Source organism: Rhinolophus sinicus, linkage group LG05 (genome assembly GCF_036562045.2).
Source record: "Rhinolophus sinicus isolate RSC01 linkage group LG05, ASM3656204v1, whole genome shotgun sequence".
Classification (NCBI taxonomy): Eukaryota; Metazoa; Chordata; class Mammalia; order Chiroptera; family Rhinolophidae; genus Rhinolophus; species Rhinolophus sinicus.
In genome coordinates this window covers 117,581,370-117,653,458 of record NC_133755.1, presented here as the reverse complement: position 1 = coordinate 117,653,458, position 72,089 = coordinate 117,581,370, and the positions used below count along the sequence as shown (strand labels likewise).

The 72,089-nt window shown below is 37.9% G+C and overlaps 1 protein-coding gene across 3 annotated transcripts; it reads left to right on the top strand.

Annotated features, from left to right (window-relative positions):
• The first annotated feature begins 56,979 nt into the window (after nt 1-56,979).
• On the top strand, nt 56,980-64,545 carry TENT5A (terminal nucleotidyltransferase 5A). Of its 3 annotated transcripts, none has more exons than XM_074333226.1 (3): nt 56,980-57,214; nt 58,155-58,713; nt 59,823-64,545. In XM_074333226.1, the coding sequence occupies exons 2-3, from the start codon at nt 58,192-58,194 to the stop codon at nt 60,597-60,599; spliced, it is 1,299 nt and encodes a 432-aa protein (XP_074189327.1). In that variant the 5' UTR covers nt 56,980-57,214; nt 58,155-58,191; the 3' UTR covers nt 60,600-64,545. The 3 variants fall into 3 exon arrangements, with proteins under 3 accessions (XP_074189327.1, XP_019585122.1, XP_019585123.1); XM_019729563.2 differs by lacking the exon at nt 56,980-57,214 and adding an exon at nt 57,581-57,955; XM_019729564.2 differs by lacking the exon at nt 56,980-57,214 and adding an exon at nt 57,584-57,900.
• Nucleotides 64,546-72,089: the final 7,544 nt, after the last annotated feature.

Here is a 72,089-nt window from a genome sequence, read left to right as displayed (position 1 = left end):
AGAAGTACAGGATTAGAGCACATTTGGCTAGGCAACAGAATAGACCATAAACAAAAGTTAGTTAAATAGAAGAGTTAGTGGAATGAAAATGCTTTGTGTTTGCATCCCAAAGAAATTATATTAATCCTCCGAGGGCTCTTTTCTTATCCCTGTGTGCTCACTGATGTCTGCCTGTCTTCTCTTACTGCTTGCTTAGAGTATCTTTCTCTTTCATATTATGTATGGTGGTTACACGTAATTGTGCTTAAACTTTATAATTGCTATTACTTAGCAAAATTTCAAACTTCCTCTAAAATTACTTCACTCCCAACCTACAATATGCTCTATTTACACAGCCTATATCTGTTTCCTTTTCTCTGAGACTCCCTCCATGAAAGTAGACATAATATGAAATAGAAGAATGGTTTGGCTTGGGAATGTACTGGTCTGGGAGTACAGCCATGGACCAGTGCCAACCAGAATTAGATGAATGATAGCAGGGGTAAAGTGAGCCTTGGGATCACTTTAGCACAGGGAGGGGCATATTTTAGTCATGGGTAACACAGAGTTCTGCTGCAGCGTGAACCCTAGCTGGTAAGAATGCTCATTTTTGAGGGCTGAAATAGCATATTTTGACTGACAGTGCTTTCCAAAAGCACCTTCAATGTAAGGAGATGCTTAGAGATTTTAAAAAATCTTTTCTATTGTATTTCCACTAATAATTATAAAGCTTCTTCCCAATTAAAATTAAAATAAAGAATATAGACCCATCTTGATTGAAAAACACAAAGCACATGAGATAATATAGTGAGACGGTAGAAAAAAGAAAGCTTTAGAGTTAGACAGACATACTGAAGTTCAAATCCCACATCTGTCACTTAAACTGTAACTATAAACTTGACCAAATCACTTGATCTGTCTGAGCCTCAGATTTCTCATCTGTAAAATGGGGATTATAATACTTATCTCGAAGAACTGTTTCAGAGAATCAAATGAGATGATCTATTTATCGTCTCTAGCATAGAATCTGGTACTTAATCACTCAATGAATATGAAATATCTTCCTTTCTCCTTTCTTCCCTAATTCTTTTCTGAATCAGTGGGCAGGGTTATTTTATGTGATTCACTAAAAAACCTGAGAGATAGTCAGTGCTGTGAATGAAATCCAAATGTGTCAATGTGATCTGCACATAGCAGCATTATAAAGAGACACATGAGTATTATGTGTAAAGATTGCACTGCTGTGCTGCAGGAACAGGGCTGATTAGTTTGAATAAGTGCTAATGTTAGTGTAGTTGTGGAATTCTTCTGCTTCCTCTAAAAGGAGAGAACCATGGTCATGTTCAAACATTTAGGAGGGCCATTCTTTCTACTGTCTTACTTTTGAAGACCATGCAGGAAGTGATTCTAAGAAAGGAAATATTACTGAAATACCCATATGATTTTCATGTTTTTAAGAATATCGTTATTATCATCTCATTCATTCAGGCATTGATCAACCTTTAATTATTTATAGTACTAGACAGGATACAGGAATCAACAAAACAGCCAACAAACAAATATATAATCACAAATTTTGGTAAGGGTATTCAATGAAGAGAAAGGGTGTTATCACAATTTGTTCCTTCCTATGTCCTTAGGCTTTCTACTCGAAGTAAGGTAATCCATTTTTTTCCCTTCTTTTTCCTTTTACACATTTATTTTGTGTGTCTGTCTATCTGCACACTTTGCAAACTCACAGCTTTTTAAATGTATTTTTCTTGGTGTTTCTTGAGATGTTCGGTTTTATTCAGCTTCCTTAATTCTACAAAATTGCTTTTTAATTTTTCCTCTATAACTTGATTCTACTTCTTTACTTGCATTAAATGGAATTCTTTTTGTGAGAAAAGAGTAACCATGACTATAATTTTAGCTACTTTATCCTAATCTAGAATAAATCTACTAAATTGTTAATATTCGGAAAATGGGGGAGGAGAACAGGACCATAATCCAAAGACAAAGAGGACTTTTGTTTGTTTGTTTACAGCTGACATGACCCCATTCACAGTTTGTTTAACTCAAGGTACACAAGATTTCAGCGCTCTATGCTGAGATGAATATAGGTGGTTGGCAGAACATATTGCGGTAGATTAATAATCCCACTTGTTTATGCCTCTCTCTCTGTTTTTCTCTTTTTTATCTTTTGATTAGTAAGACAATCTGAAGGTAGTAGTGTTCTGGTAAAGGTTTCACAACAAACTCTGAGGAAAAAAAAGTTGTGTGTGTGTGTGTGTGTGTGTGTGCGTGCACGCACACGCGCGCATATATGTTCATACATACGTAAGATTATTATGCATTTTGCATATATAAAGGATGTGTAGCACACAATTTATAAATAATAATAATAAAATATACAATACCCTTTTGTAAATCTTATATATCCAATTGATTCTCACAGAATGCTTCTGTTAGTTTTGTAGAACTCTTGTATGCAATCGAACAATGATTTGACAAATGAAGCTGCATCCCAACCTGCTACCTCTTTTCCCAATATATTTTTTATCATTAAATCTGATATATGATTTATTGTTGAACTAGTTGTAACACTTGTACAGAAGTTATGTTTATTAAATGGTAACCTTTCATCTTCAGCACCAGATACAATACTTTGTTAAGTGTAATTTGCATAATTAATATTTTCTCCATTACTTTCTTTAGTCCAAACCATGAATAAAACCATAAATCAGGCCCTGATTTGTAATGTCAGCTATTTTCTGTACTTGCCATCATAACCATTTTCAAGCTACCAAAGCAAATCACTAAAATGGAATTGGGAAAAGACACTCAGTAGCACACCATCATATGGTGTTTCCACCATGCTGACACAATAGAGTCAAATAACCTCAAGAGCATAGATAATATTAAAATAGAATAAAATAATTGGGATATGATGCATTTTGAGTATTTTTTACCTTTCTTTTGAATATAATGTATTGAATTGAAATTTATAAAATTTAATTAACAATGGACACATTTAACAATTGGCTCACTAAATTCCTGAACGTATCAGCAATCAAATGAGCTGACCCTAGCACACCCCTGCTGAAGGATGTTGAAAGCACCTGCTGGTTCTAGTGATAATAATAATAATCACTTCCATACATCTGGTGCTCACTGGATCCCAGTTATTATTCTAAGTACTTTAGATTGGCAATCTCATTTCTTCCTCACAATAGCTCTGTAGGGTAAGTATTATTATTTTATTTCTATTTTACATATGAGGAAATGGAAACACATAGTTTATTTAGCTTGTCTAAGTTCATAAAACTGCAACTGCCTTTTCTCAAAGATTTAATCACAAATTTATTGTGCCTATAAAAATGAAATCAATATCCTGATGAGACTCAGAATTTAGAATGAGAACAATAGCTCTGTTGGCAGTTTGAATAAAGATCCAAGGTGGTTTAAGAGAGGGAGGCATAAATGGTGCCTGGGGAGGGAGAATGGGGGTTTGATGTCTCTGCTAAGATATATCAGTTAGTGGAATGAGTGGGTCGTTTAGTCAGAAAGTACTATTGGCAAAGAGTGGTGTGCAGTTCATGGTGCATGCTTGGAAAGGTGAGAGGGTGAGCTGCTTGGTGCAGTTGGAGTAGAGGTGTATAAGCAAGTGATGCCTGTGAAGATGAGAGTTAATGTGGAGCAGATAACCCATGAGGTAAGGGTCATGAGAGTGATCACAAAGTAGATTGTGTGCAGTCTAGAAAGACAAACAAGTAAAGCCAGAATGTAACAGATCTATAAGAGTTCTGGGGCCAGTAGAAGGCTTTGTGAGTTCAAAGAGCAGACTTGGGATGTGTGTGATGTTTACTTTTATGTGTTAACTTGGCTAGGCCATGATACACAAATATTTGGTCAAACACTATTCTAGATGTTTCTGTCAAGGTATTTTTTTGGATGGTGTTAACATTTAAATCAGTAAACTTTGAGTAAGGCAGATTGCTCTCCTTAATGTGAGTGGGTTTCATCCAGTCATTTGAATGCCTTAGTAAAAAGACTAATATCCCCCAAGGGAGAGGAAATTCTGCCAGCAAACTGCCTTTGGACTTGAGCTGTGACTCTTTCTGAGTTTCCAGCCTGCTGGCCTACTATGGTGGTCTGAATGTTTGTGTCATCCCCAAAATTCATACGCTGAAATCCTAATCCCTAAAGATGATGGTATTAGGAGATGGGGCCTTTGGAAGGTGCTTAAATCATGACGATAGAATCCTCACGATGGGATTATTGCTTTATAAAAGAGCCCCCCACCCCCTGAGATTCCTAGCCCCTTCTACCATGTGAGAATAGAGAGAAGACATCAGCTATAAACCAGGGAGAGGGCCTTCACAAGAACACGACCATGCTGGTTCCTTGATCTTGGACTTCCCAGACTCTAGAAGTGTTTTCAAAAATGTCAACAAAGTTTTTCTTTTCAAAAAGATTTATTTTCAAAATTTTAACTTTTCAAAATGTTTCAACAAAATCTGTTGTTTTTAAGATGCCCAGTCTGTGGTAGCTTATTTTGTCATAACAGTTTGAAAAAATAAGACATCTATTCTGAATATTTTGGACTTGCCATATTCCATAATTGCATGAACCAATTCCTAAAATCAGACCATTTGTCCATCCATCCATCCATCCATCCATCCATCCATCCATCCATCCATCCATCCATCTATCCACTTATGCTACTGGTTTTGTTTCTCTGGAGAGCCCTAGACAAAATAGAGGAGAGGGATGGGAGCCAGTATAGAACTTTATGGGTAGAGAAGGGAACTTCTGAGGTGAGAACTAAAAGCAAAGAAGCTCCAGTTAGCTACAATATTTTTAACAAAAGTAGACATAAAAGTCACTGATATTAAGGCAATTGAAGAGATTAGGTTGTTGGCTGGGGTATTGTTTAGATTAGACAGTATAAAACACAGAGTAGAAGAAAAAGTGATGAGTCAGGTGTCCTGGGACTGTGGTGAGCTGACCTGTAGGAGCTGACAGAAAACAGAGAAAAGATGGAAATCTAGATGATGTGAGCTTACATATAAAAGGGATTTTCAATAATGATAGAGGGACAATGGTCTGGAAGGAGTTTGGTGATTCCAAGAAGATGCACTTTTTAGAAACTGAATGTGGAACAGAATATATAACCTCCTCAAGAGAGATTGCAAAGGAAATGATATCAATGACAACAAATTTGCCCATTCATTAGAGGCAGCTCCAGAATTCCACATTGAATGGGTTCAATGGCAACCATATGGCTGGAAGGTAAATTGTGGACCCATCTGAAAGCTGAATTTACATAGCAAGCCATGGTTTTCGTTCATATACCAGGGGTGCCAAAACAATGCACACATTTTAAGAGATGTTATCTATGTGTTACTTTTCAAAATTGAATTGAATCATGGTAGCAACGCGTAGTATGATGTTTGCTCAAAAGATGGCGTTAATCAAATGAATGCTAGTGTCATTCACTATATTACAATTTTAGTATAGTTTTTCCTTTCTTAAAATGTGTATACATTTTTTTTGGCACCCTCTGTATATGTTTCAGGTCAATAAAAATAGTAAAGTTTTCCAAAGATGCTTGTATTCACACTGCTTCAGATGGAGAAAGCATCCATTCCCTAGAGATTATGATATTGGTGTAGCTATAGGATCACAGATGGAAATTCCTGGGGCCGACTACCCATCTCCATCAACCTATACTGGTATCGCTGGAACAAGGGTACGGCTGCCTTCATATGATGGGTGTTAGGAAACAGTGTTGATGACACAACCTCACTTCCCTTTGCACAGTCTTTCTTGTTTTCCAGTGACTAAGTTCTTCTTATAGTCTTTTGTGAGGATGAAATCTACCCTAGGCAAAGTAATGAATTTTCTTTAGCATCCTTAAAATTGGTCATTTGGGTTGTTTTCAGGTTCATTGCACTTCTCTTCTTTTAGTTTTATGCTTCTTCTCAGTAATAGTTTCAATTTGCTTTGAAAGAAATGGTAACAAAGATTCTGGGAACTCCAGAATGCGTTATGCTATGACTCAGTCTCTAGTGGTAAACTGTCTTTTTGTGTGGCCTCAGGGGACGTGATTAACCACGAATGAGAGAGACCACTCGGGGTTGTTTGATGTGAGAAAATGTGCTGGAACATCACATTTAAAAAGTCTTCAAATTAATTTATATATCACTATTGGGAATGACTAAAATAAGACAACAGTCAGCTGTAGGAAATTCAGGAAATCAATCAACATATAATTGTTGAGCTCCTACTATATGAAATGTTTTGGTAAGTGCTTTAAAGAATAAAAACATATGCAAGAATTTTCTAACTGCTTTTAGAGATGTTACAGACTAATTGAGGAGGAAAAAATGATCATATGAGGAAGCAATAAATAAACAAAGAAACAAAGTTCCATTGACAATTAGAGGCAGCTCCAGAATTCCACATAGAATGGGTTCAGTGGCAACCATATGGTTGGAAGGTAAATAGTGGACCCATCCGAAAGCTGAATCTACATAGCAAGCCATGGTTTTCGTTCATATATCAGGGGTGCCTAAACAATGCACACATTCTTAGAGATGTTATCTATGCAAGAGTTTTGTTAAGGAGTTAAAGAGGGGGCTATGAATGGGGGACTTGGAATGTCCTCATAGAGTAGGTGTAAACTAAGAAATGCTTTGAAGGATGGATGAGAATTTAAGATTAGATAAAGGAGGAAGGCATGGGAACACAAAATACACAAAGAGAGTTTAGCTGTAGGGTTAATGTAATGAAGTTTGGGTGTTACCCTGTAGGTACTGGAAAGCCTTTATTGAGTTAATATGTAGAAATATGAATGTGATAATTTAGGCAGATGCGATGAGTAGTAGAGTGATTGACAAAGTTGCAGTTAGGATACTCTTGTGAAATATCCTGAATTTGATGTTTGGCTCTGCCATTTATAAACTGAATGATCTTTGGCAAGTTACATCTCTAAACATTAATTTCTCAATCCAAAAAGGAGATAATAATAGCATCTTTCTCATTATGGTTTTGTGACGATAGTGATATATAAAGGTAAAAACACTTAGTGCCTGGACCAGAGAAAGTTATAATACAAATAATGATCTTCATTATATTATTGATAATACAGCTTTGAAACCAAGCGATGGAAGTAGAAAGGAAATTGGATGAGAGGAAAACAAAGAATTGGCAAGACTAGTCTGGGTGCAGGAAGCAAAAGAAAAGACAACATCAGAGTGGACTCTGGGTTTAGTGCCTGAGAAAGCAGATGATACCACTAGTATTCATGGAAATAAGGCAGGTAGGAGAAAGACAAGGTATCTCTCCGTTATGCTTACTGTTTCTGAGAAGGGCCTGGTATTCTCCCCAAGACCAGATTAGAAACAAACAAGGTCACATAAAAGTCTGGAGATGGGCCTTGGGTGAGACCAGTGGGAAGGTGAGTGCTCAGCAGTGGCAACATGGCGGAGAGCTAGAATCAGGGAGATCCCGTCCTAGGCATCCGGGTCAGCCCTGGAGGGCGAGGGGTGTGGTGTCTGCATGAAGTCAACAGAAGGATCCAGGTCCCAAAGTGAAAGTCAAGCAGCACTCAAGTTTTCAGGAATAGACAGAAGTAAAATTTTAGCAAAAGATGCCTTCTCAGAGGAATAGAAAATTGGGACTTAAGGTAATAAGATGAAGGAAGACATTGTGTTGGAAGGTGTGGAGTAATGATAGGTGAGGAGTGAGGAGAAATAAGATAGAAACACAGATACTGGAGTTAAGTATTAAAATAGGAACTGAGACACAAGAAGGAAAAGAAGGCAACATCAGAGTGTGTGGAAGAACCTAGAACTAGAACCAGACTAGAACAGCAGAGCAGGATCAGCAGTTCTAAGGAAAAAATCTTCACTTTCTTTTTCTTTTTCTAAAATTTTATTAAGTATTCAATAAGTCAGAAAATACTTTAAAATTATATGTATATAGGTATAAGAAAAATAATATTCAGAGACATCCAGGTTTTATGGCGTTTAAAGCTTATGCAATTTGTGAGATCTTCTTTAAAGAAAAGACAAAATCATGAATACAAATTAGATATAAAAGTGGACATTTCTTTAGAATTAAAAAAAGAAATCACAATAAATTACAAACTTTAAAAAGGCAGAAAAGTACTACAAACTTTACAAAATACAGAAAAAAATATATAGCATTTATTTAGTAGTTTATTTTTAGTTGCATAATGGAGAAGTGCAGAGTCCCATAACTTTTTCCATGATTAGACACGCTAACTGAAGAGATTGCTCTAGCTCTGGAAGTGATTTTAAGAAGGGATAGTTGTGAGGAGAAAAATGAATAAGGAGAAAATGGGAGGAAGAGGGGCATCCCCCAGAATGCTTCATGTCTGTGGTTGAGGTTTAGTCTGGACAGTGCATTGTTTATTCCTAGAAATCCACCCTGCACAGGGTTACTCAAGACATGCATTTGTACTTACTGATTGTGCTGGGGCTGGTATTCAAGGAAAGAAGAAAATACTGGAGGGGAAGTAGAAGAAGGAGGAAAAAATTGGGTCGTACGGTGGAGTGTTTGATAATATGATCTTCCCTCATGTATATCCTGGATAGATGACAATGAAAACTAAAACAGGTTTTTTTTCTTTTTCTTTTTTATAACAAGAATGATTTAGGTATGTTTATATAAATTTTAAATGATAGATAAATTTGGTTGGGAAGGGAAAATGAAGTAGATTCATAAATTTAGATAAGCAAAAATATCTATTTTTTTTAAAATCTGAATTATGGAACAGTATGAATAGTATGATCATTTTGTGTGAAAAGGAACAAAGGAACACACACATACACAAACACATACAAACACACACACACCAAGTTTTTTTTTTTTTTTTAATTTATTTTGGTGACAATTGTTAGTAAAATTACATAGATTTCAGGTGTACAATTCTGTATTACATCATCTATAAATCCTATTGTGTGTTCATCACCAAGAGTCAGTTCTCCTTCCATCACCATATATTTGATCCCCCTTACCTTCATCTCCCACCCCCCACCCCCCTTACCCTCCGATAACCACTAAACTATTGTCTGTGTTTATGAGTTTTTGTTTCTCGTTTGTCTTGTTCTTTTGTTGTTTTTGGTTTATATACCACATATCAGTGAAATCATATGGTTCTCTGCTTTTTCTGTCTGACTTATTTCGCTTAGCATCATACTCTCAAGATCCATCCATGTTGTCACAAATGTTCCTATATCATCTTTTCTTACTGCCGAATAGTATTCCATTGTGTATATATACCACAACTTCTTTATCCATTCATCTATCGAAGGACATTTTGGTTGTTTCCATGTCTTGGCCACCGTAAACAAAGCTGCAATGAACATTGGAGCACACGTGTCTTTATCTCTAAATGTTTTCAGATTTTTTGGGTAGATACCCAGGAGAGGGATAGCTGGGTCATATGGTATTTCTATTCGTAATTTTTTGAGGAACCTCCACACTGCCTTCCATAACGGCTGCACCAGTCTGCATTCCCACCAACAGTGTATGAGGGTTCCTTTTTCTCCACAGCCTCTCCAACACTTGTTACTATTTGTCTTGCTGATGATAGCCATTCTGACTGGGGTGACGTGATATCATTTTGTGGTTTTTATTTGCATTTCTCTGATGATTAGTGATGTTGAGCATTTTTTTATATGTCTATTTGCCATTTGTATGTCCTCTTTAGAGAAATGTCTCTCCAGGTCCTCTGCCCATTTTTTAATTGGGTTGTTTGTTTTTTTGTCGTTGAGTTGCATGAGTTCCTTGTATATTTTGGATATTACCCCCTTATCGGAGGCACTGTTTGCAAAAATATTCTCCCATTCAGTTGGTTGCCTCTGTATTTTGTCGATGGTTTCTTTTGCTGTGCAGAAGCTTTTAAGTTTTACATAGTACCATTCATTTATTTTAGCTTTTACTTCCATTGTAGAGTTCTTTCATTTCTTTTAAGTCTCAAGTCTCTTTCTTCTTCCATCTGTGTAATTTCCAGGTTTCTATCTTCGATGTCACTGATTCTTTCCTCCATCTGGTCAACTCTACTACCTAAGCTGGTTATTTCATTCTTAATTTCTTCTATTGAGTTCTTAATCTCCAGAAATTATATTTGGTTCTTTTGTAAAATTTCAATCTCTTTCGTAAAATGCTCATGCTGTTCTTTGATTGTGTTTCTGAGTTCATTTAATGGCCTTTCTGTGTTTTCTCGCATCTCGTTGAGTTTCTTCAGAACAGCAATCTTGAATTCTCAGTCATTTGAGTCACATATTTCCCTATCTTTAAGTTCCTTTTCTGGAGACTTTTCACTTTCTTTCTGAGCTGTCTTGTTGCCTTGGTTATTCATGGCAATTATTGATTTACTATTTATCTTCCTAGACATCTATAGGAGCGGCTTCTGCAACAGGTTGATAGGAAGAGGTCTTTTTTTTGTTTTCCAGTACTTGTTGGTGGAATGTTTCATTTTTTTCCCCGACCACAGCTTTTTTTTTCCTCTCTCACATGGTAGTGCTATGTTTTCTCTGCACTATTCCAGCTTCTCACACAATGGGGGGATTCCCTGGGAGACGGGCTTCTCCTCTGTTAATAGTTTGCCTAGGTCACAGGGCGCAGTGTCCTGGTGGGTATGCAGAAAGCTTTTGAAGTTGCCAAGCTCTTCCTGCACCAGATTCAGAGCCTGTATGTTTCAGCAGTTCTGTTTACTCCTGCAGGGATCCACCCAGATAGATGGGGCCAGGGGCAGGGTGAGTTGTGAGAGGTGGCCCAGAGCAATGGTGGTGACCACCACCACAGCCGGTCCTGCTTCCACAGTTCCCTCCCCTTTGCCAGAACTAGTTGGGCTGTGAATCTGTGTCTCTGGTCCACAGTTCTCAGAACAGCCAATATTCTATTCTGTTGATCTGACACTGCTACTGTTCCGCTTCTAGCACCGGGCAGGTGGGGGCGGGGCGAGCTCTGGGAGGGGAGGGAAGGGGCGGCTAGTCTCAGTGCCTAAGGCTTCCGTTCTCTGCTCGGCAGTGGGGGCTTAAACCACCGTTTTCAGCCTTCTTTCCTCAGTCTTTTCTCCGAGGTCTCTGCTGTGAGCATTGGGTTCAGCCGTGTTATATGCTGTCCCCTCAGCCCTGTGGGCCATAAGCGGAGCCCTAGCAGTCCGAGTTCTTCCCTCTCCAGCAGCTGCGGTAGTTTCAGGATGCAGTGAGCTCGGAGCACTGAGCTATGTCTGCGTCCTGCGCCCACGCGGCTCTGGCTCCGCACTTCTCCCTTCTCTCCTCCCCCACTAGAGGGATTCACCCACCTGTAGGTGAATTCAGTAGTGGACCTCTTCTTCTTGCCTATCTGCTGTGCAGGGAGTCCTTTGTGGAGTTATTATTTGATTAGTTGTAAATTCCAGGGGAGCTTTACAGTGGCTCACCTCACGCCGCCATTTTGATCACGTCTCTCTCAAACTATTTTTTAATTGTGGTTACACCAGAGGTGTAGGTTTGGTGTGTGGGAATGGGAAAGTTTTTACTTAATATGTTTTATTTTTTACTCTTTATAATAAATACCTGTTTGTTTGTTTTTTTTAAACAAAATTTAAAGATTTGAAGCAGATATAGAACAGTGCGTGAGACTGACTGATCTGGAGAAACTTTCAGGCATTCTGTTCCTAAATTCCTCTTATTAGCTGCCCAGGGCAGAGTATTCTCTCTTTTATCATACCTTACAATAAACTTAGCTTGAAATAAAATTTGAGATTAAAAACCATCGATTATACAATAGTTAAATTCCAGGAATTGGCATCATATTAATTAAATCATATCATCATGACCAGCTCTTGCTTTATCTTTTAAGCTCTCATTTTCTGATCTATTTTCCAAGCTCTATTTATTCCTAATTATTTGATAACTCTTTTAATGTGTAACAATTAATGAAATTTTCTTTCTTATCGAAAATGGATTAGACTGTGAACAATTGGAACATTTCTATCACAATGTTCCTCTTTATATATTCAAAGTTTTTCTGAATAATAATCAGTTAACCATAGCCTGTTAAGTTTAATCATCACATTTAGGTAGTCCTGAAAACTGATATGTGCAAGTGGATTCTAGAGTTTTAAATGAGAATAATTCTGTGTTGCATGGTGCTGAAATTGCAAGGGGACACAAAGCACTCCTTGGGTTACTAGGAAAAGAAAATAGACTATTGTATGTATAAGGGATTTAAAAATAAAGAGAAATATAGAAATAGTAGTTATTACTTTCATAATTATTCTATTTTGATAAGAGTTGCCTTCCATTTAAAGTGTAGAAAGATTCCAGTTTTATAGAATGGTATATATTCTCTTTCTTCTGTAAAATTTTCATTTAATATACATGATCTTTTCCATCCAGCTTCCTATGGTAGGTTTATGCCTAGAAATCATATGGCATTATAAGACAATGAAAATCATTTTCTTAGATAAAGTTTACTTTAAAGAACATGGTTGGACAATCCTTTAATTACAATTTCAATGCTAGATGAATAAAGCATATATGCATATATAGAGAGACATATGTATTTGTGTAAATAAGAGCTTGTTTTTAAATTTGACTAAAAATAAACTCATAATAGGTAATTTGGAAAACAAAGAAAAGTAGAAATAAGAAAACATTCAAAACATGTCTAAAATCCATCACACAAGTCCTTAATTAATAAATACTTCAGTATATTGCCTTCCAATCTTTTGAAAAATTTTTGCTTATACACATGAACAACCCCACATTTTCTTTTCAAAATTAAGGTCATACTCTTGCTATCATTTTATACCTTTTTCCCCCAATTCTGAGGATTTTCTCATGACATTAAGCATTATTTGTAAGAATGTTTAACACTTACATAATATCCATCATATGGCTGTATTAAAATACTTATAATTGTTCCCATATGTATTAGTTAGGGTCTTGATAGGAAACAGGCAATTTACCCAACAGACTAACTGACAGGAATTAATAAATGGATGATTTACAAGTGTGCCAGCAAGGCCAGGAACACCAATAAGGATGGTAAAGTACCTAGGAGCCATTATCACCCCAGCCTGAAGAGGGAAGGGGAAAAAGGGTTACCAGAATGTGGAGAGAGCCACAGTTATCAGAGAGGATCTCTAGGTAGGTGCTTTGGTAGGGAGTACAGCCACTGCCAACCCAAGCCTGGTGGAGAGGGAGCTGAGAAAATAAATGCTCCACATTCTCTCTGCTCCTGCCTTCCAGCCTCCTGATGCTGCTTACCCAGTCAGAAATCAGAGGGCCTGGGAATCTGTTGATTTAGAGTACGTAAAGCTCAGCTGCTGCCATGGGAACAGGCTTGGGTAGAGAATATATAGCTAGACTGGAAATAGGCAGCACACCTATTGTTTTTGGTGGGGTTTTTTTCCCCCTAGCTTTTCTACTGTTACATCAATAAAGTTAATGAGAAATGCTGTTGCATACACAACTTGATATCTAATCCTTCAGTGATATTAGGTATCTTGAATGAATGATCAGCCTGACCTCTCAGTGATAGGATAACAGACAAGAAAACTTGCACTGAGCATTCCACACATGGCTAAAATTATGTCATCCGATCAATAATCAATTGTCCTCATTTTGCTCCATAGCTGATATTAGCAAGACAGTGTAGAATTTTGGTTTCCTTTCTAGGCACACATTCCATACTCTCACACCCAAGTGGTATTTTATAACAATTAACAAAATGAGGTAATGTCACAGACCACTGACCTCATGCTGTCGTTTCTCCAACTGTTTCTGCTGTCTAAGGGAAAGCAGTCAAAAAGCAAGTCAAGAACTCCAAGATAACACATGGAAGAACCCAGATGTTTACGTCTGTCCCTCATTGTTATTTTTCCTAAGAGGAACTCAAGCATGTAGCATGAAAGGAAATCTTCTAGATTGTAGGAGAATCTTTTAATATTTATAACATGGGCCTTTAAAGCATGGTTGAATTTGACCCTGCCAATAACTTACAAACAGTAAGTCAGTTTTATCCACACACACTCTAAGAAAGGGCCACAATAAAACTATGACTTTATGCCATTCACTTGTCATAGCATTTTTAATATACTTGGGATGAAATGCTGTGCAGCTGTATAAAATGCTACTAATATGAATTTGTATGATCCCTGCTGAAAAGCCTTCTGACAGAAAAATACTATGGAAAGTTGCTTTCTCCTTTTGAAAAAAAAAAAAATTCTTTTTTAACTGTAAATAGGAGAATGTTCTTGTCTCTATTTCTAATCCATCAAAATAGCCAAGTATGAGGGGTAATTTTTTTAACCAAGCATATGAGAAGATGGTCGAATGAAACTTTTATATCCATTCTAATAAATTACCAGGTTTGGGAAGCACTGGGAAACTTGTACTTCCTTGATTTCTTCCACAGAGACTCTTAAATGGCTGCATGCAATTGAAAGTTTCAAACAGGATCATTTTGTTCCTTATACAAAAAACAATCAATACAATTACAGTGCTGCCTTTAGAAAGTTGGTAATCTGATTCTCTTCTTTGATTTTTGGAGCTGCTACAGCAAAAACACACCAATATTCATCACCAAAATTCAATTTACATAATAAACCTCTTTATAATATCAACAGTTCAAGAATCCAGAGAGATTTTACACGGACTTCACATGGAAAATCTTACTTCTTTTCTTCTATTCAAAAAGTGAATCTTAGTTTTAGTTTATTACAGTAAATATTGAAAACTTTACAATGTGCTAATTGCTTTCTGTATGTTTCAATACTTTTATCTTTATTTTATATGCTCAGGATAGTTAAGGACATTCACCAAGTGGGAGTAGTGGAGCAAGTATCTTAACCACTTTTACTCTTCTACAATGAGGAGAAAGTTTAAGAATTTTAATTAGGTGAAATCAATTAAATAAACATTATTAAATATAAACTGCTGGAGATAGTGTATTTCACATTCAATGTAAGTGGCAAGCAAACATGCAGAGATACTAAGATGCAAACGGTATAGTTTGTTTTCAAAAACTTTAAAATCTAGTAGGGTAATAAGACAAAAATATACTAACTAGAAAGTTAAATATTTTAAGTGTCTTGCAAGAGGAATGAAGTACTTCAAAGGAGAGAGATATCAAATCAGAATCAGAATGGGAAAATGGGCCAAATTGCAGGAAAACTTTCAAGTAAGTTAGACCATTTGATGAGGGTCTAAAAGGTTTGTTTTTTGTTTGTTTGTTTGTTTGTTTTTACTTTTAATTTCACAGTAGTTTTAAACTGACAAGAAGTGCAGAAAGAATACACAGTTCTCATACATTTCATGCAGCTTCCCCCAGTGACAACACCTTACATAATCATGGTACATTATCATGAAAACAAGGGAATTGACATTCCTACAATACTGTTAACTACAGACCTTAGGATTTCACCAGTTTTTATATGCACTCATTGTGTGTGTGTGTGTATGTTTGCACATAGTTCTATGAAATTTTATTACACATGTAGATTCGTGCAGCCATTACCATAGTCAGGACATAGACCTGTCCTACCACCACAAAGAAAATACCTCGTGTTACCTTTTAACAGTCGCATCTCTCCAATTCCAACCCCTGGAAATCACTCATTTGTTCTCTGTCTCTCCATTTTTGCAATTTCAAGAAATAAGTCAGACAGGAAAAGTCAAGTACCACATGATTACACTCATATGTGGGGTATAAAATTGAAAGTAACAAATGAATAAGACAAACAAACGTGCAAAAACTCATAGACACAGACAACAGTTCAGTTGTTACCAAAGAGTAAGGGGGAGGCAGGAAGGTAGGAGAGTGTAAAGGGGGTCAAATATATGGTGATGGAAAGAGAATTGACTTTAGGTGGTGAATACAATGTGATATACAGATGACGTATTATAGATATGTACACTTAACCCCTATATAATTTTACTAATCAATGTCACCTGAATACATAAAATATTTAAAAATTTAAAAAAATTATATAAATGGAATCAAACAATATACAACACATTATTATGTATTTTGGAATTTATTTCAAAATAAGAAAATAAGTGAAGTAAAGAAGTAACCTTATTCTTCTCTAAGATTAGCCAGTGGTCCTAGCACCATTAATAGAATATGTTGTCTTTCTGCATTGAGTTAAAGTGCTACCTTTATATATACCAAATTCTTATGTTTATTTGAGTATGTTTTAAATTTCTTTTTTTCATTGGTCTCTTTTTTCTACTCCTGCACCAATATCATTATATTTTATTAAATATTGGCTTTGAAATAGGTTTTTGTAATCTATAAATTAAGTCCGTCATCGCTATTTGATCAAATATCAAAAAGTCACATTGGATGTGGGGACTTTTATTACAGTTAAAAAAAATGTTTATATTTATTTGGAAATGATTAGTCTGTTTTCAATATGAAAAATTTCCTTTCAGTCTCTAATTAAAGAAGTATTACATATTACTTGCTAAATTCAAACCTAGAGTATTTTATTTTGGGGTGTTATGATCATTTTTCACATTATGCTTTCAGTCTGATTATCATTAGAATATGAGAAAATGAACTAAATTTGTAACAAGTCACTTTACTGAATTTTCTTATTCGTTCTAATCTTTTAAAAACCACTTCATTTGGGTTTTCCAGGAAAGTAAAATAATCATCCCCTATGCGAATACTGATAATTTCATTCTCACTTTTCCAATTTTATACCTCCCAATATCATGTTCTCATTTGAATCCATTGGCAATCACCTCTAGAATAACTTTAGGCTAAGAGAAGTAATATAATTATATATTTATTATTTTTATATTAACAAATGTCCTAATATAAACCATACTTGTATTTAGAGAATAAATACATAGTGGGATATTATTGTTTTATTTTGCCATGCCATGCTAATATTTTTATTATTTTTGCATTAATTAATATGTGAGACTGTGAACTATAGTAGACTTTTGCTAATTATACATAAACACACTATAAAGCTTTCCTTCATTCTCTATCATCTTAAAGCAGTTAAGTAGTATGAGAATTAGTTGTTCAGGAAATATTTGGTGACAAAAAAACTACTCACATATCCAACTGGGTCAGGTAACTAGGGCAAGGGGAGAGTACGTCTTTGATTACCTCTCTTCATTTCCTATATAATTATTTGTTTCTTAGAACGTCCAATCTCTTCTTTAGTACACTTTGCTCTTTTTTTATACATATTTTCTTAGAAAATAATCAATTTTCCTTGAGATTGGCAATTTTATTGCTATAGAACACTCGACAAAGCGATCTAATTATGATTTAGTAATTTACATTTTAATGAAAAAATTACAGCCACTAAGTAAATTCTTTCTGACTACAGTATTATGCAAATAGAAATAAAAATTAAAATACATTTTCCTTAAACTTAGTGAAAATTTTCTTCTTTCTTTTCACCATTTTCTCATTCTCACCCAGAGAGGAAACATTTAACTCATGTGTTTTCACACTTTTTCTCTCTCTTGATTTTGATTTTTCATATCCTCTCTTCTCTAATCCCCTTTAACCTGAATTATGCTGAGTCTTTTCTCCCTCCTCTCCTTCAAAACACAATTATAAGTTAGAAAGAATTCTGAATAACATATTCCCAAAATGCTTCAGTTAACCTATTCCTCACTACCTAGGCAAAATCATAATTCCCTATGAAAAAATAGAATATGTGATTTCTGAATACTCTATAGTTTGGCTCAATAGCAACTTTCAGACAGTCACATATTTCAGGAGTAGCCTTGGTTGTAGACAGAGGCTGAATGGAATAAGATTACTTATGAGAAGTTATCTTTCTGTGGAGGCTCTTCTGTCTTCTAGCCTCAATTACATTTAGCTTAAGAAATATGGACACAATAAGTAACTTAGAATGAAAGATGATAGGCTAATACTATACAGAAGCTGTATTCATGAAAAAGACCTCTCAGTCCAAGCAGTGTACTTGCTTATTCTTTATCATAGGTTATAATAAATCTTGACACTTTACTACTACTCTTCAAGGTGGGGATTTTGGGATACGAGGAAAACTGACTCGAGTCACTTCAAGAAAGGATGTTTAATGAAAGGACGTACATAGTAGCAGAAGTAGAAAACTACCAGAGCCTGGAGCAGTAGAACTTTTTGCATACACTGTTCTCATACGCTCTCAGAAATGGCACACCTTGAGTAAGGGACCCAGTTAGTTTCCATCAACACTTCCCCTGCTGCCCCTTCCAAGAAATGCATGATATGATCCTTACCCTCAAGGAGCTCGCAGTCAAAATATACAACTTCTGAAACCAGGAATGGTCTCATGACTGCTAACTGTATGAAACCTCACAGAAAGCAGCTTATTAACACCAACGTTATTTAAAGAAAGGATGCCTTGTATCTGGTGACTAGCAGAGGTAGGGACAAGCAAAGTAAAAGCAGAAATTGGAATGGAAAAACAAAATAGATTTTTCATCAATGTTACATTTTAATATATATACACACACACACAAATTTTACTCTTAGTACTTAACTTGACAAATAGCCACTTTTTATCCCTCCCCCAGCTTTCAGTGCCATTTAGGGAAAACATCCTAGGATGTGTATTATTGTGCGCTAATTACAGTCGAGGGCACAGTGGCATGTGATTGTGGTATAATAGCTAAAGCCCTGGAGTGCCTTTTTATTCCATTAAAAATGACCTTAGCTTTGGATCACAGAGCTTTGCATTGATTTGTCTTTTTTGTGGTTTCCTCTCCACAGGTCTGCTTCCTCATACAGGGTGATGCATTGAATCATGACACACAGGGGTCAGTGAAATTAACTATCTTCCCCATGAGAAATAATTCATCATTCAGCATTTGCCTCTGCTCTGAGTGAATAAAGCCCTATGAAGTATATGGAAATTGTGGAGCAGATGGGCATTGCATAAATATCATTTGGTGTTCATGATGGAGACAACAATAATTTTCTTATCTGCAAATAGGAGGCATTTGGGTTGCAGAAAAGGCGATGTTGATGTTTGGTTGCTGTAAAAGAAATGGCTCTAATTGCTTCTGTGAAAATCATACCTCTTTGAGGTTAATTTAAATTTTGTTTTCTGCCTGTTTCAAGAGGGTCTTTAATAAAGGATGATTAATATTCGACCTGAGCATGTCCTCTAGTGGGAAGACTTCTCAGACTTTTCTAGAATTGAGGAGGTGCCTCTGTTCTCATATGCAGTTGTGTCTCAGCTCACTTTGTCTCTGCACTGTATTCCCATTTGGGGAACAGGAACTAGAAGAAGTGTTGTGAGCTGGGATCATTCAGATCAGTCTAAAAAAAACATCTACTAAGGTCTTTCTGCAAGCCAGATTTTGTGCTAGACACTGTGTGAGGGGGCACATAATATGAATGAGAAAGCCAGTGATTCTTATCCAGCTTGAAAAGTATACTTGAATCCAGTGGGGAATATACTGAAATGTTCACTGAAGTACTATTCATAATAGTAAAAATTCAGAAATGACCCAAATGCCTATTAATAAGAGGCTGGCAAAATAAACTATGAGATATCCGTACAGTGGAAAAATCATCCATCATTTGTAAAGAGTGGGGTAGATTTGTATGTGGAAAGATCTCTAAGACATGATGTTAGAGAAAAGTTATACAAAGTGATACATCCAGTATGGTACTTCTATGTAAAGACACACAGTATATTTTCTCCATAATCATCAGATGCATAGTAAGTAAATCACCTTGAAAGTACCCTCCAAGGTAGTTCTTCCTAATACACCGTGGCAGAAGTGCTAGGCACTTTGGAGACAGGTGATTTGATGATAGTCAGGCAGCCATCCTTGAATGAAAGGTGAGGTACAGAAGCTGTATTCACGAAGAAGGGCTCACAGTCTGTGATGCTGCTTGTTAACTTCAAGGAGTGAAGGGGACCAGGATTAAAGATAGTTGTCAAAGGTAGCTTCAGCTATTATCCACAATGTTTTAATTCCTAAAGGAGATTACGTAAATGAATTAAATGTATACCAAATATTAATTTAAAAGTAACATGGTATTCCTGCTTTCTAAGTGCTATCAATCCATAGGAGAAATAGGCATATACTCAAATAATTCTGATGCAAAAAAAAAAAGTGTGGCCAGGACTATCCTTGATGTCCTAACCATGTGTGGTGGGGATATGAAGGTGGGAGGGATCTGTCTTTCTACCTCTTGGAGGATGAGGGATTTTGTGAAAGTGTCCTTAGTAAATGGAAACTTCCTATTGTACGGCATTCTGGGCAGCTCTGGTAGGATCATTAGCTGTCATCCAACAACTCGCCCATGTTAGAAGATGTAATCTAGGAGAAACAATGAGGACACTGGAGGGATAGCCAAAGGGAAGGCTCTAGCCTGTATTCATTAGGAGTGCCTTGTTTGCAATAAATACAACTGACTCTGGCTATTTAAAGTTAAAGAGAATGCGTTGGTGGGATATTAGGGGCTCACAGTCTGAATGGGAGGCTGGAGAACTGAACTTGGAATATACAGGTAGATACCAAGCACCTCGAGGCAGTAGGCGTTGTGGTGGTGATAGAGAAGAGCACAGAATCTCTCATTTACTAACAACAGCCTGAACATGAAAAAACCTAGTGACACCACCATCTTTGTGCCACAGTAACTGACTGGCCTAGCTGAGGTCACATGCACTTGGTTGTCAGAGGAGGGAGAGAGAGAGAAAAAACAAGTGTGCTGAGGTTCCACAGTGAATGGCAGGGCATTCGTAAACAGTACTATGGAAGTCCTCCAAAATGGAAATGCAGTGGGCAGGTTAGATGCGGGAGAGCTCAAAGCGACACGTCATTATTAACTGGGTACTTATTAAGGACAAGGTACTGTTCTAAGCACATCTATGGGCATTATTTCATTCAATAGTCACAAATACTCTATGCTTTAGGTATAATTATCACTATTCCCATTTTACAGATAGGGTTAAATAACTTTGTCAGGATTGTAGAAATACCAACTTGGTAGTTTGGCTCCTGAGTCTATATTTTTAATGAACTGCTACTGCAGATGTCCACTGTATGCCTTGTATGTCCCCTCCTTGCTTTGTTTTTCCCCCTCCTCATTTCTCATAGGAATATAGAGCGCTTTAAAACATTAAATAGGAAATACATAAGACATATTATCCTTAAAGTAGTGCAAAGTGTTTTCAAAGCTGTAGTCTTAGTTCTTCTTGTCATACCTTCAAATTCAGGGTGAGAAAATATTTCAATTCTTATTTTTCCTGTACTAAAGGAGGCAATTCTGAATTACATGACTTGCCAGCATGCTCTCCTAATTAAAAGCTAAATTGAGACAAGGACTCAGAACCATTGAATTAATAAACTGACCAATTCAACCCTCTGGTCAGGAAATTAGGACTGTACCCTTCAGTGAAGTTTCTGGAACCAGTCCTCATTTAAAAATCTACATTATAAACCACAAATCAGAGTAAGTCACCAAGTCCTTCTGTTTAAAATTGCTCATTGGCTCCCATCACATTTCGAATAAAACCTTAACTCCTTATTATGGCTATGAAGATTATAGGAGTACACTTCACCGCTAAGTCTCATCTCTTTCCCCTCTCTCCTATGTGCATTCCTCTTGTTGCCAAATATTTCAAACCTGGTTCTGCCCTGGGCCTTGAACCATTGTTCCCTCTGCTTGGGATGGCACTTCCCCTTGTCTTCTCAGGGCTGACTTCTTGCCCTTCAGCTCTCAACTGACATCTTGAAGACAAACTTCCAGACCACCCAAACTAAAGTAACCCTCCCTCCGTATCCCTTTTCCCTGTGTTAATTTCCTCATAGCATTTAATGACCTGGAATTTTCTTGTTTATCTGTTTGTCTGTTATTGATTGATGGATTCTCTTCTCTAGAATGTACACTCTAGGGCAGGGGTGTCCAAACTGCGGCCCGCAATCCATTTTTAATTGGCCCGCAGCAAATTCCAAAAATATGTTTAGTTTACTTAAATAAACCAGGTGAGGCAATATGTACTTCACATCAAGTGAGTGGCCCGGCTATTTGTGTATTTTACCGCATATGGCCCTTGGTGAAAAACGTTGAAAAAAGTTTGGACAACCCTGCTCTAGGGAGATGGTATTCTTGTCTGTCTCGTTCAAGTCCATATCCCCAGCCAGGACCGGCAATTGTATATAGCACACAAATATTCTCTTAATAAATTGTTTCCAGTTTATCTAACCATTCAGGTTTTCCCTTTACTCTCTTCAAAGGCCAAGTAATTGTAGCATAGTCAGCATGTGTAGGCCTTGGGAAAATTCTCTTGCTTTTATAGCTCAAAAAACTGGGACAGAAAGGTAAAGTAACCTGCCCAGGGTCATAGCCAAGTTAAAGCAAACATGGATTGAAATATGCGTCCTTTCACTTGCAGAATAGAGCTCTTTCAGTACACTCTAAATGAGGAGCTGAGGTGACCGTTGATTTATAACCTCTGGCTCTCATCCATGAGAGGCAGTATGGTTACATAGAGGTTTTGCCTTTCTGAAGGTAAATATATTATCGCTGGGATGGTTGGGCACCTGAACTGATGATAGTGACAGGTCCACGTTGGGCGCTTTCCATGTACTGTGCACTATTTTAAGAGCTTAACATGTATTAATCCATATTATTCTCAAATAATACCTATTAAGTAGATATTATTATAATCTCCATTTACAGATGGGGGATTTGCCCAGGGTCACAGAGCAAGTAATTTGTAGAGTTAGGACCCAAACCCAGGTGGCCAGTCTAAAGACCTCACTTTGAATCATAAATGCTGTTTTGCCTGCTCTGGCCACGAGGCACACAATTTGTCCCTCAACACACCAAATCATGTATTTCCATTGAGATGAAATAGGTATGACTCCTGAGTGAATTGTGAGGCAAATGGGAATCAGTAGTGAGTGCTCTTTTCATCAATGCAGTACTGTCAGAACTGACTGTCTTGCTTTTTTTAGGGTTTAATTTTCTTTGTACAATGGTCTTTCATCAATGGCAATGAAAGAAATAGAACACACACCATTGAGTCACCAGCTTCTTCCAAAGTCCTGAGCTGTGTTTTATTGATGACAGGTGTATGGAGCTTTCTGGAACATGTTGTTTACAAATAAAGACATTTTTTGGCATTAAGAGAGTGGAGAGTATGTGGATCCTGCTGGTCTGGGAGCATGACACACTAAATAATTGAATAAAGAGGAATGGCTTCTCTGCGCCTCCATGCTGGCCAGGGTATTTTATTAAAGCTGCTCTCTGAAGTCAGAAATGGCAGTTGGGTTAGAACGAAGGCACTGCACTGGCAGCAGAACAACAAAATCTCTTACTTGATTGAGAGCTAGCATCCCTCTTTAGGTCAAGAGCTCTCTATTTCCTGACTGAATAGGGACAATTTCCTAGGCTAGAACTCTCCCGCATTCTCCTTCGCAAGTCCACTAAGTTTGAGTTCTTGACTTTCCATTCTGATTGCCACTGAAATTTCTTTTAAAATCAATCAGAGATAGAGTCCAGAAGATTACAGAATCTTGGATATAACAGAAATAAAATACCTTCAGGAAGAGGGGAGTGCAAATTGGTTATTTGGATAAATATTTCCTTAGGTTGATGACATATCTTCCTTCTCCCCATTTTTAAACCCCATAGGTTTATAAGTTTTAACATTTTTTAGCATAGCACAAACTGCTTTATGATAATGAAGTCTGACCACAAAATAGATGCTTTTACTTCCTCATAATCACTTTTCAGGTTGAGTGTATCTAGAAGTGATGACTGAATTGATTTTCTAATATTTTCTGGAGTGGTGCAGACCTATTAATACACCAAAAGATGGATAGCTGAGCAAGGTCAGGAATATCTGGGTCAGAAACATTTTGTCAAATATGCTTGATGTTGAACTTTTATTAAAACACTATTACTATGTAGCTAAAAACCTGCACATATATTATAAACATCCAGAGCTTGCTTATGGAAATAGTTACTTCTCAGTTTTAATAATTATCACAAATAAATAATTGAACTCCTGCTTTGTAGGAGGAAAAAACACATTAAGTTACATGATTGCCCAACATTTTCAAAATAATTAGCAACTATACAAAATTCAAACCTATTTCCTTCTACTCCATCCCACCAATAAAAAAAAACACCAACAACTAATACTCATTGTAAGAAGTGCATTTGAGAGACCATGTGAATTTGCCCTTTTGGTTGAAAAATGTTCTAGCATTGGCAATTTAAAAATGGTTCAAACTCAATAGTAGAAATAACTAGCAATTCAGAGACCTGGATCTTCCTCTAATTAGCAGTCTGTACTTTAAGAAGTTGTTCAGACACTCTGACCTCCACTTTTCTCAGCTCTAAACTGGGATTAATAGTGTGTTTTCTCTGCAAACCTCTTAAAGTTGCTGCTAGTATCAAAGCAATATTTGCAAACCAAAATATGCTCAACAATGCAGGATGTTACAGATCTTAAAAGCTAAGCTGCTTGTCAAAGTTTTGTCCTCATAGCATCATATTTCTCAAATAGAACTATATAATTTAGAACTATAGTGCTACTACTGTGTTTCCCCAAAAATAAGACCAAGCCGGACCATCAGCTCTAATGCGTCCTTTGGAGCAAAAATCAATATAAGACCCGGTCTTACATAAGACCGGGTCTTATAATAAAATAAGACCGGATCTTATATTAATTTTTGCTCCAAAAGATGCATTAGAGCTGATGGTCCAGCTAGGTCTTATTTTGGGGGAAACACAGCAGCAAACAACCAATAAAGTTTTTTAAGTATTAGCCAGAGAATTAAGAAAATAAAAATCTGGATTTTTATTTTCAGATTTACCCTGAGAATCATAGTTTCTGGGACTGAGCAAATACTTCTTGTGCCTGTCTAATAGTAGTGTCGATGAAAATGGCAATATTCCAAGTTTGTTAATGTCATCAACAGACTTTTTCTTAAACTGCCCTTAATGCAATTTACTGGTGCCTTAAAAGGAGTATATAATTACCATTTTCTTTCACTGCTAAGGTTTCTGTCTAGTTGCTTCTGATTCTTTGAGGCAAAATGAAGTCCTGAGGAAAAGCTACTTTGGGGAGATTATGAGAGAGCAACCTTGGTGACTGAGCAGATTAGATAAGTGATAGGACACCGCTCATTTAGTAAGGGGAGTTTAAATAAATGTGTGAATTTCTCTTTAAAAATCTATTTAAAACTGACAGTGAATTTTGAAAGAGGCGAATAATAATAGTCTGGCCAAGAAAAAAAAAAAATCAGCGAACTATAAAATAAACAAGGATGTGTGTGAGTAAACAAACAAAAATCATCTCTCAAAGTAAATGAAGTTAAAACAAGAAGGAAATTGCATTGACACAGCAGTGGACAAAATGGCTCCAATATATACTTAAAAATATCAATTTATTGATAGTGAAACTGAAACTAAAGCACTAAAATATAAAACAGCAGTGGATATTTTAATAATGCCTCTGTTTTAGAAAATACATAACTATAAAACTATAGGCAACAAAGTAATTTCTGAAGATTAAATGCAAAGGTGGGATAAATCATTCTAGAAAAGACAATAAAAAAGTATATACAAGCATTTTGTTGCCTACTTAGCTCATCTTCCCCAGAAGATGTAAAAGTCAAAATCTTTGTATGTCATATTAAACCAATGCTTCAAGTTTTCATTTTCAATACACTTAGAGAATCATAAAAATTCCAAATTACTACATACAGAAACTCTGCAATCACACAATCCATTGCCCTGATGTTTATGGCAGGCTTTCCCTTTTGAATGATCAGACCAGTTAAAAAGTGTCCTTCAGAGAAGGCTCAGGTCTAGCCTTTAACTATTTAGAATGGCTAAGCAATGTCTCTATCACCTACAGAAATCTCTTCTACTAGGAAGACTGTTCCACGAAGGTGATTGACCCAAGGAAGTGGCCATTATTATTCCTATACAGGTTTAGTCGAAAGAGACTCTGACTTGGATTTAGAACCTGTGTCTGTACTCCAGCACTGACCTACATGCTGAGCAACCTTAAGCAATTCACTGACTCAAAACTCAGCTTTATCTACCTGTGAGATCTGAGGAATAATAGCTTAACTCACAGGGTTGATGAGAGAGTCAAAAAAAACACAATATCTGTACGTGCACTTGGTAAACCGTGAAATGCTAATAAATGCACAGCAGATACAGTTTCTGACAAGGTAATTAAAATTAAATACTTGCTGTGATTTTACAGAGTGATTTAGATGAAAAACAGTGAAATGTGAGCACTTCTGCTTTCTCATTTTGTACAACAGAGCTGGTATTAATTACCCCTAATTAACTTCAAGTTTGAGAGGTGCGCATTTAACTTTGAAACCTGCCCCATAAGACACTACAAATATAAAGTATGCCCAAATTATTTTAACCCTGGAATTATTGCTCTTTGCAAGATGGAGGAGAGGTGGCTTGTTCCCCTTTGCATAGCCAGATAGTGTCAAGACATTCTACCAAAAACCACCTTTTCAAAGCCCATTCCACCACTGCTCCATATATCTGCGCCTACCCCAGGCAGGACCATCTGCTTGTCATCTCCCTCCCACCGCGTGAATTTTCACTCCTATATTTTTAGATGCTGTTTATTTCACATGTTATCCTGCTTTCTCTACAGCAAGTCATGACTCTTAACCCTGCGAAGATCTGCATCTTCTGGAAAACCTTCCATGACTGACTCCCTGTTAATCCTGTTTTCAACCTCAAATTTAAGAGAGTCACACAAGATCCCGTATTTCTGTAGATGTGGATGGAGTTTTAGGGCACTACATGAAACTAAGACTGGGTCTGCATAATGACTGACAGTGGATCCTTTACATAATTTCAGTCAGTTCACTGCAGCTTCTAAAAAAAATAAATAAAACTAGTCCATTCAGTTCCCATTTAAGAAGAGAAACTTCCGTGAATCAGATTAGAAGTGATGTTGGTCCCAGTTCCTCTCACATTCCAACTTAATGTGTGTGCATGAGTGTGTGTGTGTGTGTGTGTGTGTGTGTGTGTGTGTGTGAACTTTTCAAGATGCTTACGTCCTTAACAGCTTAACAGTAGGGCATAGAGGCAATTCATTAGATAGGAAATTGTAGTCTGTGCTGTGGCCAATTTTCTGTGAGTGTTTAAGCAATCCACTGCAGTGCAATTCTTTCCTTTAAAGTGAACGTGTAATACCAGCTAATCTGTAAGATCCCTCCAAGAATATATGACCTATAGGAAAGGAAAAAATCAGTAATATAGCTATGCCATACAATATCTGAAAAATACGTCACCATTCTTTGCCACACCATTTACAGAAAATTTAGTTGCTATACTTTATATAGATGTTATTGTAAGAGAAAAAAATGAAAATAGAAGAGAATGAAAAATGTGCTTCTCTCTTGGCTTTATTACTCTGGGGGTATATTGTGGACTGGCATGATGAGTCCAAATGTTGCATCTCCCACGTGAGGCCTTGCAAGGAGTGGAGCCCCCTCCATGAATAAGTTCCTGACCCGTAACTGCGTACTTCTCTACACCAGTCTGACTCGAGAGTCTCTTGGTCCACTAATTAAAAACGTTCTTCTATTCTGCCAGGTGTTTTATTGGCTCACTCTGACTCCTGGAGCTTTGCAATGGAGCAGGAAACTGTACAGGTGGCCTCCTTGTACCAGCCCCTAAAGTGAAGTTGGTTTACCTGGTGCTACTACTGCTACCGCCACTCCTCTGGGCAGCCTGACCCAAGGTTCTAGATCAGCTGGTACAAAGCACAGCATTTTAAGTCTTGAATCAAATCACTCCTTTTGATTAATACTCTGACTTATATGTGGCAGTTGATGGATGACCTAGGAACTTTTAAAATTTGATAGACTTTCTAAGGCATTGAGGAGAACTGATAATGCTATGTCGTCCACAGAATAAATGCTTTGTAAATGCTTATTGAATTACTAAAGTAGACTTAGTAACATTTTACAGAAAGTTCTCCATGCTGAGCCAAAACCATAAAGTTTAATGGATACAAGCATCAAGTCCTGTTCTTAGGTTGATGTTAATAATAAAAGGGCCTTATGTTTGTATAGCTTTCCCCAGATTACAAATCATTTACACATACTTATTACATTCAGTACCCACCCAAAATGCCACAGTCCTATATTATCACTTTTAAATAAATAAATAAACTTCTAAGGTCTTCTAAGTCCTGTACTTCTCCTAAAATACGTATATCAAGGTGCTGCATGCAGCTAAGGGACTGTGTGTAGTCAGATGGCAGAAGCCTTGTCTTCATTAAAATACCTTTGGAGAGCAGCAATCTTAACTTCATGAAAATACATCACAGAGTAACACTAACAGTCTTATTGAACGGTGTACTGGTCAGGACATATCTAGAGCATATATTCTATTCTCAGTACTATATTTTAAGGTTTCAGATTTATGAAGAGTCATAAAGTGGAGAGTTGCCAGGAATTTGTTCTAGCGGTTAAAGTTCTGAAAACCATGCCTTACAAGGAGCAACTGAAGGAATTTGGGATGGTCAGCATGGAAAAAGGGATATTGGTAGTGGTGGTAGAGGGTGGGGTGATACGGGCATGGAAAGTGTATTCATTGTCTCCGAAGTTGTGAGTGGCTGTTATATAAGAGGTATTAGACATGCAGCTCCAGAGGCCAGGAGAAAACTGCTGCAGAGAAATCATCAAAGTCATTTTTTAGTCAATGTAAAGAAAATTTTCAAAAAATTAAAGTTGCTCAGAAACTCAGTTCATTTTCTTGTGAGGTGTAACTTGTAAATAATCAAGCAAAGATGGGTAAACCATTGGGTGTGGATGATGCAATTATGGTTTTGGCAGTGGATAGGAGGTTAGAATACACTTTGAGGGCTTTTTATGGGGCTCTAAGAGTCTATGATTTCACCTTTCTCAAAAATAATTAAGCTTGAACAGAGGGCATAACCTACATATCTAGTGGTACCTATGTTCCACTATCAGTGCTTACCATGTTACCCCAAAACTTAGGAATTTAAAATATGTATCTTGTGAGTCAGGGCTATAGCCAGGCCTCCACATTCTCTAGCATTCAGCTTGGGGGAGAAAGTGGAGGGACTCTGATGACTGGAAGCTAGAATCATCTAGAGCTGTGTGGTCCAATTCAGTAGACACCCACATGTGGCTATTGAATACTGGAAATACATCTAGTCTGAATAGAGTTATGCTCTAAGTGAAACACACACACACACACACACACACATATACACACAAACACAATTTCAAAGACAGTACAAAAAATAATTTAAACTATATTGATTTGCACATTGATTACAAATTGAAATAATATTTGGATATATTGAGTAAAATGCATATGTTCATAACATTAATTTCATTTGTTTCTAATTTTAAATGTGGCTAATAGAAAATTTTAAATTACATATGAAATTCATATTATACTCTCATTGGACATCATTGATCTGAAGGTGTTCTTCACTAATGTAAATGGTGGTTGATGCTGGCCATGCACTGGTATTGCAGCTGGGAAACTGACTGGAGCACCTACATGGCGTCTCTTCAGGTCACTAGGGCTTTCTGCCAGTTTGGAGGTCTCAGGATAGCTGAAATTTTTGTATGACAACTGAAGCTCCAGAAGCAAGCTTTCCAGTTTGTAAGGTGAAATCTGCGTTGGCATTTCCGACTTCGCCTTGGAAGTCATGTGATCACTTTGCTGCATTCTATTAGTTACCAGCAAATCATAAACCAGCACAGATTCCAGAGGAGGGGATGTAGTGGAGCATGTGGGATGGGGCCTACTGCTGCAGCCTTTTTGGGAAATACAATCTTCCACAATTTGTTACCAGCATAGACCAACAGAGTTAATGCAATTTCCATCTTCAGATTTAAAGAGCCATTCCTAAAGATTAAGTAAAGTCCTGGATATGAGATAGAGTTCTTCTAAAAAGAACCTCAAATCTTGAAATCAAGCAAATATGTTATGCTTAGACATTGTATTAATAACCATTATTAAGGGGGAATGTAATTTAAAATGCACACTGATTTAAGTGTTTAAAATGCTGTCCACATGCAAGGAAACAATCATAAATCCAGTTTGATTGTCACAGAGTTGAATCACAACTCAGAATACTTCCAGCATTTGGGGGTTTTTGTTTGTTTATTTATAGTTAACCAATAGAAGTACGTTCCTAATTTCTAAGAGGTACATATTCAAAACTTGCAAGAATCTTTCTTTTTTCCAAATGTAGTTAAATTTTTCCTCATTTAAATTAAGCCATTTGAACATCAATTAATTTATACAATGTGAATGTGAAGATATAATGTGCTGTCTTGAGGTTAATGGATGCTTTGTAAAAAGCATAAAGTTATGTTATAAATATAATTTATTTAATAGATTACCCTACATTGCTTTTTAGAGGAGATGTGGGGTAATGAAGTTGCACCCAGAGCAGATACTTCATGAAGATTAAATCAACATTTGGCTTTTAGTCAAACGTAATTGGCCCAGAGGGCTTCTAGTAAATATGGAATTCTGGAAATGAATGATTGCTGATTTTTGTGTATGTGTTTTTGCCTTAATTATTAATAGGGAATCGCTAATGTAAAGTTAGTTTAAATGTTCAGTTAGCATTGTTTCTTCTACACCTCCTCTTTAGACTTTCAATTGCTCAGATGACTTTCACTTTCACATTAATTTATTAATAGAAATTATTATTTTCATTTACAGTGGACTTAATCTTTAATCATTGAAAAATTAACAACGATTTTATTTTAATTTGCATTTATATTAAATAATAGTCAAAATATCAGTATATGAGTCAATTACATCCCCTGGGTTTAAGTGAAAACCACCTTTTGATATGCCTCATCAATAAATGATTTGATTTGATGAGCAGTTAATTGAACTGCGCAGTGGCAGTGGAGAGAATATAAAACAACAAGAACATATAAAACAAAAAATAGAAACAAATAAGTCTGTGTTATTTTAAAAAGTTATCAGAATTCTGCACTGCTTCTTAATTTCGGCTGGCATTTTATTTCTCTTCATCCAACAACCAGAACACATTGAAAAATTTCCCTCTTCTTCCCGAATGGTGGCCAGATTCACATGTTGGAAAAGCAACCAATATGGGCTGGATTTTATTGCACGTATAAAAAATGGTCAGTCTGCTCCTAACATTTACTTTCTAAATAACAAAGGCTCTTGAAATGAATCATGAAACTAAAAATAGGTTCTAGTACCTTTCAAAATAATTTTCACTTTGAAGAGAAGCTTTTTTAGCCTGTGTAACCTTTTGCTTCATTCCTTTTTCTTATGTAAACAAGATAGATCAACAGGTAGCATGGAATGCTCTCAATTTAGTCTAATAGAGAGACAGGTTACTCTCCCAGTGAATTGAAGAGAGAGCTACATTAAATGACCTGAAACACAACTAAACAAAAGTCTTTCTGGTCTCAATTTAAATTAATTAATAAATCTGGAACATGTGATGTTATTAAAGTAAAGGTTAATAGAATGGGATTTGATCATACACACATACTCATAGGCCCTATAAGTTTCCTCATGTATAAAATGAATGTGAAAATACCTAGTAGAATTTTAGGAAAGATTAGATAGGAAAACATAAATAAGTGGCTTAACACAACACATAGACCTCACTATTGTTAGTATTAGAATACAGTAGGATATCAACTGAGTAGAGAGAGAAAATGTACCTCAACATAATAAAGGCCATATATGACAAGCTCACAGCTAACATCATACTCAGTGGTGAAAAGCTAAAAGCTTTTCCTCTAATCTCAGGAATAATACAAGAACGCTCACCCTCACCACTTTTATTCAACATAATACTTAAAATCCTAGCCAGAGCAAATTGGTAAGAAAAATATATAAATGTCATCTAAATTGAAAAAGAAGTAAAACTATCTCTATTTGCAGATGACATATTAGATATAGAAAACCCTAAAGACTCCACAAAAAAACTGTTAGAACTAATAAACAAATGTAGTAAAGTTTCAGGATATAAAATCAATATACAAAAATCTGTTGCATTTCTATATAATTATTGAGCTAATCATCAGGGAATGCACATCAATACCACAGTGATATATCACTTAACACCTATTTGAATGGCTATCAGCAAAAAGACAAGATAACAAGCATTGGCGAGGATATGAAGCAAAGGGAACCCTTGGATACTCGTGGAGGGAATATAAGTTTGTGCAGTCACCATGGAAAACATATAGAGGTTCCTCAAAAAATCAAAAATAAAATTGCCATATGGTCCAGCAATCCCACTTCTGGGTATATGTCCAAATGAAATGAAAACAAGATATTGACGAGATATCTGCACTCTAATATTCATCGCAGCATTATTCATAATAGCCAAGATATGGTAACAACCTAAGTGTCCCTCAATGGATGAACAAAGAATATGTGAGACACACACACACATGAATATTATTCAGCAATGAGAAAGAAGGAAGAAGGAAATCCTGTGACACAATGGATGAAATTTGAGGTCATGATACTAAGTAAAATAAGTGAAGTAAAGTTAAGTCAGATAGAGAGAGAGAATACAAATCCTTGCATCATATCACTTATATATGGAACCTAAAAAAAAAAAAAAAGTAAAAATCATATTAACAGAGAGTAGAAAAGTAATTTCTAGGGGTTGAGGGTCAGAGAAATAGAAAAAGATTGGTGAAATGGTACAGAAATAATATAATATAATATAAATAATATATAATATATAATAATATAATACGTAATTATATAATATAATATAAGTAATGTAATGTATCTTAATATATTATAATACTATAAATTGGAAAATAGAAAGTTAGGAAGCCCAAATTTTATTACTAGATCTACTACTAATTAAATGTATGACAAAATCCAGTCTCTTAATTTCTCTATCAGTAAAATTAGGGAGTTGGCTAGATGGTCCCTATCTTTTTGAGCTCTAGAAGTATATGATTCCAAAAAACAAAACAATTCCCCTTTTCATGCTATGCAGTATAGCCCTAAATCTAAGGCCTGTTGGTTTTCAAAGTACGACTTTTAAGTTTAATAAAATATTCCTAGAATAACTATTCCATCTGTTTGATTAGTCAATATCTTGGAAGTAAAGACTAAGCAGGCAGTGTCCGGCTGAGAGTGTGTGCTCTACAGCCAGATTGCCTGGACTTGAATCCAGACCTATTATTTCTTAGTTTTGTGACCTTGGGCAAGTCAGCTTCCTTGCCTGTATAACTGAAACAATATGAGTATCTAACATCATAATGTAAAATGAAATGGATTCACAAATGAAAAACACTTAGAACAGTGTTTGGGAAGGATAAGAGCTCAATTAATATTGGCAATTTATTCTTCTACTTTTTATGGTAATTGACTATTTAATAATCAGATAAGATATCTTTAAAAATAATAATACACTTTAAAATACTACATTAATGTGTTAACCTTACAATCTCTTAAAAATGCAGAAAGCAAAACAAAGAAGAAAATCCTGGATTGATTGATCATTTCTTTAGATAGAACTAACCCAACTGACTGAATTCTCTTCTCATTACCTCAACTGAGTTACCTGAGGAACTCGGATAAAATTTAAAGAATGAAGTGTGACATCTAGATTCATCACCTTAAGCCTTTCCTGTTAGAAATCTCTAAGACCAGATGGACCATTGCTCTACTGTCATCAAAATCTGGTATAGATTGTATTAATATATTGACTTGAATTTTTATTAATTTTTATCTCTATAATAAAAAGGCTTTTTCTTAAAAAAATTAAAGGGGTTTCTAGCATCATCTGAATAGGTGAGAAACAAGTGGCCCTAGTGTTTAATGTTTAATATGCATCAGGCCATTATTCTCAACTTTCCAAATGATTCCTCGTGTAATACTCATAATTGACCTGTGAGGTATTATTCCCATCTTACAGATGAGAAAGATCCTAGCAAATAGGAAATGGTAAAGCCAGGACTTTTAACCCAAGTTTAAAATCCTGTATTCTTTCTACAACAAAGACTAAGAGTGAAGTGCTTCAACTTGATAGCTCTTCATCCTGCCCACAACCTGACTTTGGAGTCATCCTCTTACTGCTGTGAACAAGACCCCCAGGTGGGCCCCAGTAACAGGATCATCTACAGGAACAAGGTGAGGCAGGTCAGGATACTGAAACTTAAAAGGTTGCTCACTTCTTCCATATCAAGAAACAGGTTCTATTTTGAATGGAAGCTTTTCCTTCAAGGCCTCCAGTTTCCACACTGACCAATGCAGGATGGTTCTTTTACTAAAAGTGCTTTTCACCTGGAAGCACTGCCTGTCCTCTCATGTTCAGTTCAAAATTCCCCTCAGACTAGTCTCCGTTTGTAGTCATGCTGAATTTAGAAGACTGCCTCTGGCTGGTCACCCTTATACTCTATGTATGATCTATTTATTAGAGGTTATGGAGAGAGAGTAGAGGGTACCGCCCAGACCAGCTTGTTTGTATCTTGGCCCTTCAATGTCTCAGCAGAGCAGCAGTGGGCAAGTTATTGAAATTTTTGTGCCTATTTCCTCATCTTCAAAATGTGTAATGATAGAAGTGCTTACTCCATAGATTAATGTGAGAGGAAAATGAGTTAAATTGGGTAGAGTGTATAGAATAGAACAAGTATGCATCAGAACTGATCCATGATAGCTATTCTCATCTAGAAGTCTGAGATGTTAGTCCACTTTCTAAGTGGCAGTTAACTTTTTTAGAATAAATATGATCCTTGAAGGACTGAGAAGGGAAAGAGGTAACATAGGGCAGTAAAAGGGGAATCTTTGCTTTGGGTGCTGTGGGGATGGTCTGGAGATCTGAACCATAAAGAAGGCTGTGATGGTGGGCCCAGGAAGTAGGTTCTGGAATGGTAGGGCTGTGCTACAAATCTTTGGTATCTCAGGGGCTACAACATTAGTAACTTTAAAAGGGGAAGGAAATGTACGAGGTAAACAAAGAGACAGATAGCTATATTTACCTAAACTGTAGTTTCTCCTAGGGTTAACCTTGGCGGAACAGGATTAAATTAACAAACTCCTTTGAAGCAGAAACCGTTGTCGTAGTGCTCAGAGTGAGCTCTCAGTCAAGGTGTGGTGAGTGGATTAGTAAATGATGAATAAATAGCCCAAAGTCCAGGCTTTATTTCCTCCATAAACTTGGTTTAACTAAATCCAATGATGGTCTTTAGAGAGAGCTTCAGGGATGCAGCCACTCCTATGTGTTTTTCTCCCCTTGCCAATTCAAGGTCTACGAAGAAAAGAAAAAAAAAAGTGTAGCTTAAAAAACATTTAATATGCAGCAAATCACAACTGTGTCTTTATAGTTCCATTAAGGATGCTCTATACTTTTCTTAGGAACAACTAAAGGGATTCCTTTGATGTATGAGTGGATGCCATACCAGTTTTCTTTAGCAGCTTCTCTTTGTTTCCCTTTTTTTCTGAAATGAGATGATAGTCAATTGGAAAAAAAAAAAATCATTAACGTCTTTGTTGATGTGGATAGCAAGAGATCCTAAAGGAAAAGCCTTTCTAGCTTCTATGTTTATCAAGGCATATGCTTAGATGATCTGAATTATCTTTTAACACTGAGTTGCACATTACTTAGCACCCACCAAAATCAACCTGCCAAAATGGAATGTTTTAGTAACAATTAGTCAATTATTACAAATGAAACTTAGGCTAAAAATGTGAGCTTCCTTTGAAAAAGAAAAACAATAACAACAACTCCTACCCCTAACCTCCCACAAAGAAAACCTGTGTGTGGCAAATAAATATGAATTTCAAAAATGATACCATAAAATAGCATACTTAAATTACATGTAAATAAAGTTAGAATAGGTGAAAGAGTAATTGTTCCCTTTTGAACAGTAATACCAATTGACCTTTGTAGGCCAAGAGGCCAAATTGAGTATAATAAGTAGGTACTTATATATTGTGTTTTCTTGAAAATAAGACCCAGTCAGATCACAGCTCTAATGCATCTTTTGGAGCAAAAATTAATATAAGACCTAGTCGTATATTAAAATATATTATATAAGACCCAGTCTTATTATAATATAATATAATATAATATAATATAATATAATATAATATAATATAATAAATATAATATAATATAGGTCTTATATAATATAATGTAATATAAGACTGGGTCTTATGTAATGTAATATAAAACTGGGTCTTATATAATTAATATACTATACTATAATATAATGTAATATAAGACTGGGTCTTATATTAATTTTTGCTCCAAAAGATGCATTAAAGCTGATGGTTGGGTAGGTCTTATTTTCAGGGAAACATGGTAGCAAATAAAAAATAAATCTACACAGTTTTTATTGATGAAATAAAATATAATAATAATAATTGGGGACTATTTTTTGTAATACAAGTCTACTGGTGAAAAGAATGATTTTTGTTGTTGTTATAACATGTACTTAATTGCGGTTCAACGTTCCCTCTCATCCAACTGATTGCAAATGTTTTTCTGTAAAAATCATTCCTAGCTGCTGGGGCCATACAAAAAGCTGTTGGCTGGATTTTGCACACTGGTTATAGATTGCTGGTCACTGGGTTAGCTGCTGGGAGAAGACCAGCAAAGCACAGTCCATAAAAGAGTAAGTGATATAGTTAACCAGTAACATCCCTGGCTTACTGCTTTCCTTGTGTTGTTAATGGGTCCTGGTACTGGAATAGTGCACTGGTCTGCAAACCAAGTGATAGGGAGTCCTGAATATAAACTTGGAATCTTTGAGCAGAGATTGAGAGTAATGTGAAAATGATAGTAAGTACCGTGACACAAAAAAGGAACCCAGCACAGAGCAGTGCGAGCAGCCAACACAGAAGGGGGAAGAAAAAGGCTTTCTGAATGGGTAAGAGTGGAGGGGATTCCCTTTTTGGTAGTGGTAAAGAGTATAGTCTGTTCTTTGGTGAGGAAGAACTAGAAATTTAAATAAGATCCTACCCAGAATGGTATATACTTGTAGTCAAATGAATTGTTAGTTAAATGGGTATTGTTTTCATCCTAGAATCTGTGGTGGCTTCAGTTCTTACCTGCAAATCCCGTCTTTACAAAGTCTTAAGAACCATCCTAAGTGTATACATGGTGTCTTGGCCAGTTATATGTTGGTGCCTACAGGAATCAGGAAACTGAGCTTCAAAGTGAGGAAAATAAAGATGAGCAGCCATGACCTCACTCCCTTATCTTTCGCTCTAACCAAAAGCGCTATTAACATGACTTAAGTATGCCTAGCACGCACGTAAGACTGTCTTTGTCCATGTCCAGGTTCTATTTCACATACAGGCATCCATTAAACAAAATTTTTTTTGGCCTGGGCAATAATTTATCATTCAAAAGCCTTTAATAGTTTGCATAAGTATTTAGTCCCTTTTTCATATTTTTAGTGCCCCTAGGTAAAAGCAGTCTTTTCAAGGAAAGGACTCGGGTGAAGAACTCAGACTCTAGAGTCAGGCTGCTGGGTTTAAATGTCAATGGTACCCTGTGTGACCTTGGGCAAGTTACTTTTTTTTTCTCAGTACCAGTTAGCTTAGCTGTAAAATGGCGGTAACAGGTCCCATACCTGACTGGATTTTGTGAGCATTAAGTGAGTTAACCCATATAAGCTATTTAGTATTCTGCCTGGTACATATTATATGCTCAATAAATATCAGCTATTTGCATAGTCATTATTCAAGTTACCTATGATATTTATCATATAGCACTATCACTTTCAACATCAAATGAATAGACACTTAATTTACAAATTCGTTCACAAATCTTTTCTGTGCCAAGCATTACTATAGCCATTGGCTAGCACAAACAAAGTAGATACGTTATCTTGGAAATTTCATCCCAGTGGAGGAGGGGAGAACAGAGAATAAAGAAACAAACAAAACACAATCAACTAAATTGTATCAGTTGTCAAATGATGATAAATACTACAGGGAAAATTAACACTGGAGTAAAATAGGGAGTGTTGAAGGAGGAGAGATTGCAATTCAACAGAGGCTGGGTGATCAAGGAAGTCTTCCTGAATATGGCAGTCTTTTCTCCTAAGGGGTTGAGAGACCTGGGCTAGGTTACCAGATTTAGCAAATAATACAGGACATACAGTTAAATTCCACTGAGCATCCTGTATTTTCTTTGGCAACCATGCCTGGGGATAAGGGATGAGATTCCTTTTGGAATAAAAGGTACATAAGTTTCAACAATAAATCCTGATGGGAAGGAGATATTACAAGGTATGAAAGGGACTAGGTCGCAGAGCTCTGGGGCTCCATTTGCACAGCTATAAAGGCCTGGGCCAGACTATCTTATTCTGAGTAGTAGTTGAGGTTTTGAGTTTTCTAGGTTCCTGTCTGTGAGTAGGTAGGAGGTGGAACATGGCTTCCTCTTAACTTCTGATATTTGTTATGTAGAGTCACAAAGTCAGACTGAAAATGATCTAAGATGTCAGGTAACATGATCCTTTAGAAAACTGAGAAACGTTAAATGAGTTGCTGAATATGAAGATACTGTCTCTCTGAACCTGGATTATTGATTTAGATGTTTGAAAGATTTGCGAGCTGCAAGAAAAAATTCCCCATATATAATTTTTCATTTATTCCTCTGTAATTTTTCACCCAGGTTCAGTATAGCACAGTTTTCCTCACAAGGTTGATTTCAATGGTGGGAAGTGGTATTATAGTTTCTACCATACAGTGTAATTCTCTGTCCAATGACTCAGTGCTGTTCTTTTATACACAGTTAAGGGATAGTTCATGTCAGCTCTTGGACTGTGGCATAAGTTTTGATCATTGCATGAAATTCAAAGATGGAACCAGCTTATTTGAACAAGAGGGCAGGGGGTTTTGTCCATTTTATTCATTTTTGAAAGTTCAGTTTCTATAATAGTGCCTCATATAGAGTAGGTACTCGGTAAATATGAATATGAATAATGGATAAGGATTTGCAGTATTGTAAGGTGTTCTTAAAGTCAAAAATTGATTTTTGCTATATCATAATGAGACAATGCTTATTTGTATGTTTCTGCCCCAAATAAATGTATTAGAGATGTTTTCTTACAGATGCTGAAAGAAACGTATATCCTAGTGGCTCAGAGAGTAGGCCTCACTTCTTAGCTATGTGACTTTTCCTTATCTTTGAACCTCAGTTCCCTCTTCTATAAAACAGGGGCAATAATAGTATCATACTAGTGCCTCCTTTCTCATCAAATTTTAAAATAAGTTGATATATAAAGCATTTAATGCCTGTAACATACAAGGAACTGGAATGTTAGTTCTTATGTAATATTATAAGCAACCTTATACTATCCCTAATATGTCTTAGATTATCTCCAATATAATACTTAGCACATTGCATGTAATCTATAATGATTGTTAGGTCACTAAATAATGTTTATATATTAGAGAAATATTTTAAACAATTTAATATTTAGAATCCTTTTGAAGATATTGCAAAAGAGCATAATGATAAAAAATATCACCACTTAATTAGTCTAGTCAGTAACACTGTAGAGGTAGGCTGAGCAATTATAAGGATGAATAAGCCTTTGTCATCGACCTTTCTTGATCTCGAGAGCAAACATATTTATATGGCAAGGAGGCAGTGACTTTCCCTTTTAGTTATGGGTCATGTCCACTTGAGCAACTTCAGGGCCCTTGATAAGCTTTTGTTGTTGGGAATCCAAAGAAAAAACAAGTGGAGGAGTGGCTTGTCAAGATGTGTGTTTGTACTATTATTTTCCCTTCCACCTATGTCTACATACAAAGTATATCACAGAGATGACTCCATCTTTAATCCACCATAATTTGGTTTTCTCTCCCCCATGCCAATAAATCCACTTTGGTTAAATTTGTGGATATATTTCGTAATAGTCAAACACAATGATGACTGCTCAGCTGTTCTCTTGATTCTTTGAAGTATTTAGGGCAGGCTGTCCTTTGTGAAACTAACTCTATCTTTGGAATCTGAAACACTGCACACTCCTTACCCCAATTATCTCCTTCTCTGGCTGTTCCTCTTTCCTTCTCACTTGCCTGTAGTAGCTCCTTTTTTTTTTCGCTTCACTGTGATATGTTTATAGTTCCTGGGGTTCTATATTTATACCTCTTTTCTTCTAATAATTTCGTCTTCATCCATGTCTTACAGTATCATATATTAACTAGCGTAGTAAGCTAAATAATGGCCTGCGAAGATGTCAGTCCTAATCCTTGGAACCTATAGATGTTACCTTATTTGGAAAAAGAATTTTTGTGTATCTGATTAAGATGATGGTCTCGATATGGGGAGATTATGCTACATTATTCTGGATTACCCAGGTGAGCTTTAAATGCCATCGCTAGTGTCTTCATAAGAGGAAGAGAGAGGGGGATTTGATACAGATAGCAAAAGAGAAGATAATGTGAGGGAGAGATTGGAATGATGTGGTCACAATACAAGAAATGCTGCAGCCCTCAGGAGCTGGAAGCAGGAAAGAAGATTCTCCCCAAGAATCTGGAGGGAACATGGCCTGCTGACATCATGACTTTCACCCACTGGTACTGATTTTGAATTTCTGACCTCAACAACAGTGGGAGAATACCATTTCTGTTGTTTTAAAAACCAAGTTAGACAGCAGTCACAAGAAACTAATACAACTAGAAAATCTAAAATCTATCTTGCAATGAATACTTGCTAGAAGCTGTTCTAAAGCCCATTAGAAACATTGTCTCATTTAATCCTTATTTTACTATCACTATAACCCTATGGGTACTTTATTATTCTCACCTTAGAATGAGGAAATTGAGGCACAGAGAATTTAAGTAGCTTGCCCAAGCTTGTAAATCTTTACAAGTGCTAGAGCTGGAATTGGGACCCAGGGTAGTTTGACTTCAGGGCCAATCATGAATGGCAGTGCTCTGCTGCCTCAATTGCCTGGTGTCTCAGGTTGCTCAGAGCTTGTGCCACACCTGAGCAGCCATGTCCAGGACCTCTGAGGACAGATCACTTTAGTTGAATACAAAAAACCTTTACACAGACCCTGCTACCTGCTAGGTGCCCAGTATCCTTTCTTTGCAGCCATTAACAGGGGCAATTTGCTATTCTCATTCAAATATCAGACTGAGGCTAGAACACTTCACAAATCTCATGCAATTTCAGAGTTAGAACCTACATCAGGAGGAAGATCTGGGCCAGATATGAATTAGGTTGCCTCCTAAAGGCCTCATGTTTATTGACAATTCTGTTCACAGAGTGCTGTGGCTGCATTGTTGCCATGGTCACTTTCACTGGGTTGCTATTGGGTCCGAGGGCAAAGTGGGAAAGCTGGAAATGATAGCATCACTTTTAGCATTTATAGAGTTACAGCTTCTCTGTTGTGTTGGGTACATCGGGAGCCCCTGGGCCCCTGGCTGTTCAACATTTCTCTCCTGGTTCTTCCCTTATAATTATCACTCAAAATGTGAACAATAGGAATAAAGCTACAATGTCTTAGTCACCTACTAGGAGCCAAGTAGTATACCTATGCTGTCCATTTAATCCTTTCTACAATTCTGTAAGGAAAGTATTATATTTGCCATTATTTAGATGAGAAAACTGAGGCTGAGAGGTAAACTAATTTGTCCAAGCCCACACAACTTGTTAGTGGCAAAGTAGAATTATGATTAAAGAATCAGATAATTAAAATTATTGAACTAGATAAAAATGTATTAATACAAACTAAATTGCTTCTTCAGGTCACCTTGGGCAGGGATGAAGGAAAGGGACAGGAGAGAACCAGGTTCTTCATAGTTCAGAAAAAGGCCAACTCAATTCCTTCTCCATTCTCCATGCAGCCAGATGTCACGATTTCTACTTTGGAGATTGCTTCATGCTTGGGTACAGTGGACTTTAGTTATAATACTGATATTATTTTTATTACATATGTATAAATCTTTATACGTTACCAAGTATTTCTGCATAAAAGAGCTCTCTCCCTAAGTGTGGAAGGGCAGCACCTCTTCTTCATCCTCAGATTTCTGAGCTGGGCTAACCCCTCTGTGAAGAGGCAGATTTTCTGTGAAGCTGAAGAAGTTTAAACCTTCAGGCACTCGCGTTTGCTCAGACACACACAGGCTTTTGTAAGATTTGAAAAAGTAAAACATTTTAACCACAATCAGTTAAGACTGCTATATCTTCCCATATCAAATTTCTCTCCCTGTCTCTTTATGTTAGGTGGTGTCAGACTGGCTGTGGACATCTTGGGTATTTGGCTAAGGGGAAACTGAGTTGGGGATTCTTTCAATTTGGGTATAATGAAATGTAGTCACGTGGTTTGCATTCACTTCCAGGTATAATTTATCGCTGCCTGTCCTCATGCAGGAATGCTTTCAGAAACACTTCTACTACCCACTCACTTGGGGTCATGGAATGAATGAATATACAGGGTAAGAGGTGGTATTGCAATAGGAGACTTACCTACAGTGTCAAAAGTTTGTGGATGATAGAGGAGAAAAAAAGAGTCAGAGCAAAAAGCTCATTTGTAGAAAGTTCTTCAAACCATCCTACGTATAAAATTGTAAGCAAAGATTTTGGTTCTCATTGACGCCATCTTACCCAGAAATTCTCTATCAGGAAATCCACGTGGAAGCAGAGTATGCAACCAAAAAAAAGAGGGAGGAAAAAGAAAGACATCAAGGGAGTATGTCAGGAAGGTAATTGAAAAACATTATTTCTATGGATTTTCTAGTTGTATTTGTCAGCTTATTAAATGTGTATTTTATGGTGATTTCTTATTTTATTCTAATTAAACATTCACACTTATATCTATTATTTTGCATTCTTTCTATTAAAGAGGGGGGGTCCCTGTAATTGTATAATTATAAGCTTCAGATCTCACAAATTCTGTATCTACCTCAGTCACTATAGCATTCAAACATGCACTAACCAGACCTTTCAGTGAATCGTTGTTGGCAGGACAGAGGCGGAAGAATCCAGACGTGTGGGCTTCCAGGGGAGTGGTTTTGGAACTCAAGTGGGACATGGCTTCTCTGGCTGTGGTGTGAGCATTCAGGTCCCACGTGCTGCCTGGCCCCCAGGCCTCACTCCCATATTCGTATTTTTTCTGAGCAAGACCAGTCTAGCTGTCATCACTGTGGTGCAGTGAAGCCTCCCTCAACCTGCTACCGTATCTCTTCTACCTCCTATGGAAACTAAAATGTCAGAATTAGAGACACATTCTTTTGGGTTTGGAAAGTTTTCCAGTCTTCCAGAATGAAATTATTAAAAGCAAACATTCTTACAAGCAATTTTATTATAAATCAGTACTAAGTATCCCTTAATCCTGATGCTTAGGAGATGTTAATGAGGATAAGGAGGATGACCTAACAGTTTTTGAACGTCTGCTATGTATCAGGCCACGTGTTCTGCACAATACTATGCGTGGTCTCAGTCCATCCTGCGACCAAGGAGGAAACTGATGCTTAGAGGGGTCACACAGCTCTTGGTTGAACAAGATTGCACAGAGATTAGGGCACAAAAAGAGTTAAATGTCAAATTAGGAGGCAAGGACTTTAAAAATTTCAGGCATTTCACAATCATGCTTTGGACTAGCCCTGTTTTCCCCGAACTGTAGTAAAATGCTGATCACTACTTCTCCTAATCACACAGAGCAAAGTAGAAAACGCTCTATGTTACACAGGGTGTAAAAAAATAACCTGTGGGCAATGAAAGCATGTTCACCCAGAATAAGGAACATAATTGGGATTAAAAAGCCAAATGACACCTGAATTTCAACAAAAATCAATTACCAAGGGGGAAAGGGTTTTCAAGACAACTAGAACCAGACAGTTAAACATTAGCTTTCAATGGTTTGGAGTGTGCAGGTTTTGCAATGGTGTGGTTTGGAAGCTCTCCAGAAGGAAAAAATAAAAAAATTAAAAAAATAAATAAAACAATTTTCTTTTAAGAGGAGAGCTCTCTGCAATATTTTCTTTACTGAACTAATGTGATCCTTAATGACGTCTTACATGACCCAAACTTTAAATAGACCCATTATTTTAGTTGACCTCATTCTTCTTAGGTTTTTACAGGTCGGCAATGAACTATCAACAGCTTCCTGATAATTAATCCTACTTACCCAGAGAACTGTTAGCTTGTTAGTCTTATCTATGCTAAGAGGAAGCTTTTATTGTACCAGACTTCCTTAGTGAATAAAAAACAAACTAAAATTCTGCAGAAAGGTCCAACATTGAGGTTTAAAAATGAAGAAACAGATTGAAAATTATGATGCTACCCTGTCTTTAGCCGCATGCTTGCTGAAAATCTATGGCTCATCAGGCACAGGAATGGCTTTATAGTAGAGTCAGCAGCACAACCCGTGAGATCAGGAGTGGCTCTGGGTGATTTTATCAAAATATGTGGACATTTAGCATATGCAGTTTGCTACTTAGGTGGTCTGGTTTGAGAAGCAATGGTTAAGGCATCTCAAGTAGTAACCAAAGTAGTTCCTACTGGAAATTAATTTTCTACAATTAGAGTCTCACTCCTTCGACTCCAAAAATCTTTAAGAGTTTACTATTAAAATACAGCTGCAGTCTTTGGTTGTCACCTACCCCAAAGCAAGACAGGTACCTGATAGAAGGAGGGGAGAGAAGCATGTTTTTACAACTCATGCAAAGTATCCTAGGAAGAAGAAAGGTGATGCATGGTAAACTTGTTTTCTTCAAATGGTAGAGGGAGTAGGGAATTAATGCGGGTCTCCTCTAGCAATTTGTAAGTGGGTTGTTTGAACATATGGGTCTTAATGTTCATAGATTGTGGGTGTGTGTATAAGTGTGTATAAAATGTAAAGGGTTATTATTATTAGATTCCTTCTTTTGTGAGCATAGTATGAAGTTCCTCAGGTAAGGGCGTGATTTATAATGAAAGGATTTCTGCATCTGCTAATTGCCCGAGACATGTACCCTTTCTTTCCAAGGCAAATTTCTGAATTTCAGTGATGCTTTATTATAAATCTATTTCCCATCAGATTAGAGACTTATCCCAAAGAGTAGTTTAAATTCAAGCTGCCCAAGTAGATATGGATAGATTCATTAAGATGACCTCCTCTAAGGGAGGTCATTATACCCTATATTAGACAAAATAAAACATAAACATGACATTGGACCCAAAGCATTATACATTTTTATTACTCACTGTGGTGATGATGCAAGGTTTTGAACAGTTAAATTTATGGTGCTGACTTTATGCATTACACCAAGCAAAGATCAGATTGCATTGTGAAGAATTTCAGCAAAGCTAGAATTGTTACCTCAGAAGATCAAGGGACATTCCCACTCAGGAAGAATAAAGATTTAATAGACATTGAGTTTAATATTTCCGCCCCTGCATGCAACTTTTTTGTAGATACTCTAAACTTATTTATAAACTCTGCTAGCGAATATTAATGACCCAGAAAAGTAATGCCCAGTGAAAAGGTAAAAGACCTTTTGGTGACCATCTGGTTACGGTCCAAATCTTTCTATATGTACCCTTCAAAAAACAACCACAAAAAAGGCTGGTTATCTGTCATTTTCCTCAATGGTATGATCTTCCTACATATTTTTTTTTATATTTTTACTTTGCATAGGTTATTGTAAATATATATTTTTAAAGAACAGGCAGGGTATAAATATAAGAACATAATACTTGAAATAAAATATATCATAGAACTCTGTCTCCTCTCCATTTATGTCCTTTCCAAGGTGATCTCTTCCATCTCCCTGTATTTGAAGATACCTTTGTGTTGATGAAACCCTCTTCTTTCTGTCTCTACTGTCATCACTTTGGTATAGGACTGTGGTTTCTTGACCACTATGCTGAGTGATAAATCCACTTCACAGTACCATTTAGTACTTGCATATCTGTATGTATAGGCATGAAAAACTGAAAGCAAATGTCATGAAACGATACCAGGGCCTCTGGCATTTTCTACGCTACATCATTCTAGTTTACTGATATTGCTGGTCAAGACCACCAAAATGACTGTGGGACCCTAATGGGTTGTAGCCCATAGTTTGAAAACTAGGAGTCTAAGCCAGTATCATCATTTGCCCAGATATCTGCAGCAGCTTATTAACTGGTTTCCCCTTTTCGAGTTTTCTCTCTTTGGTTGCCTATTCTATATAGCAGCAAGCAGGACCTCAGAGATAAATCAGACAACGTCATTCCCTTGCTCAAAGCTTTTGGTGGCTTCTTGCACTTACAATGTAATCCTCACAAGACCTACATGGTCTAACCCTTGACTCTCTCTCCAGTCTAATCTCATGCTCTCCCTCCCTTCCTCAATATGCTCTGGCCCCACAGAACTTGTTTCAGTTCCTCCAGGACGCCAGGTTCTTGCCTGCCTGGTTATAAGCTGCTCCCTCTGCCAGGAACACTCTTCCCCCAACTTCTCATGGCTGGCTGTTGCTTATCTTTTAGCTCTTGGCTAAATTGTTTTCTCTACAGACAGGCCTTTCTTGACCACCCTAGTTGAAATAAGGTCATCCCTACTTATTATCTATTTAAGCCCAATGTTTGAAAATATACCACATTTGAAAAAATAAGGAAAAAAAACATGTCAGTTAGAAAACTTTGACCAAGTAACGGGAAGGATGGGGTGGAGGGAGGAAAACCCCGAGCAGGAAATTACAGCTTTGGGGATTGGCTCATATTTGTCTTAGGATCAATAACTTGGACTTTGGAAGTGTGACTTAATGTGAGGCATCTTGCCTGTAGTTATTGCCTTTTTTGTTTACTATTGAATCACAATTTTGAAAATGCTGTATGTCTTTATGTCCCTACAAAGAATGAAGGAAAAGTGCAGTTACAAGAAGGCCAATAATTTAAAGACAGACTATGGGGTGTCAGTGGTGACAGGTAATCGGCAGTGGCAGGACCTATAGAAACGCATTGCTCGGGGAGAGTCAGAAGCTGCTGGTAGGGCGAGCTCCTGCCCACTGGAGATTCTCTGTAAGACATCTTCTTGACTTGTAACTTATTTGGAAGGTTTGAAGTGGTGTTTAAATAAGGAAGATGTTTAAATCCTTGAACCATCCTGTCTCTAACTTTGGAGATCCTTCCTGTTATGGAGATCATGGATAACTTGCCAGCTTTGTACACAGACAGACCTATTGAAGGGGCACTGGAAACTTCTTTTTTGCCCTAGGGACTTTTAGTCCCTATTTCTATTTCAGTGGTTCCCAATCTAAAGATGTTTGCACATGGTGTTAGCCCTCACCAGCAGCCAGCTGGCGGATGGAGATGCAGACTATACCTGCTTTTGAGTTCACATGGGACTTGGAATCAGCTAACTTTGCTGGGCCTCAAGGCAGATGTGTTGAGAGAGAATACCCTGAAGCCTGATGTTGGGGGCATCATCTGAACCCCCAGGGGTCTGATGCCTCGGAGGAGTACCACCTGGTTCCCAGCTGTCCCTGCTGTCTTCCACTACTGAGCATTAGGTTCCACTAGCTCCTGCAGAAAAGTTAGTTTCCAAAGTGCCAGCCATGCTCTAAGATATATTTACATGTATTTTCTCATTTAACATTACCTGGTCTGCTCTCCCAGCCTGGCCCTCTTTCAGAATCTTGTGTTTATTTCTTCTCACCTCAGCACTAGGGGACCATTTCCCCAAAGCTATGACATGGATGTACATGTACTATGGGCGTTATGGTCTCCATCTTTCCAGTCCCCTACAATTCCTCAACAAAGATTTGTGTTAATTATTTCACCCTTTTCCCCCCCACTAAGGCTTAACCTTGGAGAGGTTACTATGGCCACATCAAATGAAGTGTAGCTGATTTTAGAGGGACTAAGTTTTGTAAATTCTCATGGAAAGACTCCATGTAAAAAACTAGAAAAAAAAAATCCATCCCCAAGGTTCTTGCATACACCTCTCAACTCATGACTTAATTATTTCATTTTAGAATAATGCACTCAGCTGTTCCCATGTCAGCCATTGACTTTTCCCAAGCAATGAATATGGAAGATGTGGCATTAAATAAGGTGGCTTTGCCATAAGGTTAAAGGAACTGGACAGCTGATCTCTAGTGCCTCTGAACCTTTGGAACAAACCCAGTTTCTTGTTAAGGCCAATTTGCCTTGAATTACAACTTATTAAAAACAAAAGGACTGGATATTTTTGGACTAGGGTGTGAGCTATTACCTAAATCCTGATTGAAGATGGTTTATAAGGTTCTTTCTTCCCTCCCTCCCTCCCTCCCTCCCTCCCTCCCTCCCTCCCTCCCTCCCTCCCTCCCTCCCTTTCCTTTCCCTTCCCTTCCCTCCTTCCTTCCTTCTATAATATCTTACTCTGGAGTAATGTAACAGATAAGAAATATAGCAAACCACTGCGAGTTCAACTACACTTCTGTAACTGTGAGGATGATCCATGGACAATGAGAACAAGAACAATAAAACAGACTTCAGCTGGCGAGAAACAGCAGGTCATTGCCTGCAGGGGATGCCAAGTCAGAAACTGGACTGTTTTATGTGTTTGGATAATGCAATCTAATACAGATGCTGGACCAACTTATGCTATAATGATATTATATTTAATATATTCTACTTAATTGTAATCAAAGTTCAATTTTCTAGTGCAATTAAATCCAGTAAAATATATTGTAGTCATTTATTAGCCAAATTGATTAAAAAAAAACCAAAGCGGCATCAGCTCCAAAGGAAAGCAAAGTGGACTGATGCCAAAGATGAAGGGAGCTGTACAGATAGATAAGAAGTCACAACAAAAGACTTAAAACTGGGGGCCCCTGTGTTTGAGAAGATTTCACTGCTTTTCAGGGAGACACCACATTTGTCCACAGGCTTTGGGAAAATAACTTATATTTCAGTTTTACAAAAACCAATATTTATGGTCAGTGCTTTCAACTAGGTGCACAAAAGCCTTTAATTTTAAGTGGAAAAGTAAGGTGATTGTTCTGTAGGTTTGTTGAATAAAATCCCCAGTATTTCATTTCTGCTATAACTTAACAATAGGTGATATGAAGTGTCACTGTCAGAGAAGAATAAAGTGAAGGAGGAATCAGAATCCTATATGGTGGTGGAATGACCACCATACGTCTTAGATTTTTGAAGATGTACACAAATTTAATATATTCTGTCCTTTTGTCCTCATAAGCATATTAGTATTTTCAGACCACATACTTTGTTTTTTGATTTGGGGTACACAGTTACAACACTTAAATGTTCTAAGACTATAATAACAAAAGTTTTAATCAAAAAGCTTATTACTGTAGAATTTGAATAATATAATATACTCATAAAAGTAAATGGTATATCTTTTATTTTATACATATGTATGAAAGCACAATTTGAAATCTAAAATTGATTATTCTTCATATATCACTTGATGAAAATAACAGAACAGTGGTGGAAGCTTCTGAAGTATTGCCAGAAGCGTTGAAAAATAAACAAGAGAAAAATTAAACCTGAAATAAAATCCCATTAATCACATGTAACTGGGGTTTCAGAAAAATGAGTCATCAAATGATCATAAAATTGGACTCTCTGCTTTACAATAGCATTGAGGATATTTATTAAAACTTTAAAGTTGACGATATTCCAAATGAGAACGTGATCCTCCTAAATAGAGAATTTTTACTACAGACACACAGAACATATTAAGGCTATTTAATCCAGATTAATTACCAGGTGATTTTTAGGTAACCATAGTGATCAGACCTAAAGGATTCACAAAAGGAAGCTTAACAGCACTAGACTGATTTAATAGCCATTTATCTGTATTAATAAATAGGAAATGAGAAAGGACGTGTGAAAGAACAAATATCTGGGGAAAAAATTAGAGGAGATATAGGCACACATGTACACACATACTCTTACCTCCCCGAGGCTGTATTTAACATCCCACACCACCCCCAGCAACTCACAGATATGGGGGTAGTGCATGACATTAGGACTTGACAGGAAATGAAGGCTTGTGTTACCCATGTTTTAGTGTAGCATAAGGTGCAGTTTGTAAAGTCTCTGCTTAATTTGATCGATACAGGCATTCAGAATTGACAATGCAAGTTCCAGAGTAAATGTTCTGATCAAATTGGTTTTTAATTAAATTTAGAAGACAACTGAAATTTCCATTTTGCTCTATTAAAAACAAGAACTTTAACCAGACATCTGGCTGTTTAATATCATGTAGATAAAACATCTAAATAATTAGCTTGTTTTTCAATTTTTTAATCCAAATGTTTGCTATCTTTAGATGTAAAGTGGATTAAGAATTAGTCATAACTCATTTTCTTTGATTTATGGAGAAAGTGTGACTCAAAATAATGACCTATCCAATACTCAAAGGGTAATTACTCTCATGTCAGAAATATTTTAAAGTCATCTCTTCACTTGGTCTAGAGTTATAACCTATAAAATAGAATACGTTGCAATGCACTACATAAGTATAACATTCTGTTATAATAAAACATAAAGTAAAACATGGTGATATTCTTAATGTTATCTTTTTAGGATTATTGATTTTATTTTTAAGTAATGGATTAAAAATATAGATGTACTACTCTGAGCATAAAATGAACTCACCTTGCAGGTGTGTCCACTACTAATGAGTTTACAAGCTGCCTGTGTCACATCTGAGTATGATGACTTCCTCAAGAAGTCCTGTAACGCACAGAAACACATCAATTACAGTCCAAGACATGTCAGGAAGAGGAGAATGGGAGAGGCCAAACAAGTTACAAGTGCTTGCAAGAAGCATTTATTTTTTAACACACAGCAAAGCCACATATCCCTTGTCAGTGGGATGATGCTGAACTACCGCTTACACAGAACTCACAGTACATAGAGTGGGATGTGGTTGCCAAATTAATGTCTGTGAATAAAAAGTAAATATCTCCAGATTAAAAAAAAACCAGTGAGAGGTTTGGGGCAAAAAATCACAGGCACCATTTTTTTTTTCTCTTTTAATATTCTAACATGGCTTTCTGCTAAGAAAAATTAAGAGTCATTTCTTTTATGCTAAACACTTACTTCATTGAGTAATTACAAATTTCAAAACCTGAAGGGCAGTTCTATCTTTAGAGATATCTTACTTATCTAAACTGTGGCTCCTTAATCACGTGTTAGTCCAAACTCCTGTTTAATCCCCAGTATCTCTGCTGGAGTTGTGGTTTATTAGAAACCAATCTTCTCCAGTCAGAAGCTTCCATGGTTCAAATATCTCAAATATCAAATAACTTTGATAGCTTTCTTTTTCCCTTACACTTTCTCAAGTAATGCCTAACTAATGTCCTGAAGGCTTTCTTTTTACTAGAAACTTAAATTTGAATCTCTTTCATCCCACATTGTTACAATAAATTCAGGTGTCTTAGTGTCCCCCTCCCCCCCATAGATAGTCCAGAGCTAGTTTCCCAACTCACATTTTACTTAAGGAGCCCAGAATTTTCAACGTGATCAGATTTGTTTTCCCAGCGTTGTCTGCACAGTTTAAAATACCTGTCTCTTAAAAACATTCAATAAAAAAAAAATTCATCATCCTAGTAGCTTTAAGAAAACATTTTTGTTTAAGTATTATTTATTGTGTTCAGTTTCTCAGACTTTCTAAGATAATGTGTTTTGTTTTGGTTGTTTACATATTCCATAGTAATTTCTCCCAAATATCAAGATAACATTAATTGTATTGTTTAATTTGTTATGTCTTTCTTTGGAAGCAGATAATTTTGAAGTAAGGGAAGGAAGTTAATAGAAAAAATCTTTCAAAACAAAGTGATGATAGAAATGTTAAAAAAAAAAGTGTTCTCTCAGCTAAGGAGGTATAAATGTATTACTGAATGAATGTATGATTTATGCATATGAGTAAATATACTTTCTGCAGCTGCACAAATTCATATGGTAGTTATGCAATTTCTGAATTCGGCATATAAAAATGGTGCTAGCAAAATGGGTATATACCATTTTTAAATATCTCTGAAATGTTGAAAGCTCATATAAAAGAAATCAACTATCAGTGACCAACAAATGTATCAACTTAAATACAAAATAAGTATTGGCTGAAAAAATATCAGAATGAGCTGGATATACCCATAGAACATGGCCGTTTTTTCTCTCAAGGTACATAAACATTTTTGGCCAAATTTCTTTTAGAAAAGAGGAATAATGTATTATATTCCCCCCTTGAACCTTTCTCAAAACTTTACAAGCTCCATAAGTAAACATCAACATTTTCTTCAAAGAAGTTAAACATTCTTCCAGTGCAAACATGCAGAAGGAAAAACTCGTAATACAAATATTTGGGGAAAAGGAATTTACTTATTTACATTTGGTAGTTTTTGAAACTATACGTGTATTTCTAATTTACATTTTGTACGTCTCTTTTGTTTGGAGTAAGCAAAAGAGTCTGGTCCATGGGACTTGTAACATTGATTAAAACGGCAAGCATTTCACTAAGATGTCAAAAACAGGAAGAACTTCTGGCATAATCAGCACTGATAGTAGCAAAAAAAAAATACTGGCAAGTCTTTCTGATAAGAACTCTATTGAAGTACAATCTATATCGAGTTTGATTTTAAGAGTGATGATATAGGTCTGTCTACCATATTTTTGTAGCTTGCATATTGAATTTCCTAAGTTCACTGATCTGACAGTGAATAGAATTATTTTTATGTGGTCATAGACTTCAAATAAATATTCTTAAAAATAACATCTTGGGAATTTACACTTACAAGATACTTAATGTTAGAGTAGCGATGCTTTTATAAGATGTTCATAGGTGAGAACGTAGCCTACACAAGTAACCCTCTATATAGCTAGAGGATCCCATCAAACTGAACTATTTATTACTGATCATTTAAATCCACTCATATAGATGTAACATTAAACAGTGGGGTCAAGAGAGAAAGCGTGCTAGCCCATGACTGAGAGCAACTGAGTCTAACTTTTCCATAATTAGTTATATAAACTTGGGGAAAATCACCTATCCTTTCTTCATTTCTAAAATTAGGACTGCACATTGATCAGAATAATTTTGAAGATAAAATGAGATAATATAGAATAAAAAGGATTGAAAAGTTTAAAACTATAAAAGTTAACCTGTCAATTGCTAATAACCATACAAGTAATAAGAAGTTGGACTGCTATTTCCAAACTAACCTAGAAGTTATCTAACTTAGGATGTTTCTGGCCTTCGATAAATCCTGAATAAATATTTGTTATTTCCCTGAAGCATGGGGAAAGTCACTTCACAAGCACCATGTCCCTGTGAAAACAGGTACAGGAGTCTCCCCTTATCCATGGGGGATATGTTCCAAGACTCCTAATAGATATCTAAAACCATAGATAGTACTGAACCCTACGTACTGTTTTTTCCTGTACATATGTCTTCTCTTTGGCATATTTGAATTGCCAGTATCAGTACTCTCGTGCTTAAGGGCCACTATTAAGTAAAATAAGGGTTACTAACAGCAGTTTTCTATGCACTTCTCTTTTTCTCTCCTTCTGGGTATGAGCTTGGGGGAATCATTTCATATTTGCTTCCTTATCTTCTAAAACCATTTTTGAGAAGATAGGTAGGAAGCAGACAAAGCAAAATGGGAAAGGTAGTGCCACCGCTAAATGCACTTGGGGCAGTCTCCAAGACTCACAGTGCTTCAGTGCTAGTGGTGTTTCTTGCAAGCTCTCTGTAAGGCTGGTAGCTTGCTAGCTCTCTACTATTTTGGAGACAGATCGTTCATGGCTAAGGAAGAAACTCCCATAAGCCCAGTTAGCTCACTGTGCATTCTGGCCCTCAATGGTTGTTTCAGGATAAAACACCTTGGTCTTCAATGTTGTGTCCAATCTGAATATTCAGAACCTGGAAAAAAAGGAGCAGAGTGCAGTTCAAGTTCAGTATTAAGTCTAAAATTTGGAAAGTGAGAAGACAGACTCAAGAATGAAAAAGGGACTAGGAGGGCAGCCACGTGCCCGAAAAATCAAGGCTCTTTTCCTTCTGTAGGTTACTTAACCTTCCTCTGCCTTATTTTCCTTATCTGGACAAGGGGAATGTAATATGTAAAGCTCTGATATTTGAAGAAAGTTTAAAAGAAATTATATAAAATACTGAGCACACTGCCTGGCACATTATAACAAAATAAATAATGGTAACCAATATTAAGGCTAAAATTGAATTTCTTATTGTGTTAAGTCCGGACTGATTGTTACTATAACTTTTAAATCAAAATCAACTAATTATAAGTGTTTTTTTAAATTCTCAAAAATGTATGTAAAGTTACCTTTTAAGAATTTCAGGTAGCGACTCATAGCATCATACTGCCATAGATTTTTTTTTCCTTTTAAATAGGAAAAAGTAAATTATTTACCAAATAGGTTCAGAAGCTAAAGCCGGGGGAAAAAAAAATGCAATTCTGCACCTAAATTTAATCTGTGCTGAGCAATTTCTTGGCTGTGAATGTGTTTGGAAAGTATAAGCTTTCTCATGTGATAATTATTTTGGTTAGCTAGAAGAAAAATAAATGCTTAAAATTGCAAAATTTGCAATTTCATGTAAGGATGAACATTTTTCCCCCCTCAGAATGTAAATATTATGTCAGTTTGAAGACAGGGAGAAGAAGGACAAAGAATAACAGATGCTTTCATTCAACAATTTTATCGAGTGGCCACTATGAATCGTGCACACATGAATCCAGTCAAAGCATCAAGGCACTGCCAAGAGTAAAATAACCCAGATGTCCTAGTGCAAGAGTTGGTAGGTTCTGGATTATGGAGATTTTGAAGGATGCTGTGAGGGGAGAACCTGGTTGGGGAGTAGGGAATGCTTTGTTAAAGGGTTAATGAAGTGTCAGTCACAAAGCTCTGGTAGCTTGGGAGGAGGGGTCTTGCCCCACTGCTGCTAGAACTTATCTTGTCCCCAGAACAGGGTCTGATGAATAGCAGGCCCTCCATGTGTGGCCTCATGGTCTACTTCAGCCTCTCAGCTATGTGCTCCATTCCTGGGAGGGTCCTGAAGAGCAGCTGGGCAGAGAAAAGCAGCCTCTCTTTGAGAGAGGGCCCCAACCTAGAGAACTGCAGTGGCTCTCATCAGTATAGTGCAAAATATGGCGGAGCCCTTGTGTCAGGATCACATGGGCAACTTGCTAACATGAAGATTTCTTCAGCCCCACAGAACAAAATCCTGGGCGTGCATGAAGCACTGGTGCTCACCAGCTGTGACTCTTCTGTTTTTTCCTTTTTCATTTTTTTTGACAAAGAGTTAAAATAAAGTACAAAATAGTGGTAGTGGGGTTAAGCTTGATTTTTTCAGCTCAGTGTACCTAATATATGATCTACCTCTTTGGCCTTGTTTTAAGGGGCAGAATTTATATTGGCCTTTGAAAGAAACATTTTTAACAGGCCTTTTATTTTATTTTTTTTTCTTTCAAATCTGTTTGCTATTTATACTTGTCTTGCCTTCCAGTGAGAAGGTACTGGTAACAGACATCCCATTCCTGAAAATGATGGCTAAACAGCACTCACAACCAAACGAGCTGGGCTTAAGGCCTGACTCCAGCACTTATTAGCCATGAAACTTGGGCGAATCCCTTCACCTCTAGGTTCTTCTATTTTCAAATCCCTATGCCATAGATAACCTTCTTCTTGAAGAGGAAATAAGGTTTTATGTGTAAAGAGCTAAGCAGAGTACGGCCTAGAGGTGCTCAATAAATTCCTCGAACCTCCACAAACCTTATCCAAATGCACTACTGATCTCATTTTTCACCGTGGTGGTTTATACATCTTCAAACATTCTCTAATTCTCTTATACTCTTCCCTGGGTTGATAATGCCCTTCTCCTTCTTCAGCTATCCAAGGAAAGTTGACTTTTCAAGATCCTACCCGAATAACCCCTCTCTCTTCTGGTCTTCTCTCCCAGTTCTCCCAATCCTAGTTAGCCCACCACTCCTTCTCTTATGACACATGTACAGTTGATTAATTATGTACTTACCTGTCATGCCCACCAGACTGTGTGAAACAGTCATTCTTAAATCCTCAGCACTTAGCCTGGTGCCTGGCAGGTCATAGGTGGTCAAACCATATATACACACATATGTAATTTTGCTGAATGCCTGGATAGAATGAATGGATTCAAGCGTAGATGGTTGGAGCGGGGAATACGTGTGTGCTTTTGGAAAGGCGATGGCCTATGAGAACTGTGTGGTTCTCTTGGCTTCCGCCGTTTCCAGATCGCCCACATTGCTGAAGGGTAATGGCTACCTTCTAAGGTCCCGCCGGTTTCTCTGCTTTGGGACACAGCTCTGCAGGGCACCGGCAGGGGGCGGCGTTGTCACACTGCTGGATGTTCCGCGGGTGACCGTCCCCTCCCCGGACCCCACCAGGCGCGCAGCTTTGGTGACTAGGCCGGGGCTCCCCCAGTTCAGAGGGGGCGGTCTGTCCTTCCTTCCATGCGAGGAAGTTGTCAGCTTGCAGGCGCGCTCCCCTTCCACCCCACCTTAGCCTCACGGACCCTCTACGGCAGAAGAAAGTTACTCCTAGTTTGGGAAACGCAGCGAGCCACCAGAAGAAAGGGTGGGCAGAGGGCGAGCTTTCTAGCAAAGATGGTGGTGCGAGTACGGGTGGGGATAATCATCACACTCCTTTCGCACTGCCCACGCTGGGGGGAGAAACTCTTTTATCCTTTAAACTCGCACCTTGTCTAGCAAACTAGCTCATTCCCACTGACGTTTGTTTTCACTTGAAAAAGGCAAACCTTAGCACGGTATTACTACCGCGCTTTGCCTCCTGCGGTTCTCAGTGACAGGTCACGCCGCGATGTGTCGGACTCCGCGCAGGGGCTCTTTGCGCGCCACAAAGGCCGCGCGCTACCCGCGCCGGGCGCTCTGGGCCCGCCCCCGTCCTCGGCCTTTGGCCGGTGGCCACCCGGCCGCCAGAGCAGCTCGGGAGTCCGCTTAGTGACGCGCCGGCCAGTGCTCTGTTCCGGCCTCCCGGAGCCGCTCGTGCGCAGAAGTCGGACCCACGCTCGCGGCCCCGCCCTCGCGTCTCCTCAAGCTCGCCCTGAGCTCCCAGGCGCTTCCCGACGTTTCCAGAATCGAAACCCAGGGAGCGAGCCCCTCCTCTCAGGCGCAGCGACTGATTTGAATGGACAAGTGGACTCATTAATTCACCCAGAGACCGGGTTTATTAATGAAGTAAACCGTCTAGCTATACACTCCATGGTGTTTAAAAGGGAAGCCGTGAAGAACCTCTGGAGCCCCATCATCTGTAAGAACCCGCCACATCTGGCGAGAATTTTATGTTTGGGAAGTTTCTGTAGTTGTGAGATTTTAGTTCTGTTCCAGTTTTGAGGACCACTTAGGACTCGTGAGACATTTTTGTCTCCTCCGTTGGGGGAAAAGAAAAAAATGCATAGGCGAGGGAGCTGTATGTAAGAGAAATATATGTATAAATACACGCACATAATATGCGCGCACAAGTACTGCCACTGGCCTGGAGCTCTGAAAACCGCTTGGCTCGGCCCGGCGGGCTCAGCGCGCCGCACCTCCGAGCTCCGTCCGCTGGCGGGCAGGGGCGGCGCCCTATGCAGATGAGGAGGGTGTGGCGAACGCGCTGCGCCAGGGCCCCGGAAGCGCGGAGAGGCCCGGTATAAAAAAAGTACTGAAGACGTTTCCCTCGCATAAGTGCTAAAGCTCCAGAGACCGGAGCGTGTGCGGCGGCGGCGGCGGCAGCGGCGGCGGCAGTAGTAGGAGCCGCCACCTCTAGGACCACCGCAGCTGAGACGGCAGCAGCGCGGGCGGGGGCGAGAGGCGGGAGTGGCCAGCTCAGGCGGCTGGGGTCTGGGAAGGACTAAGTCGCTCGCCGCTGCCTGGAGCGCACTCGCAGCTCCTGGAAGTGTTGCCCCTTCGCGGTTCCTCCCTCGCTGCGCTCCTAGAAGGGGCGGCCGTCTTCAGGTGACACAGACGGGACTCCCGCTTGCGCTTTCCAGATGCATCAGAGATACTTTTGGTGCGGGGCTGCTCTGCGGGGCGCGGTGCGCGCGGCTGGGGACAGGAGGGGCTGGGGAGGAAGAGTCTCAGAGGAGTCAGTCCCCAAGTCAGTCAGGGAGCGAACCGGGGAGGGGGCGCGCTCTTTCCTCTACGGGCTCTTGTTCGCTGCCACGCGTCCTCACCTACCTTCTTCTCCCCTTTTTTTTTTCTTCTTTTAGGACCGACCAGGGCCAAGTGGCATTCGGCGGGCACTTCATGGCGGAAGGCGAGGGGTACTTTGCCATGGTCGAGGACGAGCTGGCCGGCGGCCCCTACATCCCCCTGGGTGGCGACTTTAGCGGCGGCGAAGTCGTCGTCAGCGGCGGTTTCGGCGGGCATTGCTTGGACTATTGCGAAAGCTCCACGGCGCACTGCAACGTGCTGAACTGGGAGCAAGTGCAGCGGCTGGACGGCATCCTGAGCGAGATCATCCCGATCCACGGGCGCGGCAACTTCCCCACGCTCGAGCTGCAGCCGAGCCTGATCGTGAAGGTGGTGCGGCGACGGCTGGCGGAGAAGTGCATCGGCGTCCGCGACGTGCGCCTCAACGGCTCGGCCGCCAGCCATGTCCTGCACCAGGACAGCGGCCTGGGCTACAAGGACCTGGACCTCATCTTCTGCGCCGACCTGCGCGGGGAAGAGGAGTTTCAGACTGTGAAGGACGTCGTGCTGGACTGCCTGTTGGACTTCTTACCCGAAGGGGTGAACAAAGAGAAGATCACACCACTCACGCTCAAGGTAAAGCCACCCGACTTGGGCCTGGGTCCGCACCCGGGCTGGGCTGGGGTGCGGCGGGCTGAGGGAAAGGGGTTTTTCAGAGAGACTTGTGTTTGGTGCCACAGATCTGCGGCCGTGACAGGTTTGGGCGCGCTTATTTACTTTGCTTTTGATTAAAAAAGAAAAATGAGTAAAGTAAGGTGCGTGGACAGTGTTGAGCGTTTTACTTGGTGCTTCAGCGCCACAATTCTTCTGCTTCCTCCTCTGCCCTCCCTCCTCTTCCTTCTCCTTATTTTTTAACTCTTGGCTTTCCTTGCTTGAGTCTTGTCCAGAGTAGATTCTAAGTGGAAGAATGAAATGATGTAAATCATTTTTTGAGTCATTTTATGATCTAGCCTTTGGGAAAACAGCAGCCTGAAGCAGAACCAAGTCAGTGAGCTTATTGTATTGGAAAATGTGAATAGGTTTCCTAGCTGCATTTAGCTGACTCTGTGTTTAGGATAAATGTGGTGCGTCTCCGGGTTGGTTCATGTGTTAAGGTATAGTGGGTCCCCCCTCCCTACTTTGGTTCAAAGCGCGTTTTATATGTTTAGTTAAAATTATCTGAGGAATCAGCCTCCCAGAATGTCCTAATATAGTTCATTTTGATTGTAACTGCTGAGTACCCCTAGAAGGACAGACAAGATACTGGTCACATCTGTTGCCTCAGGGGGAGAAGAACTGGGTGACTAGAGACAAGGATGAGAGGCAGACCAACTTTTCACTGTATCCTCTTCTGTCTTTTGATTATTGTGTGGATATTGTGTGAATGTTGTACCTGTAAGACCATTTTCAAAAAATAACACTTCAAAAGTCAGACAAGACAACAGAACCTCTCAGTCCTGTGCTACATCTGCCAAAAGCCTCAAATTATTACTTCTAGTCTCCTTCCCAGACTGTAAAACCACTCGTTAAATGTATTTTTTTTTTTCTGTTTTCGGAAGACTATTTAAGCCTGTAGGTAGTGTTTTGCTGAAACTTGACAAAACAAAAGGGAAGGAGCAAAATAAATCTCATCTGTGAAGAGGATGTATTTGTTTATTATTTTTTCTAGGTATGCTTATCTTCTTGTTTTATCTTTTGAATTGTAGGAAGCTTATGTGCAGAAAATGGTTAAAGTGTGCAATGACTCTGACCGATGGAGTCTTATATCCCTGTCAAACAACAGTGGCAAAAATGTGGAACTGAAATTTGTGGATTCCCTCCGGAGGCAGTTTGAATTTAGTGTAGATTCTTTTCAAATCAAATTAGACTCTCTTCTCCTCTTTTACGAATGTTCAGAGAACCCAATGACTGAAACATTTCACCCCACGATAATCGGTGAGAGCGTCTATGGTGATTTCCACGAAGCCTTTGATCACCTTTGTAACAAGATCATTGCCACCAGGAACCCAGAGGAAATCAGAGGGGGAGGCTTGCTTAAGTACTGCAACCTCTTAGTGAGGGGCTTTAGGCCTGCCTCTGATGAGATCAAGACCCTTCAGAGGTATATGTGTTCCAGGTTTTTCATCGACTTCTCAGACATTGGAGAACAGCAGAGAAAACTGGAGTCCTATTTACAGAACCACTTCGTGGGGTTGGAAGACCGCAAGTATGACTATCTCATGACCCTTCATGGAGTGGTAAATGAGAGTACAGTGTGCCTGATGGGACATGAAAGAAGACAGACTTTAAACCTTATCACAATGCTGGCTATCCGGGTGCTAGCTGACCAAAATGTCATCCCTAATGTGGCCAATGTCACTTGCTATTACCAACCGGCCCCCTATGTAGCAGATGCCAACTTTAGCAATTACTACATTGCACAAGTCCAGCCAGTATTCACATGCCAGCAACAGACATACTCCACTTGGCTACCCTGCAATTAAGAATTATTTTAAAATGTCCTGTGGGGAAGCCATTTCAGACAAGAAAGGGGGGGGGAGGGAAGGCTGAATGACCCAGCCCTGATTAGGGACGTGTTTTGTGCAATGATGATCTGCTCCTGGTTTTAAGCTTGGCAAAGCTTGTGGATCCTTTCATAAGTATGGGAGCATGATCTCCAAACGATCGCCACCCACCATCAACCTACCCACCCGGTCCTCCTATCCAATTGGATTCTATCCTGAAACAAAAGAGACCTGTCATTCAAAGCAAGCAGGTTCTCCTAAAATAACATGGGAAAAAAATGCTTGATGACAATATGGGTTTGCAGTACCTTGCTCCCATAGCTTTGCCGTAGGAAAGAAAAGTGAAGTTTCTTATAAGATGGAATTCACAAAAGGGAAAATAGAAAGGATAAAAGGTTTCCTCTCAACTTAATTATCAAATCAGAAATTCATATAGTAACAACACAAGAAGAAGGGGAACTCCAACATTGGGTTTACTACCTGAGGCTTGTAGCAAGTGCTTTCTGTGAAATTATGCTATTGTGCTAACAGAAACGGCTTGCTCTAAATGAACGGTAGTAGGTTGGTGCAGTTTTCATAACAAACAGCAGAACTCTGATGACACAATCCATTATTTCCAGCTGCATGCATAGCTCACATTTTTAAAATGTGAAAATGCAAGCAAAAACAGCTGTAGCAAAGAAAGTAATGCTCAAGGACCAAAGATTTAACAGATAAAAATACCCAAGTAGAAGAGATATAGTAGAATATATAAAGAGTTACTATATTTGTTACACACCAATATACATCAAAGTGCCTGTTGCCTTTTGAAAATTTGGAGTGGAAAAATTTTATGGTTTAATGATTATTTTATTTTATCAGGGACTAAAGAAGAAAATAAAACAACACATAAGCTTGTGAATGGTGGAGGAAATGCCCTATTTTTTCTTGGCAAATACTTGTATAAAGTTAACATTGTTGGTGTGATATTATCATAGATACATATGTATGTGTATGTATATTATGTGTGTATATATTCATATTTGTGACGAATATATACACACAAAACATTGACTATGGTCTAGAATAATGTAGCAAATAGGAAATGTTTAAATACTGTGTTTTTATGTTTTCAACAGGATGACATGAGATGTGGGCATATTGCATTGATGAATTAAAACCCACATCTAAAAATATTAAAGCAAATGAAGGAGGAAAACAAGTAATATATTTGATAGGAAGAGCAGAAATTATACATTTTTAGTAAGTGTTTTTCCTTTTTATGTGAGCCATAGAATTCCACAAATGGGAGAATATTTGTTTGGCAGAGCACTCTTTATTTTATACTGAAGTGCCATTTTGACAGTTTGAACCCTTTTATTTTTTGTAGTACTTGCATGCTTCCATGATATATAATCCAGTGGATCATTGATCAGTGATAGTCTATTTAAATCCCTGACTGCTAAAAAGAACTTCTGGTGATCTGAACACTACTTATTAATATTTAAATAAATTTTTTAATGAATGCATTCTGCGTTCCAGGACCACTAGAATTTAGTAAATGTGAAATGACCCTTTTTAAAGAGTATTTGCACAATTGCTTAAAATTTATATATGAGATATATATTATATATAAAATTTTATAAATTCATGCCAATATGAAACATCTCTAATCTGGTTGTCACACTGCATTTAAATATTTAGTACTGTACTTTAAATTCAATCACTTTGCATTGACTCAAATCCAACTTTATATTCTCTTTCCCAGTTATACCTTTGTGAAATGAACTGGTATTACTATTTCAGTTCAATGACAGCTAGTCCTGACACCATCCCTTCTCCCAGCCCTTAATTCCTTTGGACACTGGTCTCTGGAAATCAATTTGTTAAAAACAAAACTAATACATAAAAACCTTCCCTTTGTATTGTGAAATAGCCACGTAATCCTTATCAACTCTAGTGGATGAATGCTTACTATGGTAATTTCTCTGAAGAACCAACCAGATTTTTATGGCCAGTTAAAGAGGGATTGGGGAAGAGAATAGCATCATCCTATTGGCAGTGTAATTTGTTTGTTATCTGGGCATCACTCAGATGCTCAGTGCTAAATTAATCCACCTGAACTACCTTTTGCACATCTTTCTTTGAAGCCTTAACAGGAACTTGATGGGTTTGCTGTAGCAGCTTCCCTGTGAATTCTGTCCTAGCTGTAACAGCTACTGCACTGCCACTCACTGCTTCCTAGGGAACTCTTCCTTTTCCCATGTTGGCTCAGTCTCCTTCACTCCAGCCCTGGGTCTGAAAAATTAATTGTGAATTCCCAGGAAATACTAGTCCATTTGCAGAATAAGCCTGATACTTAACTATCAGAAACCAGAGCTCCTCCTGTTTACCTGTTTGGAAGCTTTCTAAAAGAAAACAAAGGGAATGCTTGGGAACATCGGAGCAGCTGGTAATCTGCCTTCATCCTTCTCATCCTAACTCTTGACAAATGAGTTGTCCACTATTTTTAAAGGAATCTGGAGGTCTCTGGCTCTGCCATGGCAACAACCTGCTGTTAATTTATGACACAGATTTTTGTTTGGAGGGGCCTTATTTGATAATATACTTTTCATTTGTTTTCTCAGATATTTATGTTCTTGCTTACTCCAGGGTTGGTAGCATAGTTGAAAGTGCCAGCACCCAGCATTCAGATAGAACAGGCTGTACTCAAGACAACCTTCGGCATTTATACTTTAAAACTTACATAATTTATTTCTATTTTGTATGTACTATAGTCTTGTGCATATGTAGTTGAACAAACAGTGGAATATATGTCTTTCTTTGTGGATGTGTGGCCTAAAAATTTGAATGTCTGGTGAAAGAGATCCATGTGTATAGGTCAGAGAAAAGAACAGTTCTCAACTCCTGATTAGTGCCTGTGATTTGCTTGCTTTTGTGTTTATCTGGCCTACTGTGCTATTGCTTTAAAACAGGAAGAAGTTTTATCTTCTAGAGAGGCTCTTTTCACCTGTCCAGTCTGGCATGTCAGGACATTTCACCAGTGACAATGCCTTTTAAAAAGTTTACTTAGTTTGCAGTAAATCTAGTTGCTTCAAGAAGTCCTACTTTGATATGGACTTTTCCCTTCCAGGAATGAGATCAAGTATCTGCTCACTTTGATATTGGGTGGACTATTTTAACATGGTTCCAAAAAAAGGCAAGGATGGAAGAATATCTGTAAGCCAAACCAAGGAGGAAATGCAAAGAAAAGTGAACATACTGTTTTGCCACCTCTGTTTGCTTAATGTTGGTTGCTTTACTGTGCATAAAGTTGTTTTCAATGCAATGCTTATCAAATAAATATTGTGAACTATTTTGTAAATGAAATGTATTATGTTGAAAGCTGTCAGCAGTTCAAAAATAAGCTTTTTTGTTGTTTGAAGACAAAGTGTATTAGATGAAACCAAAAAGTTAAAAAAAAAGTAATTTTATATATAGTACCTATTTGAATATAATCTTTAAGATTTCTTATAGCATAGCCTTTTCAGTGCTAAGAAAGAATCTCTATGTAATATTTTGTTGTAATAATGGCTTGCAAACAAAGTACGTGGTAAAAGTACAAAGTTGGAAGATGTCAAGATAACTTGGCAAGACTTGCTGCAAAAGTCTTGCGGAATGGAGGAGGCTCTGCCCGCTGGCTGTCTCTCTCTCCAACCTCTCTCCAACCATTGCCTGCTCTGAGACGTCCTGTTGCAGCAAGCTGCACCTTGGGTCACTCTTTTGGAATATTGACTTTAGACTGTGCCACAGGCAGAAAAGGAGTTGATGGAGAATGGACTCTTAAAAACTGACATGTTTGAATCAGTGCTAGAGGGAACAGATCGTGAATTTTGTTTACAGCATCCAATATTTGGATTTTTTTTTTTTTTTTTTTTTGTAAATAAAAAGAAGTTATTTTTTTCTATTCATTTGTGTCTGTTGTTCTTGGTGTCTGTGCTGGCTAAAGATCATGTCCTCTGAATCCCATACTGTGTCCATGAGAAAAGACAAGGCGGTATTTGAAGAAGACCAGCCTTTAGCAACTTTGTGATTGGAGTACAATAAATTAAAACGTTCAGCTTTCAGCCAGCCCATCTCTGACTGGCTCATTAACTCCAAAAGAATTCAGTGGGTGCCAAAATTGTTTTCTTTGGGCACTAACTTAGCTGTGTTAAGTGACTCAGAAGAGCTGTTTTCCAATATCGGTAGAGACTCATGGCTCTGGACTACAGGGCTCTAGTAGCCCCGAGTGGGCCTTGGTATTCATGAGTAGGCCAAGTGCTTGGTATTCATCGGTCATCAGTGATTTTATATACATTATCTGTTTGGGGCTCTATACTGTTATTCGAAGGAAACGTAGAAGGGAGAGCAATCATAGGATCTAATATGTTGTACTTCGTGTGTCTGCCTGTGCTGGGTGCAAAGAAATCACCCTTTTGACTAGTATTTACGTGATCTCACCTGTTCAGATCACCAGGGGGCATGCATTTATTTTTTAATTAAATATTTTCTTTGTGTAATTTTGGAGACTTTCTCAATACTAGTAGCATGAGAATTTGGTAATCCTAGGCTATTAAAGGACCTACTGGTGGTTTTAAAAAATATTTGAAGTCTTGATGTTAGATGGAATGCATGCTTGACACTACATCTATGAAAGAGCCACTCCTGGTATTAAAAGACAGCCTCCCACACATATACATCATAAAAATACAAGGTTGTTATTTTGTTTACATGATACAAGGGTAATTTCGTGTCATGCTCATCTTCCTTTGTTGCAACCTCTTCATCTGTCTGCACCAGTCCCTCACCTGTCTGTGGTCATCATAATTCTTTTTAAACAAGGTTTGAATAAGTGCAGTACATGTGAAGCTCCTCCTAGACTTAGATACACCCTGCTATTTCTAGTTGAATTACTAGGCTGCATTTAGCTAAGCCTATAAAGAACCCACCCTTCCTTTCCTTAGGAACGTCATGCCCTAAGCATTCAGTTTCTTTAAGACGAAAAACGAAAGACAAAAATTAATACCCAAAAGCAAAAACGAGGAAATTAAAATCATGGTCTTTAAATATAAGGTAGAATAAGAACTATTAAAATCATCGAATACTTCAGAAATTAAACTGTAATTTCCTTCTTAGAACCACATTTGAAGTAGATGGAGTGAATGTCCTTCAGTCTGATAGCAAATATTTTTAGGTAAGAGAGGCGGGGAGACATTTTAAAATGACAGTGGCTTTTACCATGCAAGGCCCAGATCTTGGTTTCTAATGCCAAGCTTCAAAAACGGGAACTAGGTCTCCTTGGACAAACGGCTTAATCTAGGGCTGGTGTAGGGAATATACCAGAGGAACCCGGAGCACCTGTAGTTCCAGAAAGTAAAGATATGCTAAAAAACAAACAAACAAAAAACACAAAAAACAGAGCAACGAGGGCCATGTCAAAAGGACACAGGTGCCAGCTGAAAGAGTTCCAATGGCCGAAGCTTGAATAATTTGAGCAATGAAATAAGTAGCATTGGCTTATAACCCAAACTATAAAATACCCATGAGTCCCTACAGATAGAAATAAATGATTGCATGAATAAATAAATAAGGGTAAAGAGACAAGTTTCATGTGCAGAATCTATGCCTCCTCAAGGAGCTGGAGCTTAACTCTCTCTGTACCTCTTGATTGTGGGCTGTGCATAGTGACTTCCTTCCAAAGTGTACAGTATGGAAAAGGGTGAAAAAGGAGTGTCTGTACCATTGGCGAAACCTGACAAACTATAGATGACCATGATCAATATCAACAGTGATAAATCACGAAGATAACATGTATCAGTATGAAGTGATGAAAATGGCACTTTACCTCTGTTGTTTTCCTCCTCAAAACCCATAACCTCTAATCACGAGAAAAGCACCAGACAAATCTAAATTGAGGGCATTCTCTAAAATACTGGACAAGTACTCATCAAAACCAGGAAAATCTGAAAACTACCACAGCCAAGAGGAGCCTAAGGAGACATGACAACTAAATGTAATGTGGCATCCTGGATGGGATCCTGGAACAGAAAACGACTTGAGGTAATCTGAATCAAGTATTATTGAAATAATATTCCAGTACTGATTCATTAATTAAATGACAAATGTACCATAGTAATGTAGGACATGGGGAAAGTGGGTATGGGGTATATGGGAACTCTGTACTACCGTCACGATTTTTCTGCAAATCTAAAACTATTCTCAAATAAAAAGTTTATTTAAAAAAATGAAGACTGAGTGACCATTCCTTGCTATTTCTAGGGAAGTGACTCCCTGTGTAAAAATTACAGTGAATAGTTAATTTTATTTTTAACATCTTATGTACTTAAAATGTTAGGAGAACATATGAAAGAGTGAAAATAAAATTATGTGTTCTATGTTAAACTTTTAGAGAAGCTTTATCTACAAATTATTAGAGAAAAGAAAGGGAGGTGAAGAGAGCTGAGCTGTAGGCAATGTTTGTGTGTAAAGTAGTAGGAGGAATTCATATTACCCTGGAGTTTTAAGGAAAGCATACTAAATGTAGCTACAAATCATTGTCTAAGAGTTCTGACAATAAAGTTTATAAACTTGTTGCAATGGTGTTGCTAATTTTTTTCGATATCAGAGGGATTATTCATTATGAATTTGTACCAACTGGACAAACAGTTAACCAAGTTTACTTTTTGGAAGTGCCGAAAAGGCTGCGTAAAAACTTAGATGGCGTGAACTTTTCGACAACAATTCATGGCTCTTACATCACGACAATGCACCAGCTCACACAGCACTGTCTGTGAGGGAGTTTTTAGCCAGCAAACAAATAACTGTATTGGAACACCCTCCCTACTCACCTGATCTGGCCCCCAATGACTTCTTTCTTTACCCGAAGATAAAGGAAATATTGAAAGGAAGACGTTTTGATGACATTCAGGACATCAAGGGTAATATGACAACAGCTCTGATGGCCATTGCAGAACAAAAGTTCCAAAATTGCTTTGAAGGGTGGACTAGGCACTGGCATCGGTGCATAGCTTCCCAAGGGGAGTACTTTGAAGGTGACATAGTGATATTCAGCAATGAGGTATGTACCACTTTTTCTAAGATGATTTCGCAAACTTAATTGTCAGTCCTTATAGATACATACTTATAAACATGAAGTACTAAAATGAGTACTAAACTTTCATAACCCAAATATACAGGGAACCCTGGAAAGTTGTTTAGGAACTCTTTGTGAGGGAGTAAATGAAATGTTTTATTTTGAATGCTAGGGGAGGCTAATATTTAGCAAAGTATTGAAATGAATTATTGTTTAATGTAAATAACCTCTTCTATAACTTATCTGCTTACCTAAGCTTCTCATTCAGCATATGAGGTGTTTTTTGTTTTTTTTTTAAGGTGAAAGGATTCCTGTTTTTATAGTTACTTTCTCACCTCAATCACTGGCATTAGAAATAGTTTAAAATGCAGTTTTAAAAACTATATACTCTTAGTAATTTTTAAAGCTATAATTCCAGCTTAGCAGTTTATGAAGTTAGGGCAAGTCCTGTGCTTTCTTGCTTAGGGACATGGAGCACCCTGAAGGAAAGGAATTTATGCATATGGGGCTAAGTTATTTCTAACCTCCATCATGGAAAGTTCTCTTCAGGATCCCCTTCAGAAACTATTGATTTTCCAGCACAGTGTGTACTTATCAGTAATGCCAAGATTTTGTGGCATCATCTGGCCATGTCATTAGAAAACAGCTGAAACCCTTTAAATTTTTTTTTCTCTTAGCAAACTTTGACTTCATGAACTACACTAGGCACTATGGATAATGCCATTCTACGCATTAATCCTGAGTTGCATATGCTCTGGAATTTCTTCCTCAATACCGCTTCAAACAAGGTCAAAAAGATCATGGTTCATATGTTCCTCATTTTAATAGGGAATAGTTACAAACTATTAAAATAGCTGTAATTTAGGGTCCAATTATTAGAAAAAAGAAGAGGAACAAAATCAGTTTCAAGGCATAAAGGCTGCATTAGAGTTGACAAATTTAGCAAATAAAAATATAGGATGCTCAGTTAAATTTGAAATTCAGATGAGCAATGATTTTTTTAAACTATAAGTATGTCCCGTGTAATATTTTGGGCATCCTTAAACTAAAACTTATCTGTATCTGAAATTCTAATTTGGCAGTCCTGTATTTTATCAGGTAATCCTATAACCTATATAGGATTACAAAATAAGGCTGAAAAAGTTTCTACTACAGTTTGAGCCAAGAACACTTTAGCACTTGTTAATATCTAACTTTAGGTACCATTAAACACGGCATTCACATAGAGTACCCATGGCAGCAAACCCTTTGAAACATGGTTCATTCATTAAATATTTACTGAATGCCTTTTATATGTTTAGCCTTGTACTAGATTCTGAGATCCAAAAGAAGTGAAGGGTCTGGTCCATTGCCCTTTAGAAGGCTAGGTTTCACTTGCAAGTAGAATTTACTTGCTGAAAATTAATTTTTCAGCTACCCAGCAGTTAATTACTCACGAGGCTTACTTAGCTCTGCACGGGGCACCATAAAGAGCCCTGTGGACTAATGGAGAGTCTGGTTAAGGGTAATAGCCCTTGAAATGTGCCTTCTTGGGAATTTTCAGAGGCAGAGCTCCCCATAGGTAGCCCCTGTATAGATAGACACTGGCCATTTGCTTGTTTTGCAACAAAGGATAAGGGTAGATGTTTTGCAATTTCTGCCAAGGAAAGTAAAAGTTCTCCCTGAGTTTCTGGACACTTGGGTTCTTTTTTCAAAACCATTGCAAATATCTTTAGGACATAACTAAAGATATTTTACCTTGAAATTTTATTGCCCTATAATCCTGTTTGCTGCAGCACATTAAAATTCCCTTGAATGTTTCTTATGTAATCATTTCTGGTTAAATGTCATCTTGAAGTTATCATAATTTAGTCTCTGCTGCTTTTTCCATAGCTGGGAAAGTCCCTCCCTCAGATGCTTCAAGTGCATCAAATGCACCATGCATTTAATGCACCCCAAACTTTACCCCCTCCCAAATTGTGTAAAAGAAAGTTTCTTTCTCAGATGCTTCAAATGCACCAAATTAACCCCAGACCTTACCCCTCCTAATTTGTGTAAGACTAGTTGTTTTCAGTCTGGGTGTTTATTTAGTTAGGGTAGAGATCTTAGTTAAAGAACATTTATAACTGTCACCGATTATTTATGTGCTCCCCTGGACTGCATGGGGTAGGGGAAATCTGTAGCTTTCACCATTATTAAAACATTTAATACTTCCTCATGCCATTGGCTTGATACTCTGAAGATTTACAGAGTGATACAAAACTGGCTTCTTTTCACTAGCAGATTTAATTGAAAAGTGACACAAGAATATGCACAAACAAAACACAAATCAGCCGTGAAATTAAGAGATTTGCCAAACTATGAGTGGCCGAGCTCATTCCCACTTTAGGGCATCTGCTGGTTGTTCCATCTCCTTGGAAAGCTCTTACTCCAGATTTTTACATCTCTTGTTGCCTCACATTATTATTATTATTATTACTATTATCAGTAGCAGTAGTAGCTACTGTTGTTGTTGAAATGTTACTTTCTCAGAGAGATCTTCTTTGATCCTCCTACCTAAAATAGCTTTGCCAGGATATTTTTACCAAGTTGCTCTCTAAACCATTATCCTGACTTTAGATGTATGTTACTGTTACACTTGTCACTACCTGAAATTGTATATACATTGATGTATTTATTTATTTATTTGTCTCCATAGAATGAAAATGCATAAAGGCAAGAACTTGACCTAATTTACTACTGTGTTCATAGTGTCTAAAATAGTGCCTGCTGCATATGAGGCGCTTGTTAATTTTGGTGAACAAGTGAATAGATGAATCCCATTTGGTTCAAGTGAGAGGTGAAGAGACATACCTAATTGGGAAAGTGTTCAAGAAGATGTGAAAAGAGCGAAGAGTGATCAACACTGTTAAAAATAAGAGAAGTATCTCAGAGATTGCCTTTTCATTGCAAGAGCATAAAGGAGAACCCAGGTGGGGAAACTCTAGTCTTGAAGCAACGTGGGAGCACTTAATAATAGGAGAGAGATGGTCTCAGTTGGGGATGTTTAGGGCAGGAGTGTTTAAACCTTTTCTTGGTTCCCGGGCTTGAGCAGTTGAGGACAGCGGGCCCATTTGTGTTGACATCATTTGTGGGGCATGGTGCTCAGGAACAAAAGTAACAGGAAGCACATCTTCTAGAGCCCATGGGTCTGTTCTCTTTTACAAAGCAAAGCTGGCAGCCTGGTAAAGTGAGGATTACAGTCCTGGGCAGTGACGACACTCATTTTTCATCACCTGCTACGTTTCTCAGAAATAAGGAATCTCTGAGAGTGTTCAGAACAGTGAGCACAAAGACTGAGGTCTGTCTCATTCTTTAAGTAAGGGTAGGGGGTCATTCGGTGGGGAATGTGCTTTGCTGTTTGAAGAAGGCATACAGATAAAGGGTGGTCCGTTCATCAGCCCTTTGTCAAAAGAGACAATCAGCATTTCCACTGGTCACGCCTCACAGAACAGTCTTGCCCTGGGGCATTAATGCCAGTTGTGACCATTTCTTATTGATTTTTCAGGAGCGTCCCTATTGTCAGAATGTTGTCCTGTTGTCAGACTCCACGCCTGCCATGTTGTTGCTTAATGTCACAGTAAGGCTTCTGTTTTATAATTGCTAAGTTAGATATTTGGTGCAATAAGGGTCCCGGACTCCAAAAAAGTCATTTAAAAATTAGTTTCAAACTAATGATTGCCACTTGTATACATTAAAACCAATTTGAATTCTTGGATCTTGTCCTTAATTCTAACCTACTTAACCCATGGCAATTCTCATAAGAAGGGAGATTGATCAAGGAAAGTGAAACAGTGTGATATATTTCATAAAAAGTACTGAGCACTTTATAAAAAGTTCCCATTATAAAGAAGGTAGGTTTGGAGCTTCTGAATCAACTGAAGGTTTTGAAAGGTATTTGAGGATACCTGTAAAAGAGGGGACTATAAGGAGACACCTTTTCCTCATTTCAGAAAAAGGACGACTATCAATATTATTTTTACCAGATAGCGTATGTGCATACCAGGATTCTGACTCCATGAGAAGTTTTTTGCTTTGTTTTGTTTTTCTTTCTTCAGCACTCCCTGATCTTTACAGGCCGCTTAGAGGAAAGGACCTGACACTTGTTGGGTTCTTACACAATAGTGATATCCATTATATTCCTGACTTCACTGAGTGGGAAATGGAATCTAAGAGGATTAGCTCTCCAGCTGGGAAGGAGAAGGGGGAGGATTCCAAGGCATGTCTTGAACGTTCAGTTCCTTGCTCTCTTCTTCTAACCTCCACAAGCCTTCCAGCTCTCACCCTTGGATGTTCATTGTCAGGGCCACCATTTTTCTCTGTCCTCTATACTTGAGAGCAACAGAAGGCATTTGTAG

Bases quoted from the DNA above. Each gene is read 5' to 3' on its own strand.
- TENT5A (XM_019729563.2), top strand. From the start codon at position 57,936: ATGCATCAGAGATACTTTTG. The intron at 57,956-58,154 runs GTGCGGGGCTGC...TTCTTCTTTTAG, and splicing joins ATGCATCAGAGATACTTTTG to GACCGACCAGGGCCAAGTGG. The intron at 58,714-59,822 runs GTAAAGCCACCC...TTTGAATTGTAG, and splicing joins TCACACCACTCACGCTCAAG to GAAGCTTATGTGCAGAAAAT.